This window comes from Metopolophium dirhodum, chromosome 8 (genome assembly GCF_019925205.1).
Source record: "Metopolophium dirhodum isolate CAU chromosome 8, ASM1992520v1, whole genome shotgun sequence".
NCBI lineage: Eukaryota > Metazoa > Arthropoda > Insecta > Hemiptera > Aphididae > Metopolophium > Metopolophium dirhodum.
The window spans coordinates 27,037,613-27,090,444 of NC_083567.1; the positions used below are offsets into that span (position 1 = coordinate 27,037,613).

At 30.1% G+C, this 52,832-nt stretch overlaps 1 protein-coding gene and 1 long non-coding RNA gene across 2 annotated transcripts; one reads left to right on the forward strand and one right to left on the reverse strand.

Annotated features, from left to right (window-relative positions):
* Positions 1 to 13,825: 13,825 nt before the first annotated feature.
* Positions 13,826 to 21,160, reverse strand: LOC132950687 (probable myosin light chain kinase DDB_G0279831). Its single transcript, XM_061022217.1, has 5 exons — positions 19,295 to 21,160; positions 17,645 to 18,134; positions 17,422 to 17,583; positions 15,222 to 15,342; positions 13,826 to 14,407 (listed from the first exon to the last, which is right to left on the reverse strand). The coding sequence occupies exons 1-5, from the start codon at positions 20,209 to 20,211 to the stop codon at positions 14,220 to 14,222; spliced, it is 1,878 nt and encodes a 625-aa protein (XP_060878200.1). The 5' UTR covers positions 20,212 to 21,160; the 3' UTR covers positions 13,826 to 14,219.
* Positions 21,161 to 31,265: 10,105 nt separating this feature from the next.
* LOC132950018 (uncharacterized) lies at positions 31,266 to 35,963 on the forward strand. The gene is made up of 3 exons (XR_009665177.1): positions 31,266 to 31,378; positions 33,396 to 33,479; positions 35,833 to 35,963. It is a non-coding gene; the product is annotated as an uncharacterized LOC132950018 (long non-coding RNA).
* Positions 35,964 to 52,832: the final 16,869 nt, after the last annotated feature.

Sequence of the window (52,832 nt, forward strand, 5' to 3'; positions counted from 1 at the left end):
CCTTACACGGAGTCCAAACCCTGTGGGAAAGGGGTGGTGGTAAGTATATACGCGCGCTGCCGCTGTTGCCTGTTATTAAAAGATTTAAGAACTCATTAAGAAGTTTTAATGAATCGTTATGATGCCGGGCCTTATTCTTCACCGAGTGTCGTTAACGGATTTCTCTGCGGAAACCCGGTGATTATTGTTCGGTGTGATTGCAGCGAGCCGCCACCGATGTTGTTTTTTTCAGGGGGGCAGCGCCCACCCAGAAAACTTTAACTCCACAAGTGCCATCGCGATCGTGTCAAGTGTGGGCCACGTGTCTCCGCGGTGTTTGTGCCGACGGTTTTTCGCTGGTTTCACCAACGTGAAAACCACTACTTAAATATCATAATGCATATACATGGTTATCAATTCAAGTGTCGATATGTCACTCAATATTTCGGACAGATTTTAAATTTTTTGAAAATATTATTTCCACATAATCTGATGTTATTGCAAAATAATATATATGAAAAAATTATATTTTTATAGATATTAAGTGAAACTACTTTTAAGCTTTTTGTGTTATTGAATGACAATACATACATTTTTAATTTCATTAATTTCGAAAAAGAATATTTTTCGGATACTTTTTTCAATACATAAAAGTCGAACTTTAAACGAGTACTGAGTAAGTAGTTATAATTAGCTATAACTTTATAAGTATTTTTATAAATGTAATATATATATATTTTTTTTTATTTAAACAAAAACAAATACCTACAATGATACATTATACATTTGAATTATCTATCTTCTGTGAGCTGTGCTTGTAGCGAAGATAGAGTGTTACAAAATTAATACTTATACTTAAAAACTAAAATTAAATACAATTATTACGTAATTATACAATATAAAAAGAGAGAAAAAAGAAAAAAAAGAAAATTTTCAAAAACAAATGTAAATAAAGTTAACCTAAGTTATATTTAAAGATACAAATAACTATTCTAAAATTATTTTTTTGACATTATTATGTTAGCAATTAATATAAATATTCTTCTTTATAGAGAAAGGCATAGAATTGTTATATTTAGGACCAAGATAATTAATACATTTTTGACCAATTGATTTTTTAAATAGTGATATTTTAGCATGGTAAGATCGAAAAACTCTTTTATTATTAATTTCATTTTTATCAACCCACTGATTTATATTTTTAACCACCCACAGTATATTTTCACAGAAATTTAGAGTTCATCCATCAAAATTATCTTTAATATTATTTATGCTAAAGTTCATAAAAAAAAGTTTTTTTAAAATGTATAGATAACCTTCTATGTTTTAAAAATTCCACAACAATTTTGGATTCACGAGTAGCTTAGGTACTAACATCGCCCCAAGAGTCTCCACAAAGAGTAAACAGGTATCATCTGCAGTGGCGTATTAATTGGGGGGGGGGGGGATGGGGGGCAATCGCACCGGGGTGCCAAATTCTGAGTCCTCAAAGGGGCAATGCCGCTAGAGTTTATAACAAAAAAAAATTATTTTATTTTTATTTTATTTGATTTGTTGAGAAATTATATTAGTTATAACTAATAAGTGATAACCTGTATTTTTCTTATAATATCTTTTAGATTTCTATACATATTTCTATATATAAAATATATATTATAAAATGTATTTTATTATATTGTCATAAAAAAAAGCTAAAATCTAAAATTATAATTTGTATTATTTGATTATAAAGGTTGATTTTTGACTAGGAATAAATGGAGTGGTCAAAAATTAAAGTGTTCTCTAAATTAATGGAAGCATAATTGCAATAAAATAATAAAATTGGAAAATATACATTTTGCGTTATCACTTTTACAGGGCTTGAAACAAATTGAAAAAATTTCGGTTTTTTTTTTTTTCAATTTTGGTATAAATTTTTCAATACCGGTGTTAGGAAATGTCGGTTTTGGTTTCAATTTTGTATACTAGTTTTCAATTTTTTTCAGTTTCGGTTTTGGATTTAATACCGGTTTCCAATTTTTTCCGATTTTGTTTTCGGTTTCAGTTTTTAAACGGTTTATACCGGTTTCTAAAATCGGTTTCAAGGCCTGGACTATTTAGTATTTACGATTACGTTCATTCTTAGTTTATTAATTTTTTGAATCGCAGGATTGAGCATTCGAATTGCCTGTGTTGTAATAAAATATTCCAAAATGTCAAAACACGCATTTTAGATTAATTATTTTTTTTTTTTTTATTGAACATAATAGCTTCGGTAGCATAGGCCATTAGCTTTTGAGGTTTATAAAATTACATGTATACTTTTGAAGAGGAAAAAAAAGAAGTTAATGCAATATTGGTAACTTATTTCTATTTAATTATCATATGGTCTTTTCTAATTTTAATGCCTTGAGGAATGATGTGATGTTTTCTGGTTGGCAGTCTGGACCGATAATCTCGTACAGGTTCGATGATATGTTATGCTTTTTTCTTTCTTCTTCATTGGATCTGCATTCGGTAAGCTAATGTTTTATAGTGAGAGTCGTTCCGCATGAGGTGCATTCCATTGGTGTTTGGTTATTCATAAGGTGTCCATGTGTGAGGTGGGTGTGACCTATTCTTAGTCGGGTTATTATTATTTCTGTTTTTCTGGTTGTTTTTGTTTGTGGCCAGGGATTTATAATTTGTTTTATTTCTCTTAATTTGTTATTTTGGTTTACCCAGTGGTTTTGCCATATGTTCCGTGTTAAAATATTCATGTCATTTTTTGAGTCTATTATTGTGCTGTATTTTTGTTCGGGGGCTTCAGATGATATTGCATTTTTTGCGTGCTGGTCAGCTCGTTCGTTCCTGTTTATTTTACTATGACCTGGCATCCATATGAATTTGACATTCTTGTTTAGGTTTTTTAATTTTTCTACTTAGTTTACGATGATGGTGGTTATGTCGTTTGTCAAGTATTTTGAATGCAGTTAATGGTAGTCCGTGAATATATTGTGATACTTATGTGGGCCATTTTCAATAAGTTTTAGTGCTGATATTATGGCGATGGCTTCAGCAATAAATATTGAACAATTCTTTTGTAGTTTATGTGTTGTTATTTTTTTATCAATAATAATTGCTATTTCTACTCCTTGATCGCTTTTTGACGCATCAGTATATTATATGTCTTGTCCAATGAAATTGCTTTTAAGATCGTAAAATAAGTTCTTGAACATTTCTGGAGAGGTTTCTGATTTTTTTAAGTTTTGCGTTTGTGTTGATTTTGGTAGACCATGGTGATGTTTTTCATAATTGAAACTTGACATTTTTTACCATATATTCATATTAGAATTTGCATGACATGACATAATTTTCAATATATTTTTGCTCTTTTTGCGCTCTTCTTGAGAGTTGGTATTAAATTTCCTACCTAGTACCTATATTTTATAGACAATTTGTTTTATTTTTTTTCCGGATTTAAGTAAGTGCTATACAATCTTGGTTTTTGGGGGACAATAATTTTGAAAATGTAGATAATAAAAGATCTCCGCGTATTAGTTGTTTTTATGGAAGTTCAAAAATATTAAAATAATAATATATAGGCACGACTTTTATTTATAAGAGTTTGAAGTTGAAATGTTGACAAAATTAGAAATTTTAACGAAAAATAAACTTGAACTTGTAACATTTATATTTTATTATACATAATGACATTTTTAAAAATATGTGATATTAATAATTAAATAAATATTAGGTATACTACCATTATAATACATTTGTAATTTAATAAATGCTATATTTTTGAAAAAAAAAATAATTCAACCTACGGTATTATTGGTATTAATAATATTAATAACAACATAAAAATAAACATAATAAAATATACTTATGCCAGGTTGCAACTAAATATTTAATGAATCAATAGTTAGCTAATTAAACATGGTTTAGTGGTCTATGGTTGGTCCATTAAATTGTCTATTGAACCATTGAATTAATACAAATTAATAAAATGTCATTTTTCATGCAGCGCAGTATTAGTAATAATATAATCATATAACTAATATAGCCTGACAGACGGTCACCTTCGATCAAAATCGTGTGAAATTATTTATCATTGAATTTAATTTAGCACAATTATATCCATTACAGTCACTTATACTCAATGACGAGATACACTAGACTGGACACCTACTGTACAGCAAAGCAGTTACTTACTTGCGTACTTTTTTAATTTTCAAATTTTTAAATTACGATTCTATTTTAGATGATAAGAAAAAATTGTAGTACATTTTAACAAATATTATCTATATGGATATTATAATGATACCAGCTGTAGTTGTATAGTAAATAGCTATAGCATAGTATATAGTCTATAATAGAGTTGATCATAGACGTAATATTATAATATTATATTATGTCTACCTATAATGTTGATCGATATGCACGTTTCATATAAAACATAAACAATATTATTAATTACAAAATATGTAAGATACCTATAATATTTTATTGCACACGATATCGATGACGTATCGGAACGACATGCAAATTAAACATTTTTTCATACCTATAATACTATAAGTTGCAAATATTATATTTAATATTATGAAATTGTCGTCTGTTATTATTATTGTGACGACCTTCGAAAATCAATTCGCGACCTATACTCGCGCTGTGTCCTCGAAAAAAACTCGGAATTGTGATTTGTTTACCGAACGTAAGTAAAAAAATATACATAATAATATATTGTATTCGTGCATATAAATTAAATATATTTATATATATATTTCGACTTAAGAGAACGTGTCAAATACTCGAATATCGGTACATGCAGACAATTTATTCCACAATATTGACAATAAACTCGTTCGGTGAAATTTCTCGTATTTTATAATTAGTGTTAAATGTCAACGTACCTTATACCTAATAATATTACCGTCGTAAAATTTAAAACATGTAACCCTGCCGCACATCCACGCGTGCAGTAATAACACGGTGGTTGTCGTGTATGTGGATTATCTTACTATATCAATAAATTGAGTTCAAAACACATTGAAAGGTAAGCGAATCGTCGCCATATATAAAAACGACTAACTTAACGAGATTTGTTTCGAAGAAACGTTATGCAAAGAACATCACTGCCGAAAACTGTACGAAATTTCGACGTTCGAGTAGGTTAATCGTAAATGTTACATTATAGGTATAGCTATTTAAATTAAGTGTGTCAAATAACAAATTTATACAATATAATTATAATACATATGTGAATTGTACGATTGCTATTGCAGGTTTTTTTTAGAGTTTTTTTTATAGTGGTAAACATAATGAACCTTAAAAATCGCGTTAAACTAACAATTATGTGGGAACATTTTCAAACATATAATATATAAATATTATATCTTCACGATCGTCCACAACAGCCATTTGATTTGATGTCGCATTTTGTTACGCCATTGTTTTATACGTACCTATATAGACCGTACAGCGTGAAAACGAAATACATTGCTTCAATATAAAACAATATTATTATAATTCAGTCATAACAGTGTAACACAATAGTATCTACAATTTATCGACATAAATAGGTCGTAGGTATTTTTAGCTTTGATCCCAAAGTAATGTCTAATGTACCACACTGTCTTAACCTACAGGTTATACAACTCACAAGGGATTATAATAATAAAATAGTTGTCACACTTATAATTGATGTGACCATCAATTGTATGATGTATGTCTTATGCCTTGACGTCTTGGGCTAGTGATCCTCTGTAAGCAAGCAGCCAATAAATCGGACAAAGGGCGTTTCGTCTGGGTGTAAAAAACGATAGCAAGCAAACAAACAGATGATGTTACGACGACGACGGTTGAATAAACAAAACGGCACGACGGACGTTTAAAAAAACGCTGACAAAGTGGCAACTGGCTCGTTTTCACAAGAAAGACTGACCGACGACGAAAAATATCACGATTACCGCCCGCTCGGCACTCACAAGTACATCAAATGTGGTCATCGAATTTATACCGCAGTCGTGGTGCCAGACTTTATACCACGATATTTTAAGTTTACTAAATTACCAAACTATTATAGATAATAATGAAAAACGGAGGCCGTCGACCGTTTTTTCCGCGTCCGCTGCGCCGTCCGATTCTCTATAATATGGTTCTCGATCAAACATTCTAACCGTTTTTCCTATCACCGTTCGCGAGTTCGTAAAAAAGTAAAATGTTTTATGCAGTGCGACGAAATTCCAGAGAAACGCGAGTCTTGTACAGTAAGTTTTACATTAACCTCCGTAACAATGGCGATTGGCGAGGATCATCATTGCATACGGTCCGACGAAACGCACGCCTGCTTCTTGAGGATTGCAAGCCAAGTGTGGACGTCAAGGTAAGACGCACATAGCACAATACAACCTAAATATTATTATGTGACTATAATACGTCTATACACAAATATGATATGTATTATTCACAGGATCCTTGTACTAGAACGCCTCTATAAGATCATTATTTAGAATTAATTATTGTACTCCTATAGTACAATAGTATAATACATAGGTTTGTATAAAGGACAAATCAGATGTTGATAAAATAGGTAGGTACATCAAAATGCAATAAACAAATAGTCTCCTTTCGTACCTATACCTATAGGGGGGCTAGAATTTTATCAGCAGCACAGGGTCTCATAATTTATATTTTAAACTAAAATATGATTAAAAAACTGGGGGGGTAAGCCCCCTCTAATTGCGCCTATGCTCGTGCTTAACTACTAAAAATACAACAATAATTAAGGTACTTAATCACATGTAGGACCTCATATTTACCTACACGCATTTAGAATAAAAAAAAATCGAAACATATATAATCACACGTTATAATTTGTATTACGATTTGCCCACGGATGGCCAGTCAATATAATATCCATGTGCGGCTTCTTAATATTTTTTTATTTAATCTGCACCGCGTGTGCGCTAGTAGAATACCTTATTGCTACCTAGTAAATGTTATTGATAACATTGTTTGCGATTCCACACCGCGTTGGTTTAAAAAAAAACACACACCTATTTTAATACGGTATAGCTGGTATATTATACGTGTAGGTACTTTAACGTCGGATAATATCACTACCCACACCCCCTTCTAATTCGTGGCTATACATAAATGCACGAAAGGAACACGAACGCGAACGGTTTTCGACAAATTCGACGAGACGACCGTGTGTCTTATCATGTCGGCCGAAATAAAATATAGCCATCATTTGTGTGCGTGTGCGTGTGTAAATATATATAACCCCCTGCCCCGAATACACTTCGTTAACCACGAAAAGTCATCCACGAGAAAAAAAATACTCTTCCGAAAGACTGACTGTGATATATTGGTAGCATGTTTCGTAGTCCATCTCAAAGTTGTTTCAAATGCGGTCTTTATTATATATATATATATATAAATATATAGCCTGTATAATAGTACATAATATGTACATGCGTACGCCGTACAGCCATTAGCCTGTATAATATAAAGCATTATGCAAATATTACTATAGAGTACTATAGTAGGTAAGGTATCTGGTATATATTATATCTATTATCTCTGTAGATGTATAACCTCCAATACACACATCCAGAAAGATTTTTTTAAACGAGAAATACTGATTTTGATTTTTTTATATATAACAAAGTGCTTGTCTTAATAACAATACTATATAGGAACCTAAAAAATAAAAATTATATATCTTCCACTCTACTATGGAGATTTTCTAGATCATTTTCAAAAAGTCACGTCGGAAGATTTTTGAAAATGACATAATAATAATTTATAAATGAAATATAAAATTATTATTATTTTGTATTTTATAAGTAGTTTAGTTTATGTAAACTCTGTTATTATCCTAGTCAGTAGTCTTCTATGTCCAAATGATATTTATTATTTATTGTATCGTGAAATTTAGTGTATTATTGGGCCTCCATCCGTTATGCATATATATATATCAAATAAATCAAATCAAATATGTATGTAAAAATAAAACATCAATTGTTCAGTATTCAATTATTTTTAAGTAACTTTTTTAGCTTCTGAAATCTGAATTACTGCATATAATAAATTATAATATGAAATATAAAATAATGTTGGTGGCTGTTTGAAAAAGTTAAATATTAAAATAAAACAAACAATTTTAATAAATGGTTATATATTTGATTTTGTTTCGTCATAAATATAGTGTCAACTGTAAACTAAGTGTTTAAAGTTAGAAATTAATTTGTTTTTGTAAATACGTACGTTAAAAAATAACTAAAAATATACATTGTAAGTACACGTCATAGGTATAATATACACACGCCTGAAACATAACTATTAAACTAATAAATTAATTTACAAGTTATAACACGTATTTTACTTATAAGCCGAATGTTTCGTTAAACTATTTTTTTTCCCATAGTAAAAATGTAGGTAGGCACCCAATTTATTAAATAGGCGTATCTTAAGGTGACAATCGGGTATACGCACAATAGTAATTGTCTGGCCGTGTCGGACCAAACTTAAGGCACAATACAATCGCTATACACTGACGAGGAGCCAAGGCCCAAGGTTTTTGATTTCAATAGTTTTGCCTGTAACTATAACATACGATCAAGTGTATACAATATAATGCGTTGTATGCACTTAATAATACTTACACTATATTATACACCTATATAAATACGATTTATATGCGTAATATATTGTATACTAATAAGTAATATTATAATATATAAGTAGGTATAGGTAATCACTAATCGGATCAATGATATTATAATCTACGCGGAGCGAAACAAACATTGTAATAATATTGTATTGCACAATCAACTTTGTCATTATTATTTTTCGTCAAAACTCACGGCACTTAGCTAAAATTAATGCGTGTGTCACTCCACACTATATACGTGAGTAGGTAGGTATATATGCATGGAATATCTTAAAACGTATACCAAATATTACCAACGCGCGTACTGCTGTTATTATGTTTGTAAAAAAATACGTACCTATATAATATTATACGGTTGAGAGAATAATATTATTATTCATAACTCATGTTTTCGCCAGAAAAATAATATCAGCTATACCTGCCTCATGTTGTATATATTATGTTATTATAATATAGATAGATAATAGGTAACATATACCTATATATTAAGGTATACGCTATTATAGCCATCTCGAAAGTAGGCCAATCGTTCCATTCATAAAACCGTTTAAACACTTGCACCAAGTACCGCTGATAAACTGTACTTTTTTAGTGTTTAACTTATTGTTGCTATATGAGTGCTTCTTTTTACAATGAAAAGTAATATTTAATACCACACAAGCATAATATATTATAATATTAGCCTAGAAAATAAAATCTTATTGCAGGTTAATTAGTGTATTTAATTTTAAACTGGCATCCGAAAAAAGTTCCTGATTTTTTCAGTGTAGTGCACTACCTACCTATATATTATTGTCTAAATTGATAACAAGTTATTATCTACCCAATTGATCTTTCTAAATGGCGGCATGACCAAATGTTACATTTTTATTTGTTATAGAATAATACTTGTGTTCTTAATATACTATATTTTTACTTCTTGACACTGTGGCCTGTTGTACCTACCTGCCTAAATATTATAATGCTACACTTTTATCATGCTTACACTAATTTGTGTCAAACAATACATATAGGTACCAAACTTGCAACTAAAACAAAACATTTGGGAATAGACAATCGTTTTCATTTGAAATGTGTGATCGAACGAGTTGTAAATGCGGACAGGTTGTAATCTTACCAATTTAAAATATTATTCTCGTCTCAAATAATATTAAAAAATCGAAGTTCAAAATTATCCAATTCAAAAAAAATTAAACGTGTAGAAAGTCTGCGGCAGAGAATATAGCTGTGGCCTGTAAGTACAGTGTACAAAGTACGTCGTCGTCAGAATATTATAGTATAACATTTAAGTATTAACTATTATAGAGTAGTACCTACCTATAGGTATTTGCATTTCTTGCGGCGCGGCGGAGGCGTTTAACTGTTTCAGTAAATAGTAATAACTTTTAATATTTTAATTATTATTATAGGTATTTTATAATACCAAATAACACTTATACAATGTGGATAGATGTGGATTTTCTGACATTATTTATATTTATAGTAGACAGTAGATAAGTAGAAAGGAACCGACTAAGTAGGTACCTATAACATCGAATACGGAGAACCACTGCAGGTTAACAGTGTTGGCGCCGCCTCCGGTCTAAGTAGATTAGTATCTGGCAACGACTGAACGACTGCATAATAATATGAGAGGTAGGTAGGTACCTAATAATATATTAATATAGTCTAAACTCTATCTAAGTAAGTTTAAAATATTATGAAAACCTAAAGACTTCTAACCATACAATTGAATTCACAGTTCAGATTGAACCAACTTTGTCGTGTTTATGACCCAATTTTTTTTCGTAATACCTAAAACAGTTTTAAATATTTTAATCTAATTTAATCTTTTAATTAAATGATTCACTAAAGCCCATATGTAAACGGAAAACAAATACAATAATATTATTAGAGGGCTTAAAAATCAGGGCACCTTACACCAGAATTAACCAGCGGTTAGTATGATTTTGTAGTTAATTATTAGTTTAGTAATAACAGTATTAGTACTAGGGGGATAAACAATTAAAATTTATAAAAAACTATCTTATAAAAATAACTATAAAAAATTATGTTTTTTCTTAACTACTTAATACTACTTTTTAAGCAATATTAACACGAATAATAACGGTTATTAACACCCAAACGTTTGTTTAAATTTTTTATCCTGGTGTTTGAACACCCGAATATACATACACCACCCAAAACCCGAATAAATGATTCGGGTGCGAAGCCCTGCTTAAAATACCCTAATACGATAAATATGTTTATCGTTAGTCATTTAACTCTTTACTCTGACACATTATTACAATATTTGATAATAGATAATATTACAAAATTCATTTTTTTTTTTTTTTGTTAATAGGTACCTATTCAATACTACGAAAATTGGGAAATTATTTTGTCCTTCTAAATTCATAAGGTATTTGATTTAAAAACCTAATGAATATGTGTTTACGTTGTAAATAGATAGCCAAAAAAAGTTCAAACACATCAATATAGTTTTAAGTATATTTAGATCACTACTTGCACTAGGACCATGAAATATGACCTATTAGAGAGAAGATTTCCTACGCATTTTAATTTAAATTTGGAATATAATATATCCAGTGATCGGCAGTTAACCTTATCGTTCACACAAACTGTTCGTAGAAAAGAATGAATTTTTTTCAATAAAAATATTAGGTATTCAATCATGTTTTTTATGACTTACCACCATTTTCTACGAACAAGATTCGTAAATATATAATATCAACAATGATTATCCAATCGTTTTAGGGTATATGAGAAGACTTTGAGGGGGGAGCAATCCTAAACCACCGATAAATGATGATGCCTATAATAAGCCCCCGTGTAACTGTTCACCGTTTGAACATTACTAACGTAGACAATACTACAATAGAAATATTAAAGTAATAATATATTATAATACAATAATACTTAGTACTTACACAGTCAAACCTACATATTATTATGATTTATGAACTGGGGAATGGGGATTATATTTGATCAGTATACTCACTCGCGTTCCAACAATTGACATATCGTTAAAATGTATAATATAATGTATGGGTAGATGTAGGTAAGCTGTAAGTGGTAAGTCATTGACACCTGGAATCGCGCCAAACGTTCGATAGACTGTGAAAGGAAAACCTATAAAGTACATATAAATACATATTATATAGGTATTCATAATTAATTATGATGCTAAGTTATGACTGTTGCTGGGAACTTGGGACAGGTTAACAGGGCCTAAAATTGTGTGCAGTACTTATTTTCGGCTTTTATACATTTTTATTTGATCAATATTCAATATTGATTATTGAAAATTACTAATTAGCATATTGTATTCGTTTAAAATCCTTAACACTAAAAATATAATATCAACTACAACATATTCTAAGTGGCTTTTAATATAATAAGTATATTAACCCAAGCTATTTCGTTTTAATTTTAAAATGTTTAGTCATATAGTCTTTTTGAGCTGTTTACGGACATTGTCTGTTTTCAATTTTTTTAGTTTTTTTTCCACAAATATCAATAAAATGTTATTTGTTGGGTAAAAAAGCGTGAAAATTGTATGCAATTTTCCTGATTTATTGTTACAATAGCAGTTGAAAATATTAAAAATACTTAGGCACAATTTTTTTTTATAAGCATTGAAAGTTCAAATTTTGACAAAATTTATGAAATTTAAAATTTAATAACTATTTTGTAGTTAAAAATTTATAAAATGTTCAACTTCTATAGCTAAGGATTGAAAATTTCAAACAAGATGTAAATAGGTTACCTATAATCATATAAATTACTTTATTCATCTTAATATCATCAAATATACTTAGTAATATCATAGGCTGACTGACCGTTTTCGCTCAGATTCGTTTTTCTTATACAATGATATTATATCATTGAATTCAAATTTAACACCATCCATTACAGTGATCCACTTGTAACCTACTGTACAGCAGAGCGACATCCACTTACCCTCCTTTTCTTAGATTTCATATATTATAATTAATTATTAATAAATAGCAAAAACAATTATGCAATGAAGTAATATGTGGTATGTACACTACTAGGTCTATGTTGTTTATTTAAAAATATTTTGGTGTGGAATAATAGGTGAGCAGTAGCAAAATATCTTAATTTTAGGCCCTGCAGGTTAAAATTTTAAAATGTACGCCTAATTAAAACCAATAATAAGGCGCACGTCAAGGTATGGTGGAAAATTTGATTAAACTATCGAGGTACCTATACTACCTTGACGTTGCGCCTCAATTGCAAAATATGAATTTTAAAGCGTGTGGGGGCTATTAAATTTTTACCATTTTACAATTAACTGCAGGTACCTATACCGGCCTTTTCGATTGAATTACATACCGCGAATGCAGCTTCACCTGCACGCTTTGCGGTAGTCGATAATAACTAATGATATAATTATATTATAAATTATGCGAAATGCGTTGGTATACCAACGGTCGGGCTTGCGTTCTTTCCAAGTAGGCGCGTGTTTCAACAAATTTGACTAGTGCTTTTAAAAGTTGCCGCGACGATCGATCGGCACGTGTGCCCTAAATATGTGCATGATCATGACGTTGTTATGTATTTCCAGCATACAGAGCGCACACCTATACCTATAAAATAACACTATAGGAAACACTTATAAATTTAATTTAATATTTCGACCTAGTTAAAATTTACGGTCATCATCGATATACCATCTAATACCCAGACCGTTTTTAAAAAAATCATCGGTTGGAAAACAATATTATTGCACGAGAATTGGAACGACTCATCTTGCTACTTGCGGACGTCAACGAGACGGCTATAATATAGTTGCAGCGCGCGAGTATAATAATTTAATTCTCTAGAGTCAGACGTTTCTATTTAATCCTCTGAACGCGTGGTCCTATACTCGTATTTCTTCTGGTCGCGGACAACCGTAGAGGTACTATAGCCATGTTATAGTGACGTCTCCCTCCCTTTTTTTTTCCATTCCTTCGCTCGAACCGGTAATGCAATTTCCGAGACGTCGGAACTATGTTGACACACAGTTTTAATAATAAATATTATAAATTACAATATTATGCACACGGATGACGGATTATGGATTGTAAGACAACACTTGCTGTTTTTTTTTATATAATAAACGTGTCAAAACGGTTTATTTCAATTCCAAAACTTCAAAAACGATGCCAATATGTAAAATAGGTACAAAATGCGTTTAAACATCGAAATATCATATTATTATGATTGTATTATATTATATAAAAAAAGAAAAAAAAAGCACAAATAAATAAACAACATCAAAGTTAATAGTAGAAATATTAAATAATAAACGAAAACTACTTAGCAAAAAAATATTACACGTATTTATAGGAATCGTAAAAATATATAAATATTATGTAAAGAATGTAGTTTTTCAGTCGAGGAATTTCTCATTGAGTCTTGTATTTTATCGTGTTGGCCATGTTTAAATTAAACTTTAATACAGGTAATATAGTTATTTAATATAAAAAAAAAAATACGTAAAGAAATCGATTTTTCCGTTAAATTTATATTGTTTGGAAAAAAACACCATTGAGCTCATACAATACAAAATATAAAGATTAGGAACTCAAAACAAGAGATCGGGTGTAGTTTCTTCACTCCAGGGCACATATGTGTCCATCACTGACATGTCTTCTTCGTTTTTATCGACCGCGCGTTTTACGGGTTTCATATTACTTCTGCTCACACCGTATTCACCGAGAAATGCTTCTTCATTTGGTCCCAATTTACTTGGAATGTAATTGCCGAATTTACCTGAAACAACAAAATTATGATTGAACGTTTAACAAAAATTTTTCTCTGATATAATAATAATAACGTGAGTCCAAAACTAAACTTGGATACAAAAATATAATTTGATTCTGTTTATACAGTAATAATCTTTTGTTATAATAAATAAAATCGAAAATGTACACTCATTAAAAAATCGTAGTATTTTATGTTATTGTAATTTGATTAATTTAGATTTTTTTTAAACCTTAAACCTTCTCGGAATATTTTTAATCAAGCCAGTGTATGGGCGTGTTAACATAATAATATGTATATTATAATACATTGCAAGTATGAAAAAAATAAAACTGGGTTTCGAAAAGTTTGTTTGAAAGGAATGTCTGTATATGAAATTAATACGCAGTGTCCTTATTGATATGCTTAATACCTATAATTATTTTAGTTGGATTCAAGTGCAAAGGAATAAATAATCGGTCATCATGACGGATGAATTATACTCGCATAGTAATGTGGTAAATAAATATATATATATATTTATGTGTATATAATAAGAATAGTTGAAAACTATAATATGCAAACGGGATATTTCAAGATGTATAATTTCAATGTTGAACCTTGACCATCAGTGAAAGTATTCGTGACCTACTTTATGCAGATTGCAGACCATACCGATGATAACAATACGTACATAATATTCAAACGAAATATGATACATTTAATCGGTTTATAGTTTTTTACGGAACATAATAATATCATGTATATGAACAATTGTTTTTATTCTAGTCTGCAAGAACAAAATCTAATGGTATTCTAGATGATAAAATATTGTGTACATTACTTTTTGGCGACATGGTTGTAGAATCGTCGTTTTTTGTAGACTCCTCTTCGACTAACATCGATGCTTCAGACGGATATTCGTGCGTCGTTTCGAGTACGTCAGAAAATTTTATGTGGAGGTCCTAGAAAATAAATGGTAATTGTTAATGTTTATTTCACAACAATAAAGTCTGTCACGTACTCGATATCGCATTAAAAATTAAAACAGTAATTATTTGCAGATTCAATTGCGTATGACCTTAAACTAGGTTTACTTAGTCTCCAACAGTTAATGCTTAATAGAACACAGTGCCGTTATAAGTTGTTATTACAGCACAATGACCCACAGTTTATGACCTTCGGATACTATATTCTCATACAACGAAGAATTTGCTACCACTAAAAATTTTAATTTTCTATCGCGAATATTAAACTGTTTGTAGATTGGTTATTTTTTTTATCGGACTACATTTTTTCGATAATGATTGACTTGAAACCGGTATGGCAACCTAAAATATCCATGCAGCATATGCAATAAGCTATAGTACTATAAGTATAATACATCTTATAATCTCACTCGAAAGTACAAAGAAAACATAATTACTTATTCAATTTCCCATTAAAATGTTACGGTTAGTACTTCGGCAAACGCAGTAAATAACAATCTAATTTTAATAAAGTTAAAAGAAGAACAATAATATGAATCATCAATAAATTACAAAATACCATATCTTATCCAGGAAATTTTCCTAAACCTATAAATATTAATCTGAACGCAGAACACATAATTTAATATTAATTACAATTTTAGTAAACACTATAAAATATTATTAGCTAATTTTTTATTTTGCGAAAAAAAATATAGCATTCCTGTGGTCATTCTGAATATTTTTTAGGATAGGCTTTTCCTCGGACTTTTCAATCAATATTTTCATCATCTAATTTAATCAAAATATTTTGATGGAGTCAAATTTTTCTTTTTACCACATTCTATTCTTTTTGTAAATTAGATATTATTTATTTAAAGTATTATACTTGTTTACAGAAAAAAATATACCATTATAATGTCCATATAAAGACTTATCTGGACATTAAGTAAAATCTTAACAAAATTAACATTCGAAACATTTTTTATATTTAACAAAGATTATACTGAAGTAATGACTACAAAAATCTTTGAAACAGGAAATATTGTATGGGCATCGTGTTGCCCAGTGGCTAATACTTCAGCATTCAAGTGTCATTGTGCAAAAGAATGCGTACATATTGTATTTATAAAATAAATAATAATGCCCGAGGCTATTTCTACAAAGAACCAGCTCATTGACCTATGATGAATGTCTTCAAGCTATAATAATAATAAAAAACTTGTTTAATCTACCCTTTATTCTTACTTATTCAATTATTTTCAAACAGAAAAATCAGATAAAGATAAGTTGTAATTAAAACTAATATACCTACTGTTTGAAAATTACTGTCAAAACTTTAAAATGTTTGCAAATTATTTCCTATTAGGTATATAAATATTATTAAGTTCAATATTACTTTATGATTTAGATTTTAAATTAAATTTATTTTTTTATAATTTTCTATGTAACTATAATAAATAAAATGCTTAAAAAAATATTAATTTGTATGATTTTTTGTCATTTTAATTATAGAAATCTGATACATTATAAAAAAGCTTTCAGCAAATTGTAGAATATAATCTCATAAATCTTACAATTTATTATGATTTTGTACATAATACAATTTAATATTACTAAACAATACTCTTTTTTAAATATAATATATTCCTTTGACTTCCAAAACAAAATAGTTGAGTAAATTATAAACTAATATAGTAATATCTGAGCCATTATATTTCAAATTTCCACCATCATTGAGTATATCATTTTAATGATAGATCAAGTATAATTTAATCATTTTTAATTTTACAAGCAGTGCTAAAAACTTAATATAATTTTTAATTTAATTCGCAATTTTGAATTTTATATCCAAAACCATAAACATAATAAAAGTTATTATTAAATTGATAAAAAATAGTAGAGTTGAAATAGGTACTTAATAAATAATAAGGATAAGAATAATGAGTGAATTATGAGATAACATTCAAATGTAATTATAATATTATAAAAAATATGAAATGCATACGGTTACTTAATAATAATAGTAGGTACACATATTATGTAAGACAAAATTTTGTAGGCAATAAAACTTACTTTTTTCGGAGTGGGTGAATTTTCTTTTCGAAGGTTTGAACGACCAATTATAATATTGTCACCAACAAAAGTAACATAATTATCATGATTTACATTGTCAATATCATCAGTACTTGATTCTTCACAATGAGCGTCCAACATGATACAACCATCTTTAACTCCCTACAATTACATAAATTAGTAACATAAAAATAATAATAAGTCAATGAAAATTATATATTACATAAGAATTGTCTCTTCTTTGCACTGGACCTTCACTGTCAATATAGTTTGGGACTCCTTTTCTGTTGACGAAATTGAAAACTACACTGTTTTCATGATTATCCCAACGTTTTTTATCCCATAAGCCACTTATTCTTTTTTCACCGTTGGTATTATTGGTACTATTGGTATTATTGATATTATTGGTACTATTATTACTATTATTTATAAATTTTTTTTCTATTTCTTTATCAGACAATTGAGCATTTGTAGTTTCTTCAGGCTGTAAAGTAGTTCTGGTTGTTGGTCTGATAACACATATCTGCTTGGTTTGTATTGATATTGGTTTATTATCAATAGCTGTTGCAGTAATGGCAGCTTTAATAGTAACCCTGTGTCTTTGCGATCCACCATCATCAGACGACATAGATGATTCATCTTGGCTAGAACTAACCTCATCATTGATCAATGGTTTGGAACGATCAAAACCTAACGACTCCTTCTTTTTTAATCTATAAACAGATTACCTAATTAGATATTATACTTCATAATTTTTAATAACAGTATATATTAATTTTAATAAAAGTAATATTTTAACAACATTCAGATACCTAGATAATAAATTAAATCGTCTAATATCACAATGAATACATAACTTATACACAGTTATACCTAATCATTGACAAATTTAAATAGGTAATAAGGCCATCAAAGGAAAACATAATATAGATATTATACTTAATATTAAATACAAATCAACCTATTATTAATATTGTTGTTATCTTCTTTATCAAGGAATACTTGGGTAATAGGTAGGTACCTATTTATTAAGAGCATTTGGTTTGAAACTATTTAAATTTGTTCTGTTTTATGATCTTCACGAGTCATAACATATTTAAAATACCCACATACTAAATCATTTTAAAGTAGCTAATATTAAAAAAATTAACTATTTAACTATAAATATAAATATAGGTAAATTATATTTATTATACAATCATTATTTGACAAATAAATACACAACAAATCATAAGGCAATTGTACATATAAAAATACCTAACTAATTAATAGTGAATGGGAAAAAATGAGATTAATGAACTAGGTAGCATCTATTATCAAAATATAATGTATATCTGTAGATAACTAAACAAATACTTAGGTAACAAATTTGAAATTATAGATATTAATAATTATCAAATAAGGACTAAAATGTAACATTAAAGTAAAATAGATTGGTATGTAAATAATTCAATCATAAAGTAGACAATTATAAAAAAATGAATCTCATTCAAACTGTAGGTTTTAAAGGTATATAGCCACCAGCCGCACCAGGTACAATGGTACATAGTTTAAACTATATTTGAAGTAATTAAGAGAATTTAATGAGCTCATAATAACTGTTAACAGAAGTAATAATATAATGATATAATTTTGGTCTTCTTTGCTATTTATTTAACGTTAAGTAAGTTTGAACGAGTGATCACTAAACTCAAATTAAATGAATAGGAACCTATTGATGTTATGAATGAATAAATGTTTTATTCATATATTACTTAATTGTCTAGTAATTATCATAAAGAGATAGGAATAGTTATGAATTACTTTGGTAAATTTTAAACGTGGGTAAGTCGGTACTTATCTATAACTTATTAAATGTGCATATTATTATTACCTGTTTGGATATTTAATCGGTGGGGACATTTTCTTCAATGGCGCTTTGTTCATTCTAGCCGGACGTGATTTTTCTGGGCTCATCATTGGCTTAGGCAGTATTGCAGGCTTTATCTTGATGGGTTTCAGTTCGGTCTGTGTTTTGGTTTCAAATATTTTTTTATACGTTTTGACGACATCAGGTGGCGGCAAATCACCATTTGTTGTCTTCGGCTGTTGTTCATCCATGTAGCCGTTAGTGTTGCCCGAATGGGGATCGGACAAAGTCTCCATGGAACGGGCACGTTTCATGGTCTCGCTCTTGACGGTCGCTGCCATACTGACAACATCCGGCTGCGAGTAGAGTTTGGGTTTGTCGTTGAGCCTCTTGTCGTCAACAATATTGTCCATGCTGGTGGACCGGCGCAACGACGGTCTGGGTTTTTGTTCGCGCACCGTCATGCTCATGTACTTAGACTTGAGTTTGTTCACGATGCCCGGCCCGTACTTGAATTCTTCGCTGGAATCCGAATGGTAGTCCAGGCCATTGGTGATTTCGGTGATGATCTGCGGTTTGGTTTTGAATTTTGATCGACAGCGGTTGATCTGCGGATTTTTCTTGAAATTGGTCATGATAGCGGTGGCCTCGCACTTGAACAGCCTCATGCTGGTGGGACACACGGCGGTGCCGACTACGACTGTGGACTGCTGCTGATGCGGCGGCTGCGGCATCGGTATCTGGGCGGCGGCGGCATTCGGCTGCTGGAGAAAGTGTTGAGTGGTGGGGGGGGACCAGGTCCATTGAACTGGTTTTACCTGTAGTTGTTGTTCGTTATTGCCGCCGCCGCCGCCGCACTTTGATTGACTGTTTCTCGTCCGTCTCCTGTTGATCAGCTCCAACTTCCACGGCGGTACGTTGGGGTCCACGCACGTATCCATCCCGTAGGCTTTTACGCGAAAAAATCGCCGAAAAGTTCGTTCATCGACGGCGTTGGCGGCGGACGACGCGCGCACGCACACACCGACTTATCGATCTCGTCGTCGGAGCGGACGACTACGATTTATTGCTACGATGATAATAATATTATTATGTAATATTATACCTACAGACTATCGATCGATCGGCGAACGGAAATCCGATACGGGCCAATCTGTCTCTGTCTGCCTACCTTCCTGCCTAGTGCAGTAACGTCTATCTATACGTCCTACGCTACTACCTACTGAACTACACGTCCGGACACGCACGCCCGTAAAAATAAATAACAATAACAATCGTTATCACAAAATGTCTAAGGGTCGGGGGGTGTGGGAAAAACTGAACCTGCGACGAGGGAACCACCGGCAGCAGCTATTATACTCGCTGCGACCGCTTTTAACGACTATAATGAGTGATATTAACGTCTTTCAGTGCGGCGGTGGCGGCGCGATTGTCGTCGTCGTCGTCGTTGGTCCTAGTCGTGGCTGCAGCTGCTGCGGTCGCGCCGTCCGCGTTCATAATATTATTATTAATATCGTATAATTGTTGTCGTTATCGTCGTGTCACTGGCCGTTTTGCCGTACGGTCGACGTTATCGCAACGATTACTATTATTATAGATTAATATAATTATTATTATTAATCGACGGACTCGCGAACAAAATATCGAAAAACGGTCAGCCCGCCGGAAATCGGAGAGCGGAAAAGTTAAACCGTTTTGGTCGGTTTCGACTGTCAAGCGGACACGGAGTAAATAATAATAGTAATATCACAAATTCACAGGGTCGTCGTAAAAAGAGGGAAAAAAACGGAAACCGCGAGTCGGCGGCGGCGGGCGGGCGTAGAAAATAACGCTATTGTATGCACTTCCAACGGCCGCGGGCGATATTTACGATCTGAATCGCGTCCGAAACGCGTTGCGCGCGCGCGTATATTGGCAACCACGCGCGAGTACGCCGCCGCCCGCCGCCAGCCCACCCACCCGTCGGGCCGTTACCCCCCCTTTGGCGTCGGCGGCAGGCCGCCTACCGTGTGTACTTGCGCGCCGACTAAAACACACCTACCGCTACCGCTCGTCCGCCGCCGCTCGTCGTTGACGCGTAACCGCGAGTACCGTTACGGCGTTACGCACTTACATCACACTCGCCTGCAACGAGTACACGATGGGTATGATTATAATAATAACAACAACAATATTATTAGGAGGATGATATTGTTATGGGTATTATTCATGAATAGCTAGGTATAGGTAGGTTATAGGTATACTCTATACCAACTAAATAGGTACACCGTAGCGCGGCGTACTTATTTATAATAATATATTGCGATGTCTATAGGACGCCCGTTGGTTTTGTAGTTACAGGCGTGCGCACGGATGCAGTGAATGGTGCTTTCGCTGCACCTGACAATATATTTTATTTTGGATTCAGTCGCCTGGTGGTGAATATAATATATTTTTATTTAAAGGCTTCTGGTCAAAAAATGTTGAATAAAATAAAACTATGAATTTTCAATGTTGATGGTTGATCAAATGAAAATGTCGACCCCTGGTGACTGGTATACGATATATTATAACGATACGGTATACGATATAACCTATTACCTATATTATGTTAATATTAAACGAAATTGTACTCTTTATTATTATTGATTGGAATATACCAAATTTGTATCTTGCTAGCCTTTTACGAGTCTTAGCCATAATAAAGGAAATACCAAATAGTTGAAACTATCAGGTAACGTTCTGTCGGTCCGGTAAAAATGTGTGCTGCACCAGACACAAGATCTTGCGCACTCACATGATTGTATTGTAGATCTAATGCACGGATCGTTTCGTGGTTGTTGGATTTCAATATTTTATATCTCAAGTTTTAACTGAAACAACTATAACGCGCATAAATGTGTATCGCTAAATAAGTAATGTTTATGCTGTATTTAGTTGCTACTAATTTGGCTGGTCTCTGATCTCTGTACACCATTGGGGGGAATTCAAAATTTAGTCGGATATACCATATACGACATGGTAGATAACGTATTATTATGTATTTATATATAATAGCCAATAGGTAATAGATAGACTATTATAATATCATATATAGTGAGGGCCAGATGTACAGGTTTTGGGGCCAGGGACTATAATATAAAATAGAGGACACCTTAAAATAACCATAAATTACCTAGGTATCGCTTAAAAAGTGACAAAAGTACAAAAAGTACAAAAATTGGCTAAATACAATGTAAAACAAAGTGATTGGGGTGGGGGGGGGGAATGTCCTCTGGATCCTCCTCTGGTCCTATGGATCCGCTACTGTCTTTGTCAATCTACACATTAAGCGTATGCACATTTTGCGTTTGCAGATAATTTGTAATTACTGCATGCTATTCATTATTTATAACTTCTTTAGTCCTCTTTAATACATTATCTAGTAATTCTGAATGATTTATAAAACAATTATTTAAGAAAATAATGGGTTAATTATTAAACAAGTGAGGAAAGCTAACTGCGAGCATGCTAAATTCCCAGTTTCTAAACGTATTATAAATGTATAATACAAAGCAATAAACCACAATATTTCAAATACAATATTCAAAAAGAATTTGGTAACCTTAATATTTTAGCTAGTATGAATCTATATTAAATACTTATACGATAACTACCTATCTTCATATTATCCACTATCGTAATTAAATATCTTAATACAAACAAATAATAATCGTAACTGTGTACTAAGCGTAACTACTAACAATAGTAAATAAATAAATAACAATAATTGTAATTATGTACCTACCGATCACTATAATGAACGGACGGACATTACGGGGATATAAGGTGTTCTAAACTTATGTTTAGAAACCTAAAATGTAAGAAAACTGTATTTCCCGTTTATTCCAGACTTATATTTTCAAAAATATAAGCGTAACACGCTCCACGAATACCCTTACAGTACCTACACAACCGTGTGACGTGATTTAAAATTTCGTAATCAGTTTTCTTTATAATATAATATAAGACCATATATTTCTTAAGCCCGAAGGTCGAACTACACATTTAAATAATTGTGTAGGAACAAGTTTTCAATAAATACCGAAACAAAATAATTATGAAGAAGTCAGGATTTGTAAATATTTGTTTATTTATGTATTTAATTTACAAATAAAAAGTAAATACAATATTTTATGTTTTACAGTAACTATATTATTATAATAAAAAATAATGGTCAGAACTCAGATTCCTATGAATCCTATAAAATATATATTTTATTATATATCTACTGAATTTGTGAGACTATTAGTATTGAAATCAGAAATATAGGCACGCGGTACCTACTATAAAATTATAAAACAGATTCTGGTGCAATGCTGAAAGGGTTGATGCAACTATATATTAAATCAAATGCAAGCCCGACCGAAAAAGGAGATGTATATTGTTTATTGTGCTGCGGTCAGTGCAATCACGTGGCTATACCATTTACCTACATTGTTACTGGTTACATATAAATACATAATTTACTTGTTCTTAAATAGGTAGGAGTCAGGCGATTAAAATAATAATACACACGAGGCACAAATTGGGTGAGCCTACAAAAATATAAAAATATTGGTTCTAGCACTAGATTATACTATAATATTATATTTTGCGATTTGTAATATTTATACTATAATATTATAAAAATTAATTATTGTATTAATAATAGTATGGTGTAGGTTTTTTCTAAAAATAATTGCGATTTAATTTCTCCATTAGGCTTGCGAACAATAATAATAATAATAATATTCGTTCAATAAAATAAATTCAAAACATTGACGACACTGATTTATTCGGTTTTTCTATCTCCCCCCCCCCCTAATCACCTCGCGGCCCTCAATCGTGTTGCCGCTACCAGACCACATTATTACGGTCTATACCAGCTATATAGATGTTTACCAAACAATAGCTGATTTGCCGGTATGTGCATTGTGTATTTGTGTGGCAGTGTTGTACGATGACGCGTATCTGACGATGACGGACTCCGTCACATATCGTATAGCCACGCACGTCTCTCGGAACGATACAATATTTAATAATAATACACAAATAGTATAATAATAACTTAATATCATATTGTTTTCAGGGGCCCGTTTTCATGTTTTTCATGGGACGCTCGTGTAGGACGTATGGCCGCCGGCCGCTATGGGTTTCCGAGCATCACTGCTGCATCTGCGGAGTATCTCAAATGAGTAATGACTTCAGTGGCTTGAAGTTATTATGTAAAATCGTAGTAAATGACGTATTTAATTTATTTTGGTATTGGATAATTTGAATTACCCGGTACCCCCCTCCCCCCCTTTCATTAATTTTTGGTTCCACCACTATATCAGGTACATAGTGCGTTTATCACGATCGCAAAATAATTTTCGAAAAACATATAACAAAAAATAATTGATTTTGATTTGAAAATCAATCTTTCAATAATTGTTAAATTTGAAATTTTTCAATTAAAACGAGTCTTGTATTATTTCTTACTATAGAATATGCTAGTTTTGTATATATTTTACTTTCAATGGAGGTTGAAACAATCTGCAATCATTATTACCATATAATATTATACAGACAAGCAACAGTACAATCATATTTTCAACCAAATATTTCCCTGTACCTATAGCTCCCGCTGGCCGCTACCAATAATAACAATAGTAAATAATATTACTTGTGTATTGTAAATAAACAATATACCTAAAATAGTGGACAAATTAATTCTAACTTTTTCATAAATGCATTTTTCTTGGGAAGTGTTATATTTTTGTGTCATAATATTATTAGAAATGTACACCAAAATTATACAGTATAATGTGACACTTTTGACCGTTTTTTCCCCGCAACCGCTAAATAACGGTATAACTATTACGATGACCAATCTTTAATAATTGTTTTCCAATAAAAAAAAAAGTAATATTGTGTCCTTATTATATTGTCTTCGTCGTCCCATACTCCTCTGTATGCTTGTTCGCATTATTTTATTTGCTCGTTAAAATTCTATCTCTTTTTGTTCTATTTAATTTATTATTATATTTAATTATTTTTTAATGCTGCCTAGTCCCTAGGTAGGTACATTCGTTATGATGATATCGTTATCGACGAACGCACTTAGAACACTATAAGTTATAACAGTACATAATATAATGTCAATACCTATATATACCTATATAACACTATAATAGTATATAAGTATATTAGTATACATAAAACGTATAAGCATTATAATATTAGTAATTTTAATGTTTTTTTATTTGTCGACACGATTACACGAATAAATTCCTCACGTCTAGGGTCTAGCGTCTATAGTCACTGCACTGTGCGACGTATAGCCAGCTATTATTTTTACTTATTTACTTAGCACGTACACAAAGTGTATGTGTGTGTGTGTGTGTTTGTTATTAGAAAGACTTATAAGTATGGGTACTTAAAACAGTTCTAACAACCAGTCCGTTCCAGTCACGATAAAAGTATAGAACGGTTGGCGGGAGGGGACTTTTAGATCCGCAGTGACTCGCAAGTAAACAAAACACGTAGGTACATTTAGTCACTAATGCGCACTATAGGCACGTAAAATGGGCTTGAATTAAAAAATATCTCCTTCTAAACACCTACTTGGCGTTTTTGTAGCTTTATACTCGCACGAAACACCGCGCACATGCGCAAGTGTCACATATATTACATAATAATATACCATATATTGTGATGTGGCATTGTGACCATGTATATATTTATTATGCATATATAATATATATACACCACTATATTATACATAATACAATATGTAGTATATAGTATATATTATAAGCACACATGCATTTACAGCACAACAAATAAACGTTACACGTGAACGTCCATCTGGTCATAATACACTCGACGTTAGAATATTATAATAGTAATAATATATTCCTTTTAAATCGTATACATTATGTTAATAAAGCCGCTGATTGCAGTGAGCGACAGTGAGCGTGGACACTCGATTCGCTTACCTCTCACCTCGGTACAGGATAGTTAAATAGTTTATAATGTTTGTATGTATAGTGATGTTAAATCTTAAATCAATAATATATAGGTAACGCATTACTATATAAATGATATAACTCATAAATCATCGCGGAGAGAGATGATGGATAATATGTGTACCTCGTGTATGAAGTGTACCTATACCCAAAATTACCATCGTCGTGGATATTTAAATCGTTTATGTCATAAACTTTATGAGTGTGCACATTTGACTCTAATATAACATAATATAAATACATAATGATAACAGATCAACTCCACTCGAGTAGTTTGAACTTATATAATTACCGAATCATAATGCATACAACGGTGCTGCAGGGCTTAATAATATATTAATAATTACTATCGTGTACCCGCATAAAATAATGCCGATTTAAAAACGTAAAACAAATTAAAATTTGTAATAGGTAATATGAATTACATTTTTAAATGAAAAACGTAGGTACGGCTATGTAAAAAACTAAGAAGTTATAAAAAAGCTTAAATTATTGGGAAATTATGCCAGATTTTATATCAGATATGCGTATACTATATAAATTATAATAAATAATAATACAATTTAAGTGGTATGCAAATATAATGTATTATATTAAAATGTTATAACTGCTAACAATTTTAAAATTATATTCAATTTTAAAATGAAACTAGTTTTAATTACAATTTTGTACATACGTAATTTTGCGTGAATTTAAGACAATGTAATTAACGATGTATACGTAATTTAGAATGTGTATTTTAGTTTTTAAATCTGTTTGTATAAATTAAAGAGAAACTGCAAACAAAATGTAAAACATACTGTGACCTCTAACTAAGATCGTAATGAAACTGGGGGTATTTCATTTTGGATCATCTATAGTATACAGACATATTATAGTGGACTGTAGGTTGTTACATAATATTATATTATTATCTAATTCGTTCCAACCGGTTTTCGATAACTGAAGTATTATATCTGTAATAATATGTTAATTATAATTTTAATCTTAATTAGTCAAAATTCAATGATATTATAATCATACATAAATACATAATTGATTCATTAAAATATAATAGTCATACAAAAGTTAAAAAGTGACAACGTCAAAACATTTTTAATACATTTAATATAGGTAATTATATAATATTATAATATATTATTATTGCCATATTGGTATTCTGAAACCAATGAAACCTTTGAAGTTTTGTTGAAACGTGAAATGAAACGTGAAAATAAATGGATATACCGTTTGAATGAAAAACTGAACATTTTCCTGAAGTCAAAATGTACCTAACGAAGCATATATTCAATGATGCAACCATTTATTATGTTAATACATTATTAAAAATGTCGAAATAACATAATTATGTGATAAGCAGCAGTGGTAATTAATTGATCTGTTGACAACGGGTAACGACACAACGTTAAGAAGTTTAATAACTAATAAGTAACATAATTCTATAAAAAAAAGAAAATGAGATAATAATAATTTTATATTGATGTAAATTTATAATACTTTACAGTGTTTCCTATTATGGACGTCAGTTGCGTATTATACATTTATACAATAGGTATTTCTAGCCTGTATGCCTGTGAATACCTATATAATATGATATACAATATTATACATATTATATAATATCATTGATTATACCTACTATAGTATCTATAAATTCTAATCAATGATAATATGTAAATTACTATATTATGAGTATTGTAGGTACTCTCCCCTCAGCACTCAGTACATACAATCGATTCTATTATTCTACCTACAGCTAATTGTTGATATCATAATAATATTGTTATTATGACAACTTACAATGTTCAATAATTGTGTAACGGAATTTTATTCCAGTAGAGCAATATTTGTTGATTAATATAAAATTAAATACTTACCTATTTCGTTTAATTTAAAAGTTAGGCACTATTATAGTAAATAGAGATAATAGTGCTTAGTGCTAAGTAATTTAGTATGTTACACCTATGTTAGTAGGTACATAATAATTTAGACTGTATGATCATCCCGATTCATCAGTCATCACTATTCAGTATGCCAAGTATATTTTATGTAATAATAATAGCCAATTGCCAATATAGGGATAAATCATGAGAAGTTTAATATTTATACTGAAACAGTTACTTTTAAGTGAAAAATCTTTAACATTTAATACAAGGTTCAAGTGCTATAGCCAGGACTTTTTTTGTAGTTGTGAGGGGGGGGGGGAGGAGCGTAAGGTGATGGCCGTATATTCAGTGGTCGAAATGGTTTAAGATGAGTGGAGGGATGCCTTACAATTCAGATTTCCTGATATCATCATAACATTCTTCTATTCTTCATCTAACAAAAAAGTAGAGGGATGTCATCCCTCCGTACCCCCCCCCCCCCCCCCCCACCACTGAGAGCACTAGGTATATTTTTATTTAAACATAAAGTTAACTTAAAATTGAATCATCTTTATTTTTTATTGGAAAATGTAGGTATCTATAATAATTAATAATATTCATATCAAAATAAATATTTCTATGAATATTCATAATGTCTAAATTATTAAGACGTGTTGATTCTCCTATGGAGTATGTTTTAATATCTACTTTTCAAACTAGAGAAGCTTTTGTCAACTAATGATGAAGACGATGACGTAGTTAGTAGTTATTGATAATGATGAAACTACTTTCAATAAAATACTTATACTAAGAAAAAATTCTTTAGATTATTAAGACAACGAATATAAAGACATTTTTTGAAATAGAGCTTTTTTCATTTCTTAATTTTTGTTGCAAAAGCTCAATAATATATTTTTAATATTTGTTCGTTGTTCATAAACATCGGAATGACTCCAAGGGTCATTAAATATTCTTTATAAAAATCAATATTGGGTTTTTACATTATTAAACAATGAGTTGCTTATTTGAAATGGTATGAACTAGTTTGACTTTATATATTAGTTCGTGACGACAAACAGTGTATAACAGTATATGAACCTATTTATTAAATATTTTGGGAATTGATTTGAAATAGCCACTTAAGTTCTAATTTTAACAAAATGTACTACCAATTTAAACGAAAAAACTATTGGCAATTAAAACATAGCTCATAGTAGGTACCTTTAAAAGTTAAATAATAATATAATATGATGAAATATATTTTGAAATAAAATAAAATATGAAGCAGGAATCTCATTATCTGATATCTATATAAATACAAATTAATGATTCTTTGTTTGTCCAGCTCTATAGACTCAACAACTACCGGACCGTTATCAATAAAAGTTATATCCAGTGTGTTCCCATAGGCCATAAGATATACGGTATAAGGTATACGTTTATTATATAATTATTATTATACGCCGTATATATTATACTCTCAAGATATTTTTACAAAAACATGGGTATAGACTAACGGTAGTATTTTGGTACTTGACGAATGATGGCTTAATATACTTCCAAACAAATTATTGGAAACACCTCTGGTTATATCAGTATAGATTCCTTGAGACTCTGAGCCGGAGGTTAGTGTATTAATGTAAATTGTTATAGTTGCATAGAGTATCCAATGTCTTGGATTCATTTTTCAACAATGATTTTCTATTTTACCATCGTTTTTTATTACCATTTTAAATGATTCAATATATTTGTGTATATAATGTCACTAGTGATTAATTAATTACGAATAAAATTTTTGTGAATTGTTTTTTTTTTCAAGTTGAGGCATAGAGTTTTGGGTTTGATGTAACTTCTTTATAAATCTTAAAATTCGGGAAATTTTTCACGTCCGTGAAGTTGGCCCTTACACTTTTTCAAAAAAAGTTTTGCACAGTGCCAATATTTTGCAAGTAATTAGCAAGAATTTGCAAGTTCAATCCCAGAATTTGCAAGTCAAAAATAAAGGAATTATAAGGGGTGGAACCGAGGAAGGGCTAACTTCACGTAGCCCTTACTTGTTCTCCAAAACTTATGAAACTAGTGTCAAAACACTCGTTATAATTAGCAAGAATTTGCAAGTCAAAAATCTCACCCCTACGATTTTTCAAAGTATTTTTCCCAGCCCTGACTTGTCATCAGAAACTTTCAAAACTGGTCCACCCCAAATAATTACTTAGAATCATTAGGTTTGTAACAAATTAAAATTGGTATTAACATAGTTATGAGTTTCAGTTTGATACCTATTTAATTAATCTGTACAGTAATTTATTTTGATAATAAGAAAAAAAAAATTAAATGCTTCTAAAGATATCAATGTATTCATTTTTTTATATGTCAAATGTAATATTATAAATTATACTGTTTATTTAATACTTGTTTTTCTAGAGATTTAAGAGATAAGTAATACATGAAACCAGTTGGCCAACTTTAAGCGTTGTACGGGTGCGTAAAACACCGAAAATCGTGAACTTCGTAAGGCTATACCATAAAAACCAATGATTTGCAGGTAGTCGAGTTTTGGACAAGTACCTACATAGGTAACTTTTAATAATTGATATTGTAAATTAATTAGGTACCAAAAAAATATAACTTCTCAAACACTGTGTCTATTGGCACTGGGCGGGAGAATGTATTAGAATGTCTATAAACTTGCGGACCAGTATATGTATAGTTAAATTTGGCATGCGAACTATAATTGAAATAGAAAACCAGAATAGGTGCATTGCAGATCACGAAGATTTCTGTAAAAGAACATACGATTTATAAATATACCGTATAGGTATACTGAGCACTTATATAATAATATATAAGTTCTTTGGATTTATCATAGTTAATAATATATTTAATAATATCTATGGCAATCGTCAATTGTCGAAATTCGTCGGCGACGGTTAACAATTCTAATAATTTCAGCAATACTATTGTATTATAAATATAATATATTGTATATTTTGATTTCAGTGAACAAAAAAATAATAGGCCACAAATATAAACGGACAGTTCGTTAAACCGGATAAGTTGTAACACAAACTCGCAAATTTCGTTTGATCAGGTTATTTTCATAAAACATTTCGATACTTTCAAGTTTCAGCTCATCGGAGTGAGATGATTAGATGAAGATGGATGAAGATAGCTGTTTCTTCGGCGATGGCGGCACTCTAGCTACGTTTCACCGGAAGAGTAGATGTTTACGAGTAAGTTTGTTTTCATATTATTACCTACTATTTTACATTTACTTTTTAGACTTAAATTAAATATTTATTGCCACGGACAATCTGTTAACTAGGCGACGTAGAAGCATTTATAAGTTTAATCCCAATAGCGCAATGTATAAAATACGCGAGACCGTCTTCGTTTCACCATCACGTCAAGTTTAATACGCACCTTTTTGCATGTTATACTATACGCCGGGTATCACCTTAGGTTTGCGCGTAGAATTTAAAACAATATAATGTTATTAATCTTTATATTTTATATTTTTATATACATAAATACATTATACACCTCATATATTTTATTAGCATACTTACACCTTTTTTAGTGTAGTTTATACCCTAGATGGCTATAGATATAGGTATTAAATGTCTTGCAATTATATATTTTACTATAATTATTAATTTCATTATAATATAATATAACAATACACTCTAAATTAAATTAGTTGTTATCAAGACAGACAGTCTTAAAACAAACTCTTTTCTGGACGTTTTCAAAACGTATTATGCTTAAAAAAAATTGCACAGTTGTCGTAGCAGTCAGTTGCTAGATCAACCCGTGTGACATCAAATAGGAATTATTCTTGTTTTTTTAAATAGTTTTTTCGAAAAATATATGTAACATGTATAGCTCATACAATTATGAATTTATAGTTAATTTTTAGTTAATAATCGTGTAAATAATTTGATTAAACAATAAGGTACTTACCTACTCATCACTAGTATCAATTTTATTATATTACGTGTAAAATCACCAACACAAGGTGCAGACTGCGTTTAAAAAATTAAAAACATAAAATAAAATATAAAATAATGTTGTAGTAGAAGCTGGAAACTGTAGTTTATTTTAATTTATAATCAAATTTATGTAACCGAGAATGTAACTATTAAATTCATCATTGAATGATTATTCAGAGATCACTTTGGGATAAATGTAAATTAAACTAAAAATAATTAAAAAAACATTTTGTGAAAGGAACAAGATTACTGTTAATATTTAAGTCTTAATTATTATTAACAAATAAATACAAATAATAGATTTTTTAATAGCTTTTTACTATTAACATTCAGTGTAAATATAGTGTCTGATCGACTTACCAATATGTAATAAACCTATATGTAATAAAATAATTATTCATATCAAATAATCCTAACAATTTAATGCAAGGATTCTCATAAATTGATCTTACAGCAGCCTTAAAACACCAAAAATACATTTGTACATCATTTACAAAATTTTAGTTCCCTATTATGGTGTAGGTATTAATACAAACAATAAATTGCTATTCGAAAACACAATTTCGTATACCTATTATTATTTACTAAATACCTACAATTAAATTAAACTAAAAATAAACATATGATTACATACTGAGTGCCTATAATATAATATTATATATGAAAATTGAATCTTTATTACGAATACTTATCGTTTACACAGACCACAAGAAAAAATAATTAAAAATATTAAAAAAAAACACACACGTCATTGATGAATTTACTGTATACGTTTATGGCTTTATGTTAACTCTAAAATCCAGTAATCACATTTTTATTTAATAATTCATAAAATACAATATGCTCTTATAAAAATATTCGTGTGCTTCTGATATCTATTCACCACCTTAATTAATAATTAAATTGATAAACGAAAATAGTAATTTAAATAATACCTATATTATATTATTATAATTCAAATTCAAAATTATAAACTATTTTGGTTTATTGTCATATCAATTTCAATGAACAAATTGGTCCTTAACACAGAACTCTTTGATATAAAAAGTTGCATTATATTATATCCGTGGATTCATCATATTGACGCACCTAGTATAATATCTATCATTTATTTATTTAATCTATGGCAAATCTCAAAGTCGTTGCAGAAGACACAGTCGATTAAAAATTCTAAAATTTCAATAAGCAAAGAAGATACGAGCAAAAAACTTACTGCGTTTCGTATAATTTTATTTTTCATAAATCACAATATTCTAAGTTCTGGCTGTATTCTGGAGCGTTTCCTCATGGGCGTCGCAGTTCACACACGTCACGGATTCCGCCGAAGGAGTCGATAATTAAAGTAAGTTTGTTCTTATATTCTTTTGGGGCTTAAATTTACTTTTAAGACTTAAAACAAATATTCAATGTCACGAAAAATGTGCTATCCAAGTGTTGTAGGCGCATATTTTAGTTCCGGACTAGAAATGTATAAAATACGCGAGATATAAACGCCGTCGTCGTTTTTCCAGTCCCTGTTTGTAGAATAATTATAATTAATAGATGCATAACTATACAGGGTATTTAATATAAATATATAAATATTTTGGTTTAATTTATAGAAATATATGTTATGACTTATAACTGATAATACTCATAAGATACAATTTTAATTAATAACGGGTAATTTTTTTTCCAAATACAACGTTATAAGTTATAGGTAACTATTAATTTAGTGTCACATACTTAACTTCTATTGTTCACCTAATATCTATATTCTATATCATAGGGATTAGGGATGTATAACCATGTACGAATAAAAGTATATTCACGGAATGGTCAACTGCCTATCCTGACGTGTGCGCACTTATCAATAATATACCTACTCAATACTTATATAGGTACTCGTATAGGTATATAAATATTTTTTTTTTTTTTGGGTTTTTTATAAATATACCTATATAAATAGTGTAATACTACATACACGAATGCGATACCTATTATGTCCCTAAAAGTTCAACAGTTATTATTATATTTATTTATTTTTTAAATATAGGTAGGTATATTACAAGACTCTAATTAAATCACATTTTTTTTTTATTTTTTTGAACACAATGTTTTAAAAATTATTAATTAATATATAATTTATTGGTATAGTACTAAATAAATTAATGAAATAAAACAAACACAACTACTATAATTATTAGTAATAATAATATATCCACGTATAAATTATTAAAATACAAAACGAACAAACGAAAAACAATTCTGAGCAAAGATATCGTTGACTAATAAATAATATTGAGATTAAAGTAATTTATTTTTTCGGTAGAAAATCGGTATAAACATGAATTATAAATATTTTTTTATTTTCATACCATGACGCGTGTGTGAAAAATTGTTTATATTAAGTGTTTGATGTTAGATTTCGGTTCGGCTGATTGTCCACCCCCTCACTCTTCCGCATCAATGCATCAGAAATTATTATTTATAATATTTAAATATAAACTGCATTTTCTGAATTTTCTAAAACATTGCTTTCCAAGCAAAGAATTCGTTTCATATATTATCAACGAATTGAAAAATGAAATTAGAACATTTATATGGGATAAAGTCAATTTTATAAAAACTTATTAGAAAAAAATTAAATACAATTAAATAAAGGTAATTTTTTTTCTTATATTTCTATTTTTTTACGTACCCATTATGTTCGATACTATAACTTCAGTCTTCAGTTATAGAAAACAACACTTGCCAATATGGAATTACTGTCGAATTTTTTTATTTTAAAATATTAAATAGCATCTGATCGACTGATGTGCTATAATGAAACTCAAAATATAACGAATACACTACCTATACACTTATCTAAATTTTATTTTATATTCGTTTAAATTGGACTTTTAATTTTTCTGGCCATTTTATTAAGCTTTGTAATATAAGTGCAATAAATCGTATTTTTCTTATTTTTAATGCATTTAAATCCACGTCCTATTTATAACTTAACGTTATTTTGTATATACCAATCGATTAGTGTACACGATCAAAAATATAATATTATTGATGGGTTAATAGGTTGATAACTATTATGTAGGTAGGTACAGTTTTGTACGTTCAATGTATCGTTTTTAATTCATAAAGTAGCTAAATGAGTCAAATGATTTTGTCAAGGGGTGGAGGGGGGGGGGGGGGTGGACGTGAAAATGTTTAAAAAAAAAAACACGAATTTATTTAGTTATTTTGTTATTTAGGTAATACATATCAATTAATAGGTATTTCTTAAATTTGTTTTATTATTTTATTTGAAACATTATTTTTAAATATTGGGATCAATAAAACTATTTTTATATAATTACTATTTTATATCAATTAGAATTTGTTTATAAACCAAGTAATAAATAAATGGTTACCAAGTAAAAAAACCGTTATCTATATTATAAATTTGAATTCAATTTACCGCATTTGCGTCTAGTAGAAACAAATAAATGTTGTTTTGAAGATAATGTAAAAATATCCATCATCCATCGGTTAGGACCATTTATATATTTTCTATGATTGGGACGGTTAGGTTATAGTTATAAATAATCTATGGCAAATGACAATCGTTTGAGACGAACAGCGATTCCAATACGTACTCACATATTTCGTTAGGTGCTATTAAGCATATTAAACTAGGTGCCTATTTTTATAAATGTCATTAATCTCAATACTTCCAGACTGAACTTTTGGATCGGATATATGAAGACGCGCGCTGCATTTTCCTTGACGGAGACGCACAGCTCTGACACTAGACAATACACTCAAAGGGACCGCGTTTCGTCGGAAGAATAAATAATTACGTAAGTTTTTTCCTACTACTCTGTTGACGCGGTAGACCTAATGTAAATATTTATTGTCAGACAAATTTATATACCCGCTAGACGTAGAGTAGTTTTTAAAATCCAGTTGTTATAGGCGTACAAAAATTAGGATATTATGAAAAATACCTTAAATTATAATACTTTGCCTACAACTGTTAATTTATTGTTATAGTAGAATAATTTTTAAAATTTTAAATCAATGATTAGGTAATGCTTTTATAAGTAGGAAGATAGGTTTTTATACCTACCTAACAAAATAAGAAAATACATATTGATTAATGTTATTTAATATGATTTGTAAGTACATAGCAGATTATACCTATCACTTGGTGACGATTATTTTTGTTTTATACGTTCTTCGTAATTCAGTTCCGTCACGATAGTTTTAGTTTTCGTTAAATGTGAAACATACATTTTCTATGCATACGGGATACGGGCATTAAATATTTGGGTTTTAAGAGAACTTCTCAAACGTACGTTTTATTTTGGGGGTTTTACGGGATATACCTATAGGAAATTTTCTTCAAATTTTCATATTTCACTATTTGATATTGTGATATTATTTGTACCTAGGTTAAGTTTCTGTTTTAGAATCGATCGATATGTTACCTAGGTACATCACATTCATTAATTTAAATTCTGGTAGTCGAGTATTGGACAAGTACCTACGTAACTTATAATTCGTATCGTAATTTAATTACTAAAGAAATATTATAATTTCCCCAACAGTGTCTAGGGCCACCGGCAGCAGAATGCATTATAGAATGTCTATAAACTTGTGGTCTAGTATATGGTTAAAATTGGCATGCGACCAACAACTAGGGGTTTGTTCTAGAAAATTTAAATGATCTAATAAGGTTCATCTCAGTAGGTTTTTTTTTATTATAGTTAATTGATCAGGTGATGTATTGCCCGAAAATTTTCAATATTTGTATTGTAACTATACTGGTATAATACTATTCGGGCTATCAATAAAGTCGTGTTCAAAATTAGAAAATTGGTGAGGTATGATATTTTTTTAAGAAATTCTTTCGATTAGGGAATTCGCTCAATGATATTTAAATATTTTCACCGATAATCAAGTACGATGACTTGTAGGTAACTAGAGACTGAGTGAATAGGAATTAGGAAGTGTGTGATATGGCGAAGATAAGGAAATGGGTCAACAGGATTTCAGAATGTTTGGTGTATGAAAGGGAAAGATGAAAAAGAAATGTAAGGTTAGGGTAGGTAAGTGGAGTGAAAGTAGCAGATATGAGAATAATAAGTAAGGTGTTAAGGTACAAAAGAGGATAGAAAAAGAAATTAATTAATTAAGGGTAGTGTACATATTGTAGTCAAAACAAGAGAGAATAGGTTTAGGTGGTTCGGTCACTGTATGATAAGAGATAGTGAGAGTGGCTATAGAAGTTAATTTAGGGGAGAAATGATGGACGAGAAGACTGAAGAAGAGATGGATAGACAGAATACCGATCATATGGAGGTGTGGAATGAGAGTGGCTGAACCTGTATATAGCTGTGAGAGACGGGGGAAGAAAAAGTGTAAAGGTAGAATAGTTATGTTAACAATGCCGAATACGTAGGAAAAGATCTTGAATTGCAAAAGCCCTATTGACTCTTTGGCTTCAACTAACCATAGGTTTACCTAACTAACCTTCTTATGACTCATTAGGACACTTTGAATAAAAAGATCCTGAGTTGCAGGTTGCCGAACTTAAGTGTTTGATTATCAAGTTGATTCTTTGATTGTTGACACCTTAATCCATGCTGTGGATGAAGCCCATAGATAATAAAGATATGGATAGTCCACGCCTATGTTAAATATATTTGAAGCCGCGTTCCCGGAGGGGAAGGCAATTGAGGCTCCTTTATATTGATAGTCGATAGTCAATACTCGATATAAGTATACTTTATTTGGCCTCAATTTATTGTTCCCCTCGAAGACCATTGATAAGACCATTATGTCCTATCCATATCTTTATTATCTATGATGGAGCCATACCCAGCTCACTCGTGTAAACTTGTTGCCGGTTGGGATGTCAGCGCACTATTTGTTTTCCATCTTTGACCCACGTGTAGCATACCAAATGTACCATTAAAAAAACACTAAAATGATTGGGTCAGAGAGAGAGATAAATGGTGCGCTAAAAATCTGACATCCTCTAAGTGTTATCAAGTTGAAGAAGCAGTTGATTGTTGACAATTTGACATTTAACATTAACTGTGGTAGGTATTATGATTGGAAGTAAAAGTAATTAGCAGGGCTGTGAATTTAATGCAATGAAAAAGTGTTAAATATGCATGTATGCACTAAAAACAGGCAAATATACGCACTGAAATATTCAAAAATATGCACTTAAAATTCAAAAAAATACTGAATGAAAACGTTTATATTAAAAATTTTTTAAATTAATAAATTATAGTTCAAATTGGTTTACAAAAAAAATTCTTTATTTACACACTTGGTAGGTAGGTATGTAGGTAGGTAACGGATGAACCGAAAATATAAAAACATTTTAAGAAAATAAGCATAAATACGAAGAAATCATGAAAACATGCAAATATATTAACTAACCCAAAAAAAAACGCATATTGGTAACGGTGTTGTAATAATAGGGATCTCCCAAAAAAAATACGTACTAATAGTTTAAACAAATCATAAAAGCCAAATGTAATAAATATTAATTTATGAAAAAGTATATTAAAAAGCATTATTATTATAAAGAAACAAAACTATGAACTATGGACCGTGGCATAATATAGGTATTTCTATATTTTCAGCTCCATTATTTCTGTTAAAATATTAGGAAAATGTATTAAGTACCGTAAAAGTGCTAAATTTGAGCTATTACTTAAAATATTATATTCATAACAAATTATCATAGAAGGTTAGGTACTGTTATTCCACATACTTATTATAGTTTAATTTAACTACAACATTCTAGTAGAGTCTGATAAAATTTGGTTCCACGGCTTTGATCATACAAACTTTAAATACTAAACTATGGGTCTGAAATTTAGTTTATATAGATGTAAATAATCCAAATCATATATTGCTTCAAAATATAAAAATAAAGTGTCTTGTATTGTAGTCGGTGGGTAATTTTCAAAAAAAAAACTAAAAAAAAATCATACTTAAAATTTATGTATAATATACGTATATTGTAATAAATGTTCAAATGTTTACTATAGTACATTATAAAAAATTAACTTAAGTTCAATATAATACATTATAACAGGTGTTCAAATAAACATTTCATACCAAAAATTTTGTTAACTCACACAGTCCCTCGTCAATTTTAAATTTTTCTTCAAATTATCTACAAAATATAAATGTTTAGTAAATTGGAAGACTTGATTAAGTATTTAATCATTTATCTAAAAGAGATGTGCCGGGTCGCCACATTACTATATCGAGGGGCCATGGTGCAAGTGGTATTTATGGACGAATAAATATCATAATATATATTATATTAGAAATACAAACTTAATATTTCACTAACAGTAAATATTATAAAAAAATATTACGAAATGTACTATACTCATATTATATTATGATTGTATTAGTTACAAACTCTTGAATTAAGAGTTATGTTTGAGGATTTAATTAATTTCCTAAAAGGAAATGTCTCAAGGTTGCCTAAGTAAGTTGAGGGACCTGCAATGAAACGCAATTGGTTGGTAATAAATTGTTTTTATTTATTGAAATATCATGTTTTGAACCAATATGCTCCTCATCTTTGTTTTGTATAATTCAAATGTTTTGTACAACAATATTTTATAAATTATTTTAAATATACTCATCAGAGTGTACAATAAAAATATTTAATGGGGTTACATAAAGGGGTGGGAACGCGAACATATAACTCACAGTTTTCGGTAGCTGGTGAAGTATGCTCTGCTCTCGATGGCGGCGTACTTTCATTAACAACGGCTCGTACAGTGGCACGGTAAAACTTTATAGTGACTTACCGGCGTGGACGGTGAATGGGGTGTAGATGAGGACGGCGGTTAGGTTGGCTCGGCGTTCTCGACTCGCTCAATTGAGTATTACGATCGGACGGCGGCGTCGATGGTTCGGCGTTCTCGACTCACTCAGTGGAGTATAGAGTATAACGATCGGACGGCGGCGTCGATGGTTCGGCGTTCTCGACGTACTCAGTGGAGTATAGAGTATAACGATCGGACGGCGGCGTCGATGGTTCGGCGTTCTCGACGTACTCAATGGAGTATAACGATCGGCCGGCGGCGGCGATGGCTCGGCGTTCCCAACTCGGCTGACGGATTGACTTCTGAGGTGCCTGGTATTGGTCGTCTCACAGAGTGTACGTAGAGCAACGAGCGACAACAGCACACTTTTTCACAGCGCACGGTCGTTCGGAGCGGAAAGGGAAAGCCGGGACAGACAATTGAGCATCCGTGTATAACGATATTTTTAATATTGTCCGGCTTACTCAGTCTGGGGGCAATGCTGTTATCTGTTTGGTAATTGACGTCCGTGTATAACGATGTTCTACTATCGTCCGGCTCACTAATATACCGCGCTCAGCGGGGAAACTGTTGTTTTGGCCGTGTTTCTGGCTGGTACTTTCATGACTTTCACGGGATGCATAAAACATGTAATAGGTTTTTGAAGATTGCCATGTTTTCTTTTTAACTTAAAACCCATTGAAATCTATTATCGATAGTTCGGAACATGCTGATTTCAATGATGTCTTCAAAAGGGTTTTAAGTTGAGGGGTTCGGTACGAACATGAGCTTATTAACTCGGGCGGCGTGCCGTCGCAAAGCAAGTTTGCTTCTTCACGCGCTCTAGGTTGCGTCGTGAACGGATGTTGCTGCATTCAGCGGGCGTAATGTGTTATTGATGCGCAAAAGCGCGTCACGGTACTCGGTACGCGAGAATAAATGGTTAGTGACGAGAGTGCGCCACGTGAGTGAGGCGTCCGGTTTTGTCTCGTTACAGACCGTAGTTAAAGTGCCGTCCACCAATAAAGTAGATAGAGACTCGTTGATCGCTTTTATGTGCTTCAAATTGTTTACACGAGTGAGCTGGGTATGGCTCCATCATAGATAATAAAGATATAACATAATGGATAGGACATAATAGTCTTATCAGCGGTCTGATCTTCGAGGGGAACAATTGAGGCCAACTCGAGTATCGACTATCAATATAGAGGAGCCTCAATTTCCTTCCCCTCCGGGAACGCGGCCTGAAATGTATTTAAAATAGGCGTGGACTATCCATATCTTTATTATCTATGGGCTTCATCCATAGCATGGATTAAGGTTGTCAACAATCTAAGGATCAACTTGATAATCAAACACTTAAGTTCAGCAACCTGCAAATCAGGATCTTTTTATTCAAAGTGTGCTAATAAGTCATAAGAAGGTTAGTTAGGTAAACCTATGGTTAGTTGAAGCTATGGTAATGATAGACGACTACCATCACCGGTCGTGAGCTTTGCGATGATCTTTTCCTACAAACTATCAAGGTATTCGATATTGTAAACATAACAATGAACGAAAATATTTAAATATTATTAATTTGGTTAGGTTAGGTTAGGTGATAGGGCAGGAAATTAGATGTTAACTAATTATCATAGTTTTTAACACGGTCTTAAAGACTGTCAGCAAGAGTTGTACCAGTATAGTTATTAAAAACATAAATACAGCCAACATTAAATAATGATTTTTTTACCACAACAAATTATAAAATGTATTTTAAAATATAACAAAATATTATTTTATTAGGGTTTTATAAGGTTTTCAATACTTATGAGTTTTTGTAAATAGAAAATGTATAAAATCAATAGTTTTAACTTAATATATGGTTTTGTGTTTTAATATCCTATTGTCAAAGAATTCTCAGGGTTTCCTTTCCACATTTTTTACATTGTACTAAATCTAATTTTTTTCCGCACATATTTACAAAGACTAAAACAGATATCTGACTATGTTTTTATTTGCATTTAGACTTTATAGTTTGTAATTTAATATTGACTGTAGACCCACCAAACACAATATTATTTTAAATTAAACATTTTATGTCCTTTATAAATTACAATCACATAGTAGATTCCGTGCAGGACCTTTTATCATTTAATTTCTTTGCATCCTTTATAATTTACATTCATTTTTATACATTTTCTAATACATATATTACCGTGATACACCTCTGTTCATAATAACTGTTCGCATTATTATAATGTAAAGAACACCTAGTTTTTGGATTGTAGTTCATATGTATTGCAGTATTTAGCTTCCAGCGTATTCTTTTGTTTAGTGTTATTTCACCCAGATTTTTCAAACAATTTTTTTTTCACTTCATTGAACTCTAGTAGATTTTTTTGTATAAAAATTTTTCAAGATTAACCGGCTATACCTGGGAGTACGCTGAGTACCTGTGTACATAACATATAATTTAAAAAGAGACTGGCTAGGTTCTCTCACGTTCTCCATTCAATTTATTTTTTTATATATTTAACTTTTTTTGATTCTTTTATATATATCTTTTTTTAAGACATTAACAACTTGGTGCCATAGATTTTTTTAAAATGTATTATCTGCTTCTTAAAATGCGTTCGCCTGCGGTAGTCCACGTTCCCCTTTCAATTTTTTTTCATAAATTCAATTCAATTGATTTTTAATATAAATATTTTCAACTTTGTGAGTCTTCGGAGAATTTGTTTCTGTTATTTAATTCCTATCTCGATCTTTCTATATAGATTTTTAAGCCGGCGACAACACCCTCCTTCAATTTTTTCTTTTTAGTAATGTAACTCTAGTTGAATATTTAGTATTGACGTGAAAATTGATAAGTTGGTGCCTGTAAATAATCATTCTTTAATGAACTAAATATTTTGAATAGTTTTTTTTGTTTAAGATTCCGGGCATTTTAGTTTGAACTTTGAAATGTATTTTTCTTCTGTTAAATTTTTTCCAAATTTATTTTTTTGTTTTCTAAAATGCATTTGCCTGCAGGCGCCAATACCCTCCATCAATTCTTTTTTTATGATTTTAACTCTAGCCACATATTTTAAACATTGACAATCTAGTACCTCTTGAATAATCCTTGTTTAATGAAATAAATTTTTTAAATAGTTTTTTCTGTTTAATATTCTGGGCATTTTAGTTTGTACTTTGCAAATGTGTATTCCTACAATTAAATTTAATCAAAATTTATTTATGGTTTCCTAAAATGCATTTGCCTGCAGGCGCTACCACCCTCCTTCAATTTTTTTTTTTATTATTTTACCTCTAGCCAAATTTTTTAAACATTGACAATCTGGTACCCTTTGAATAATCCTTGTTTAATGAAATAAATATTTTAAATAGTTTTTTCTGTTTAATATTCTGGGTATTTTAGATTGTACTTTGTAATGGTGTATTCATACTGTTAAGTTTTTTCCAAATTTTTTTTTTGGTTTCCTTAAATGCATTTGCCTGCGGGCGCCAACACCCTCCTTCAATTTTTTTTTTTAGTAATGCAACTCTAGTTGAATATTTCGTATTGACTTGAAAATTGATAACTTGGTGCCCTGTGAATATCAGTCTTTAATGAACTAAATATTTTGAATATTTTCTTCTGTTTACGATTCTGGGTATTTTAGTTTGTTCTTTGTAATGTGTATTCCTACTGTTAAATTTATACAAAATTTTTTTTCTGTTTCCTAAAATGCATTTGCCTGCGGGCGCCAACACCCTCCTTCAATTTTTTTTTATAATTTAACCATTAGCCAAATTTTTTAAACATTGACAATCTGGTACCCTTTGAATAATCCTTGTTTAATGAAATAAATATTTTAAATATTTTCTTCTGTTTACGATTCTGGGCATTTTAGTTTGTTCTTTGTAATGTGTATTCCTACTGTTAAATTTATTCAAAATTTTTTTTTTGTTTCCTAAAATACATTTGCCTGCGGGCGCCAACACCCTCCATCAATTTTTTTTTTTAGTCATGCAACTCTAGTTGAATATTTTGTATTGACTTGAAAATTGATAACTTGGTGCCCTGTGAATATCAGTCTTTAATGATTCTGGGCATTATAGTTTGTACTTTGTAATGTGTAATAATACAGTTGAATTTATTCAAAATTTTTTTTCGGTTTCCTAAAATGCATTTGCCTGCAGGCGCTAACACCCTCCTTCAATTTTTTTTTTTATTATTTTACCTCTAGCCAAATTTTTTAAACATTGACAATCGGGTACCCTTGAATAGTCCTTATCTTTAATGAACTAAATATTTTAAATGGTTTTTTTTTTGTTTAAGATTCTGGACATTTTAGTTTGTACTTTGTAATGGTGTATTCATACTGTTAAGTTTTTTCCAAATTTTTTTTTTGGTTTCCTTAAATGCATTTGCCTGCAGGCGCCAACACCCTCCTTCAATTTTTTTTTTTAGTAATGCAACTCTAGTTGAATATTTCGTATTGACTTGAAAATTGATAACTTGGTGCCCTGTGAATATCAGTCTTTAATGAACTAAATATTTTGAATATTTTCTTCTGTTTACGATTCTGGGCATTTTAGTTTGTTCTTTGTAATGTGTATTCCTACTGTTAAATTTATTCAAAATTTTTTTTCTGTTTCCTAAAATGCATTTGCCTGCGGGCGCTAACACCCTCCTTCAATTTTTTTTTTATAATTCAACCATTATCCAAATATTTTAAACATTGACAATCTGGTACCCTTTGAATAATCCTTGTTTAATGAAATAAATATTTTAAATATTTTCTTCTGTTTACGATTCTGGGCATTTTAGTTTGTTCTTTGTAATGTGTATTCCTCCTGTTAAATTTATTCAAATTTTTTTTTTTGTTTCCTAAAATACATTTGCCTGCGGGCGCCAACACCCTCCATCAATTTTTTTTTTTAGTCATGCAACTTTAGTTGAATATTTTGTATTGACTTGAAAATTGATAACTTGGTGCCCTGTGAATATCAGTCTTTAATGATTCTGGGCATTATAGTTTGTACTTTGTAATGTGTAATAATACAGTTGAATTTATTCAAAATTTTTTTTCGGTTTCCTAAAATGCATTTGCCTGCGGGCGCTAACACCCTCCTTCAAATTTTTTTTTATAATTTAACCATTATCCAAATTTTTTAAACATTGACAATCTGGTACCCTTTGAATAATCCTTGTTTAATGAAATAAATATTTTAAATAGTTTTTTCTGTTTAATATTCTGGGTATTTTAGATTGTACTTTGTAATGGTGTATTCATACTGTTAAGTTTTTTCCAAATTTTTTTTTTGGTTTCCTTAAATGCATTTGCCTGCCGGTGCCAACACCCTCCTTCAATTTTTTTTTTATAATTTAACCATTAGCCAAATTTTTTAAACATTGACAATCTGGTACCCTTTGAATAATCCTTGTTTAATGAAATAAATATTTTAAATATTTTCTTCTGTTTACGATTCTGGGCATTTTAGTTTGTTCTTTGTAATGTGTATTCCTCCTGTTAAATTTATTCAAAATTTTTTTTTTGTTTCCTAAAATACATTTGCCTGCGGGCGCTAACACCCTCCATCAATTTTTTTTTTTAGTCATGCAACTCTAGTTGAATATTTTGTATTGACTTGAAAATTGATAACTTGGTGCCCTGTGAATAATCAGTATTTAATGAACTAAATATTTTGAATAGTTCTTTCTGTTTAAGATTCTGGGCATTTTAGTTTGTACTTTGTAATGTGTATTTCTACTGTTAAATTTTTTCAAAATTTTTTTTCGGTTTTCTAAAATGCATTTGCCTGCGGCCGCCAACACCCTCCTTCAATTTTTTTTTTTAGTTATGCAACTCTAGTTGAATATTTTGTATTGACTTGAAAATTGATAACTTGGTGCCCTGTGAATATCAGTCTTTAATGAACTAAATATTTTGAATATTTTCTTCTGTTTACGATTCTGGGCATTTTAGATGTCCGTGAAAGGGCCAACCTTACACTTTTTCAAAAAAAGTTTTGCACAGTGCCAATTTTTTGCATGTAATAAGCAAGAATTCGCAAGTTCAGTCCCAGAATTTGCAAGTCAAATTAAAGGAATTATAAGGGGTGGGACCGAGGAAGGGCTAACTTCACGCAGCCCTGACTTGTTGTCAGACACTTTCAAAACTAGTTCACCACAAATAATTACTTAGAATTATTGGGTTTGTAACAAATTAACATTGATATTAACATAGTTATAAGTTTCAGTTTGATAGCTATTTAATTAATATGTACAGTAATTTATTTTGATAATAAGAAAAAAAAATTAAATTCTTCTAAAGTTATCAATGTATTCATTTTTAATATGTCAAATGTAATATTATAAATTATAATGTTTATTTAACACTTGTTTTTCTAGAGATTTAAGAGATAAGTAATACATGAAAATATGAATTTTTGAAACCATACCAGTTTATTTAGCTCTAAAGCGATTTTTGTGAATTTTGTTTTTTAAAATGTGTGTTTTATAAGCATAATAATGGCACTTTTAAAAAAAGTCGGTTAAATTTTCTTTGGAAGTTATGGTTGAAAAATCTTCAAAATCTTATTATTATTATTAAAATTCTGTTTTTTTAGGGTTCCGTAGCAGAAGACGGAACCCTTATAGATTCGTCATGTCTGTCTGTCTGTCTGCCTGTCTGTCTGTCCGTCATAGTGTCACTGCCACTTTTCTTCGAAACTATGAGAGCTATACTGTTAAAAGTTAAAACTTGGTAAGTAGATGTATTATATTAACCGCATTAAGATTTTCACACAAAAATAGAAAAAAAAATGCATTTTAGGGGTTGCCCATACTGAAACTCAACAATTTTTTTTCATTCAACCCATACGTGGGGGTATCTATGGATAGGTCTTCAAAAATGATATTGAGGTTTTTAATATCATTTTTTTTAAGCTGAATAGTTTGCGCGAGAGTCACTTCCAAAGTGGTAAAATTTGTGTCCCTCCCTATAACTTCTAAAATAAGAGAATGATAATACTAAAAAAAATATATGATTTTTGACTTGCAAATTTCGGGAGTGGACTTGTAAATTCTTGCTAATTATAACGAGTGTTTTGACACCAGTTTTGAAAGTTTCTGACAACATGTCAGGGCTGAGAAAAATACTTTGAAAAATCGTAGGGGTAGGAATTTTGACTTGCAAATTTCAGGAGTGGACTTGCAAATTCTTGCTAATTATAACGATTGGTTTGACACCAGTTTTGAAAGTTTCTGACAATAAGTCAGGGCCGCGTGAAGTTAGCCCTTCCTCGGTTCCACCCCTTATAACTCCTTTATTTTTGACTTGCAAATTCTGGGATTGGACTTGCAAATTCTTGCTAATTACTTGCAAAATATTGGCGCTATGCAAAACTTTTTTTGAAAAAGTGTAAGGGCCAACTTCACGGCGGTAACTTTTTCAACAATGTGCCTTTTCGGCACAGAATTAAGGTATTGATTTCATTTCTTTATTAAGCTCCAAATTCTACTTTTTCAACCATGGGCCTTTTTGGCACAGAATTTTGAGATTGATTTCACTTCTTTATTAACATCAAAATTCTATTTTTTCTCCCAATTGCTTCAACTTACGCAAGGAAAGCCCTTTTCACTTCTCTGAAGTACTTTCTTGTGGATGAATATATACTATCATAAATCATAATATTTTATTACAATGGATATTCAATTAAATAATTTATATAATTTATATAATATACAATATAATAACTATTTTTTATTGTTAATCTTTGTATATTGTAATTAATGAAAAATGTATAAAATACTCAGCTATATGCCTAAATATAAGTACCTATCTTATAATATTTTTTACCTAACACACATAATTTCAATGACTACCTACCGAAATAAAAATGCATATATATATACATAGCCAAATCAAATATAAATATAATTATTATAAATATTCATAACTGTGGATATTGTAATAAGGTTGGTGCTTAAGATTATAATTGTAATTATTTATTTTTCTGATTTAATTAAATTTAATCAACAATATGGGCGTGACCATCAAATATAAATAGCTAGTTATACAATAATTACTAGTTATAAGTTATAACCTAGGCTACAGCTTATGTTGTCTGAAATAAAAGTTATTATTTATTTGATGAATAAGAAAGTAAATAAAATAAATGTATGTAAAACACGCTAAATATTTGAATTATATAATATATTAACTATAGAAATATAGAATAATGGATAATATGCTGAATACTGATATAAAACTATAACAGCAGTAATGCAGTATACAGTATTTCAATTTTCTGCAGTGGCGTACTGCCTCGTGAGGGGGGATATTTTCAGTGTAAAAATAATAATCTGTTCCGTATTGAAAGCTTCAAAAGTAAAAACATAATATTATACAATATTGAGCATTTTCCGAGCAATTTTCCATTCTTAAATCAGTGAATTTCGAATCTGGAGATATTATCCATATGGAAAATAAGGAGCTAAAACCAGATTTAGTTATTAAGCGAATGTTTTAGTAAAATAATATATTAAAGACATTTGTACAATATTGCCGGTCACATCAGTTACTAAGCCTGAACGTCCGTTTTTAACACTGACGCGATTAAAAATGTATTTAATGTCAACAATGTCGGCAGAAGAACGACTTTGTCAAAAACTTTAACCAAAAAGAACTAACTACTTAGTTGAATCGAAGTAGGTAATCATATTGTTTCCCAAAAAGGTTTCTACTATTTATAGAAGAACGTAGTTAGATGATTGGACTAAATTATAAAATTATACTATAAAGTTAGGTATATACAAAATATAAATTATTAATACGATTTAACGTTTCTATCACATATTATGTAACTTGAATAAAACAATATGCGCGTTTTCACGGAGGTACTTACAAAGAGCAAACTGTTTTAACTTTCATTTCGGTGAAAATTTTATGTCAAAACAGTTAACTGTTTATCAAAATGTTTACTCCTGTAGTCCTGTCACTAAACGACTTTTTCAACAGTTAAGTGCTTCTGGTACCCTTGATAGTACATTTTCGTTTTAGCGATGAACAAACTTCATAATATGCCTATCAGATGTTATCAGTAAACAGTCAGCAAGCCGTTTGACTAACCTTATGACCACGAAGACACGCTAATACCTATATTATATTAAGGCGGGTTTCCACTTTCCACTATACACGTATGCGTGTACGGGCATACAAATTCTTTGCTGTGATTGGCAGGTTAGGTTAAGTTACCACAGGATTAACCACGATACTGTGTTGTTGGACATAGCTGAACATTTTTCGTGTACACGGCAAACGGGTATAGTAGAAACCCGCCTTTATGTTGAACCTATATTGTATAAAACTATACAATATATTTATGTACCTACCTAATAATTTATAAATATGTAACAGCAACTACCAGAAATAAAAACAATATGCTTGAGTTTCTCTAACACAATCACCCTTAAAATGTAAGTAAGTAGTTTCACTCTTTAAAAGAAATTTTAAATATACAATTTATTGTAATATAATATTATATACTATCTGATTATCATATTAAAAACCAATGGAACTGTTAATAATATATTTTTAGTACCTATTACTATTATTGACTATTGTAGGTATATCATGGGGTATAAAATATGTTTGACAATGGCCCGATGACAAGACTTATCTTCATTATGAAAAAAAAATTGTTTTGGTACATACGTTTTATTTATTGTATTGATTACCTCCCTCCCCCACATTAAACGAATTTTTGGTACATTAGTACCTATAATAGTATAGCAACAATAAAATTTTTAATTATCATCGTCTCCATTAATTTACAATGCCCTTATATAAAACGGAGCGTGGTTATTACTTATTGGTATCAACTGTACGATTATATTGAGTGTGTTATTTGACCTATATTAGCCATAATACCAATCGTAATAATGACATTTTCTGTAATATTTATAAGTTAATACATATTTTTATGAAAGACAATATTATAACATTATTGGCATATGACGTTATAAATTAATAACCCAGTTGCGTACTATAACATTGATTATCTATAAATAATTAATATATTTATAAACATAAGTATTTCTAAATTTCTAATCTACGGTACTACGAATCAATAATTATTTATTAGTCATAGACCAATAACTAATAATCGATAATGTAATATTATAGTTTATAATATAATCCTTAAACCGTGTCACTCAATATTAATTGTTATAGGACTTTTATCTACTTGTTAACACATTGTTTTTTAGACTTTACTTTTGAAACATACAATCTGTAATTAAGTATTTCAAGTAGCATAATATTATTATGTGTTAATATACTTTGATACTCGGACATACATCGCACTGTCAGTACAATAATCCCATAACTCAAGAAATTGTAGTTTTAAAAAAACTAAAAAAGGTTTTTTATTTAACTTATTAGTGAACTAAAATGTAGAAAATAAATTATAATGTCCTTTTACCTGGTATAGTGAATATGATGGTACTGTTGCTGTTGAATTGTGCTCAAATAAAAATCGGGTGGGCTTTACCGTAAAATGGGGTGGATAGGAACATAGAGATGAATAAGAACAAATATAGAAAAAAATATTTATGTAATTATATAATATATTTTGAAAATGTTATGGTGTCTAGAAAATGCTAATATAAACATTCAGCCAAAATGTCATGTATCTACGGTCATTTGTTTTAGAGTTACACCAAAAATTAAAATCAATTTTGCGTAAAAATTCCCGTTTTTCCTTAATTTTTTTTTTGTTTTTCACGTCACTTTTGAAAACTACTAGGACACTTACTTTTGATCCCCAAAAGTACCAACTAGATTCACTTTCTTATCAGAAAAGTTACTGTTGAAGAAAATCCAAGCATTTTTACTGTCCTAAAAGGTGATGACAGACACAAAAAAAAAATTAGAATAATATTATACTATATATTTAAACGTTCATTATTGATTTATACTCTAATGATTATGATTCCAAATAACAAATTATATTTGTACATTTCAGACGCTATACATTTTAAACTATGTATCTTCATATAATTATATAGTTACTAATTTAGCAGGTAAGTAGTTATAGATAAAAAAGTAAACCCGATGTTGATACATTTTAAACCGTTTATAATCATGCGTTTCAAAAATTTCGTAGAATTAAAACCCTCATCGTAATTTTGAAGTATAAAAAAAGAAATCCCGGATATGCTTAGCAAACACACCAAACCGTTGTCTATACTACAACTGTAGTCAGACAAAACTACAATAATATCTCAGGACATAATTATCAAAACAATGAAGTATTATACATTATACATGTAAAGGAGATTTTTAAAATAATACAATATATTACCATGCATAATTACGTTAATTTAATAAATTTTAATTAGATACAGAATAAATTAAAAGTAGGTACGCTGTAAAAACTGTTATGTAATAGACTCTTGAACTAGAAACTATAACAAGACGATAATAACTAATAATAGCATCAAATATTCAAGTCGAAAACAATATACTTTATTAGTAGTATTTAGTTATAGTTTACCAGTTGATAATCCCGTAGCACGTTTAGCATCACGAAAAATAGTCTGCAGCCACAGAGAGCCTATTATAGTGTCAGATTGTTTTTGTTAATACGGTGTTTTTGGTGAAAGTCGATAGGTACAACCACTGCTAGTCAAATATGAATAGTCTGCTATTTTGCATAATGCTTGTATGCCTATTATATGACGTTATAGTAATAATAATACTCAAAGGTGGGCAAGTTAATGAAAATAATTAACTGTGGCAAGTTAAGTTAATTAAATTAAATTGCCTTCAGTTAAGTTAAAAGTTAACAAAAAAAAAATTTAGATAGATAAAGTTTAAAGTTAAAATAGAAAATAAAATTAACTTAACTCAGTTAAAAAAAAGTTAATTTTTTTTCAACTTACAATACTTTTAAGTTTATAAACTGTCCTAGTATTTTGATATACTCAAACGTTTACAAAATATGTAAAAAATTAGATTATTATAAAATACAATTCGAAAATGAGTTACCAAAATCGAAAAAGTGTCAACGAATCAGTATGTCTAGCTTATTACGCATGACATGAAAAGAAAATTAACTTAACTGCACGACAATGATAATTAACTGTAAAAAGTTAAGTTAAAACTATAAAAATTTTAACTGAATAAGTTAATAAGTTAATAATTAACAAAAATAATTAACTAGTTAAATTAAAAAGTTAAAATAAATTAACTTTTAACAAGTTAATGCACACCTTTGATTATACTATTGCATTATATTAATATTATCTAGTTATTATAGAGAACTTCTGTTTTTTATATACAGTATGACTAATAGAGCCTCATAAGTGTAGGACATATTATAGTAGGATGAGTTCTACAGTTATCCATACGTATTTTGGATACGTTGTAAAATCAAATACAACACTATTATAAATTATTGTTCAAATATTTTTAAGTTGATAATTTTTTTTGTTTTTATTATTGATTTCAGGACATTTTATGCGATTATTATTCACTAATCATTATTATAGTAGGTACGTATTCGTGTCATATACCTATTTGTGGTTATTATTGTAGAAACTTAAACGATCAGGCCTGCAATATAAAAATACTTAAATACTACCTAGTATGAGTGTATAATATTATGTTAGGGTCATTATAATTTATAGTTATATGTATTTTATATTATGGACCATGGTCAATTGGAATCAAATCGACTGGGTTGATCGATTTTTCTTCAGCGAGTCAACGGGATTCTTTCAATACGTTAATATTAACGTGTATAATACATTAATACCTATATTATTCTTTTTTTTTTGTACTTTACAATGAAATACTAAAACGTTTAGATAAAAATATATAAAATATGTTTAGTAAAGTATTTTATATAAT

Coding starts and splice junctions, on each gene's coding strand:
- LOC132950687 (XM_061022217.1), bottom strand. CDS start 20,211: ATGGATACGTGCGTGGACCCCAACGTACCGCCGTGGAAGTTGGAGCTG. Junction 18,135..19,294: donor CCGATTAAATATCCAAACAG/GTAATAATAATA, acceptor ATCTGTTTATAG/ATTAAAAAAGAAGGAGTCGT. Junction 15,343..17,421: donor ATTCACCCACTCCGAAAAAA/GTAAGTTTTATT, acceptor TTTATTTTCTAG/GACCTCCACATAAAATTTTC.